Here is a 63,829-nt window from a genome sequence, read left to right as displayed (position 1 = left end):
ACAGAAATCACCCAAATGGCCCTGATCAAAAGTTTACATACCCTTGAATGTTTGGCCTTGTTACAGACACACAAGGTGACACACACAGGTTTAAATGGCAATTAAAGGTTAATTTCCCACACCTGTGGATTTTTAAATTGCAATTAGTGCCTGTGTATAAACAGTCAATGAGTTTGTTAGCTCTCACACGGATGCACTGAGCAGGCTAGATACTGAGCCATGGGGAGCAGAAAAGAACTGTCAAAAGACCTGTGTAACAAGGTAATGGAACTTTATAAAGATGGAAAAGGATATAAAAAGATTTCCAAAGCCTTGAAAATGCCCGTCAGTATTGTTCAATCATTTATTAAGAAGTGGATAATTCGGGGATCTCTTAATGCCAAGGTCAAGTAGACCAAGAAAGATTTCAGCCACAACTGCCAGAAGAATTGTTCGGGATACAAAGAAAAACCCACAGGTAACCTCAGGAGAAATACAGGCTGCTCTGGAAAAAGACGGTGTGGTTGTTTCAAGGAGCACAATATTTGTTGACCCCTCTCCAAACATAGCACTTGTGGTTGTGACCATAAAGCTCTATTTTGGTCTTGTCACTCCAAATTACAGTGTCCCAGAAGCTGTGAGGCGTGTCAAGGTGTTGTCGGGCATATTGTAACCAGGCTTTTTTTGTGGCATTGGCTTCTTTCTGGCAACTCGAACATGTAGCTCATTTTTGTTCAAGTATCATCGTATTTTGCTACTTTCCATCTAAGATGAGACCGAACCAGGAGAAGTCGGTAGCGCTTCTGGACAGTGTTGATGTAGGGCTTCTGCTTTGCATAGTAAAGTCTTAACTTGCATCTGTGGATGCGGTGGTGAATGGTGTTGACTAACAAAGGTTTACTAAAGTTATCCCAAGCCCATGTTCATGATATCCATTACAGATGAATAATGTTTTGTTAAGTCAGTGACGTCTGAGGGATCAGAGATCACGCACATTCAGAAGTGGTTTTCATCTTCCCCTTTACGCACTGAGATTTGACCATATTCCTTGAATCTTTTAATTATATTGTGCACTGTAGAGGGTGAAATGCCAAAAATTCTTCAAATTTGTCTTTGGGGAACATTGTTCTCAAAGTGCTGGATTATTTGCTGAAGCATCTGTTGGCAAATTGACAAGTCTCGAATGATCCTTACTCTTGAAGGACAAGGCTGTTTTTGGAGGCTCCTTATACACTATGACACAATTTCCTCACCTGTTTAACATCTCCAGTTTCACATTGTCTTGTTATTTTAACTTGTCAAATTGTTATTAATCTTAAACTGCCCATGTCCCAACTTTTCTTGGAGTGTGTTGCAGTCATCTGATTTGAAATTACTGTACATTAAAAACAAACAATGAAATTCACATGGTAAAACATATAATGTTTAGTTGTTGTGCTTTCAATATAGCAAAGGGTGAATATAATTTACAAATCACTCTTTATTTTTACTAACATTTTTCATACTGTCCCAACTTTTTCAGAATTTGTGTGTGTGTGTGTGTGTGTGTGTGTGCCGATGAGCCACAACATTAAAACCACCTGCCTAATATTGTGTAGGTCCCCCTCGTGCCGCCAAAACAGCGCCAACCCGCATGTCATAATAGCATTCTGATTGGGGTGGGGTGGAATCATAGGGTTCAAAACAGTGTTACTGTGAATGCAAACTTTAATACAATGAAAAAGACACTCTATTAGCATAACATAAATATATAAAAATAAATACAATTTCAACATTCTTTTGAATGTCCATGTACTAAAATAAAATATTTGATGCCATGAGTGTACCTTCATTTACTATTACTATTATTTTGAATGGCCATGGAAAATGAAGCAATGTGATAACAATTTTACCTGGTCGCAAAAAGTAGTCCTTTAATTTACCTGATGAACTTTCACCTTTTGCTGACCCTTTATGCTTCGCAGAGATAATGTGTGCTTCTAAATCACTTGCACCTTTATTAGAAACTGACACATAAGTGCCAGATTTACATGTCACACATTCTGCTTCCCACGGATCTCGAACTGGATGAAAGCATGGGAATTTTTTGTGCACTTTCGTTTGGGCATTGTTTCCACTCAGCTGTCATTTGTTGCTACTGTCAAGCAACTGTTTGATGCCGAACAAGCATCTTATAATCGACCAATTGGTGTGCGAGAAGGCGGGACTTACAAAGAAGGGTTAAAGCAATGCAAATATGCGCGCACACACAATTAAGTATTACCAGACGCACATCATAATGCAACTAAAGCAGAATCCCGGTCCTGGACATTTTCGCAAATTTAGAAATCCCGGCCGGACGCTTTTTTTAAGGTCCGAAAAAGAGGACGTATGGTCACCCTAAGATACGGGTCAGGAGCTTCAGTTAATGTTCACATCAACCATCAGAATGGGGAAAAAATATTGATCTCATTGATTTGGACCGTGGCATGATTGTTGTTGCTAGATGGGCTGGTTTGATTATTTCTGTAACTGCTGATCTCCTGGGATTTTCACACACAACAGTCTCAACAGAAATATTTGTTGTGGCAATCAATATGCTACAAATGCTGCAATTGAGCTTACTTAAAGGGATAGTTCACCCCAAAATTTAAATAATCTCATTTACTCACCCTCATGCCATCCCAGATGTGCATGACTTTCTTTCTGCTGCTGAACACAATGATTTTTAGAAGAATATTTCAGCTCTGTAGGTCCATACAATGCAAGTGAATGGTGACCAGAACTCCAAAAAGGATACAACATCAGCATAAAATCCACAAGAGTCAGTGTCTTCTGAAGCGATAATGTTGGTTTTGGGTGAGAACAGACCAATTTTTAACTTTACATTTTGTCATTGCAGTCTCTAGTCACGATCATGATTTCAAGCTCTACTGGCACTATAGGAAGTGTAATCGAGCTTGAAATCATGATCATCAAGGAGACTGTGTCAAGATGTACAGTGAAAAGTAGTTATATTTTGGTCTTTATTTGGTCTATACTTTTTGTTCAGCAGAAGAAAGACACATCTGGGATGGCATGAGGAAGAGTATATTTTAAGAGAATTTTTATTTTTCACACACGCAAACATGGACAAAGGCAGGTTTAAGGTTTCAATTTAGTTTATTTTACAAACCTCCCATTAATACACACTTAATACCTCTAAACCAACCCTCATTAGAAAATAATACAATTTTTATCCAAAGTCCCATTCAGTATTGACAGCTCATTGTTCTTTCTGCTTCACTTCCTGTTACTTCTAACAGCACTCAATGGATGAGGGCAACTCTCTGTAGATAGTTTTCAATCATCCAATTTCACACAGTATGTGCCTTAATGATGGGAGAATTTCTTAAGCAAACTGGAGGGGGTTTACATCTTAGCAAACTGCAGTAGTCACACCACATCTTGAAGGCCAAAGTCATTATATATGATGTACACAGGCAGTTTCTGTTTTCATAAACAAAACAGATTCTAATGCCTCTGCCACAAGCAGTTTCATATGTGCAACAACTCTTTTGATACATAATCTCCATGATTTTCAGTAGCCAGGGGCGTAGTTTCCAGGGGGGATGGGGAGGAGGTAACACCCCCTTGTCAGTAACTATAGCACAACAGACATGATGCATTCTTACACGGCACATACGGAGTCTTTTTCCAAATGCAAGGTTAAAAGGAGCCAAAAAGGCTGAGGACAAAAAAACAAAAATGTCTCAGCGAACCTAGAAAATTATTTGTTAACATATCTGCCAACATATTAACAGACTTTACAAATTCTGATTCTGTGATTTTAAAAATTTGAATTTCTGGATGTAGTCTTTGCACATTGGTTAAGTTCTGTGTGGCAGCCTCTGTATGATTCATTAAGAACAGATTGTTCATACTTGAGAAATGATTTATGGCAGACAATGAAATGTTGTATTTAAATGAAGTGTAGATATTATGGCATAGTATGTGTGCTTGTGTTCAACTGTAATTTATGGTGCATATTAACGAATAAACCGTCAGGTTATTCATGGCAGGGCCTGTATTTTTCTTCTCATTGTCTGGGCTTTCTCCTTAAGTTCCGGACGACTGTCTGTTTCCATGGTAGCTAAAGAACGCTGAAGCTGTTGCCGGCTCCTCTCAGACAGACACTCCCATTGATCGCTCTCTAAAACGCACACACACAAAAATAGTGAGAGGATTTTACCCCACTTACAAAAATGTCCTTAATATTTCAGACAAAACATTTAAAAGGATAAAAGGAATATTCCAGGTTGAATACAAGCTGGCATGCATTCGGGTATCACAGCAAATAATTTTGACTCAAACCTCAGTATGTAAAATGAAGTGCTGCACAACAAAACATCACAAATGTGAGATATTGCTTTAAACGTTATTACATCATTACAACAAATTTCATTGTTATTATTAAAATGAACATTGCATTACTATACAGTAGTAAAATGTTAGTATTTTTTCCCCATTTTACACGTCCATTTAAATCAAGCGGTAAATTGACGGTAGTTTCTCACCTCCGGATAAGCATTTCGCTACAAAACCCACTGTGATTATTAAACCCCAAAAAGCTGTGATTTTATTCAATAAATATGTAGTCAGTATGTGCCATGCGCTTCAGATTACTTGGCTCTCTGTAATCTACTACACACACATGCAGAGATCATGTGATGATCATGATAAACTGTTTTCAGCGCATTAGCAGCCGGCTTCACACATTCATTTTGAAGTGCGCAGCACAAGCAGACTATATATTTATTTAATTAAATCACAGCCTTTTGTGGTTTATTAATCACATTAAGACATATCGCAATTTTATTTTGATTAATTGTGCATTCAAACATTAATTTTTGTCCCAAATATTTCAAATTCATGAAATTCTGCGTTTTATAGCTAATGCCAATTTTTATGACTGTATTCCGTGATTCCATGCATGTTTTCACCCTACATGTGGTTACCGCGGACTCCAATCATTGAATTATTGAAAATGAATTTCCACCCCGAGGTGTAAAGGCCGCATCACCACACTACCACTTCAGGGTGTGAATAATTTTGTTGTTGTTGTGATTTTCTCCCCTTTTCTCCTCAATTTGGAATGCCAAATTCCCAATGCTCTCTAGGTCCTCGTGGTGGCGTAGTGACTTGCCTCAATCCGGGTGGCGGAGGACGAATCTCAGTTGCCTCTGCGTCTGAAACCGTCAATTCGTGCATCTTATCATGTGGCTTGTTGAGTGCGTTACTGCGGAGACGTAGCATGTGTGGAGGCCCACACTATTCTCTGCTGCATCCACGCACAACTCACCACGCGCCCAACCGAGAGCGCGAACCACTAATCACGACCATGAGGAGGTTACCCCATGTGACTCTACCCTCCCTAGCAACCGGGCCAATTTGGTTGCTTAGGAGACCTGGCTGGAGTCACTCAGCACGCCTGGATTTGAACTCGTGACTCCAGGGGTGGTAGTGTGAATAATTATTTTTTTAAATCAGCGCCCTATCCGTTGTCATTGTCTGAAGTTTACAACTCAAATGTGTGTAGTTAACACCACCCATGTTCAAATGGAAAAAAAAAAATCATATGTTGCACTATATCAACACTTACTATTTCGTCAGAGTAAAACAGAGTTGAGAGCAGATGAGCAGAGAATGCACAGTCAACAGCTGATGTTGTTTCACAATGCACAGCCGCCAGCACAGACAAAAATATAAGAATGTGTGTATTTGACACCTATCCCTAGTCCTGATCGTTACCATGTTAGTGACACAGACAAAGTTTTATTACACTAAAATATTTTCCAGGATGCATTTTCCGTGACTTTTTCATGACTGGAAAACTGCATTGCAAAATTCCAGGTTTTCCAGGTTGCGTGGGAACCCTGGTTATATTGTAGAGCAGCACTGTATGGTCAAAATGCTATCAATAATGATTAACTTGTATTCAACTGAATATTCACACCTGATTCATGAAACTACTGTTGCATTGAATAACTAGTTTCTTCATAAATCAGGATATGAATGTCAGAGCAAAACAACGCTACCTTCAATCCTCTTCAAAAGAAGTTCAACTACGGCCAAGGCATCTGTTCTTACTGATGAATAACTTTTGTTTTCTGTATGAAGAAAAGAATGATTCTCATGAGCTTTATATGAATGAAAAAATAGTAATGTAAGAATTGATTTTATCTTTATGAGAAACTCCACCTAGTGGTGATGCCAGGGCAGTGCAGGTTTCTGACAACATCTCAGTCAGAAGGGAAGCATTCTTCTGCTCTATATTCAACAGCAGCAACCTACATCACACATACATTATTTATTAGCAATTATCAAGTCACAAAAGGCTGCTATTAAATAAATGTATAATCTACACATGCTGTGAGTTTAAAAGTAAAACCCTTGTACAGGGGACATTGATAAAAAAGGTGGTCTGATGTGTTAAAATGAGAAATCTTTTAAAAATCTAGTTTAAAACACGTCAAGTTTATAGAAATGTAATCTTTGTGTCCAATATTTTGGTTACACAAGATGACTGATTTGGTGGAAAAAAAGTTTTTCAAATCTAATTTAAAAACAACTTTCACTGCTTTTATAAAAAAAAAAAAAAAAATATATATATATATATATATATATATATATATATATATATATATATATTAATAGAAGATTATTTTGCATTACTCGTGCCAACATTAATTTTTTGAGAATATCAGCTTTTAATGAGACTTTGATTTTTTTTTTTTTTTAGTTACACCACATGACACTTTTTAACTTTAAAGAAATATTCCAGGTTCAATACAAGTTAAGCTCAATAGACAGCATTTGTGGCATAATGCTGATTATCACAAAAATGAATTTTGACGAGTCAAAAATCGAGGTTACAGTGAAGGACTTACAATGGAAGTGAATGGGGCCAATTTTTGGAGAATTTAAAGGCAGAAATGTGAATCTTATAATTTTATAAAAGCACTTACAGTAATTGTTCTGTTAAAATTCATGTGTTATTTGAGCTGTAAAGTTGTTTAAATCGTAATTTTTTTGTCATTTTAGGGTTTTCTGACATTACATTGTCATGGCAATGAAGTTGTAAAATTTGGGTATAACTTTACACAGAAAAGGTTAGGGATTTTATCACACTAAAATCATGATAACACAGATATAGTTTACGTCTTGTGGCTGTACCTTTAAAACATTGAGTATTTTAATGTTTAAAAATTGGCCCCCATTCACTTCCATTGCAAGTGCCTCCCTGGAACCCAGTTTTTTTTTTTTTTTTCAAAGAAAAGGAGGGGCAAGACAAAATAAATTTTTGTGGTAATCAATATTATGCCACAAATGCTGCCAATTGAGCTTAACTTGTATTGAACCCGGAATATTTCTTTAAGCCCCAGAAAAATATAAAAATGACTTTGAACTCAGAAATTGAAAACATATTCATCATTGTAGAGTTGGATTTAAGTAATTGTTTAGTATGAATTGCATTTTTTTATGTATTTTTTAATCATTTCAGGTGTCACATCATTGACCCATGCGATGTGTCGCAAAACATAACTAAATCACTTCCTTTATAATCAACAAAGCAGTCTACAAGTCGATGTTCGCTTTCAGTGTGGACAGCTTCGCTGATTATAACCGGAGCGATTCAGTTTTGATCCACCGCATTGCTTGCTCACTTCCAATCTATATTCAGGTTTATAATTTTTCTAATTATTTTACCAAAACTTATTTTCCTCCATGTAAGCACTGATATTTCCACCAGGAAATGCAAATCTAGTTTAAAAATACACTTGTATATGTTCAGAAATTAGTAGATGATAATTAAATTACATGATATTCCAAATAATATATGTATATTTCCATTCAGGATGACCTTTTATCCATGAACAAGGCATGATTTTTTACAAATACTCCAGTGTTTTTGGTCTAAGCATACTGTACCTCTGAAAGAAGACCTTCATGGCACGCAGAACTCCCAGTTGGACCCTCCATGTGCTCAACTTCAGTCTATCACACATTACACTACAAACCTCAACCTGGAACTGATCTGCAACAACAAGAAAAAAAAGTTTTCATCCCTGGGGTGAAATAGGTCCATAGGAATGCACGGATTCTATATAAAATATATATGCTTAATTCAGTGTGACTAGGACTTTTCACTGTTTTAGGCCAAGCCTTTGTGTGTGTGTGTGTGTGTGTGAGTGTGTGTGTGTGAGAGAGAGAGAGAGAGAGAGAGAGAAAGAGACTTACTTTGTGTATGGATGGTTTTAGGCCAGGCTTTTCCAAGCGTTTCAAATGCACACAGCAGAAGTTCTGTCTGCAACTCATGAACTTTAGCTTCTTCATCATCATCATCATCATGCCTCGGGGAACCAGCACTAGAGCCAGCTGGCTGATTCTATAAAAAAAATAATTATATACAAAAAACACACACAAAATCATCCCACAACCAAGTAGAGAATGTATAGGCCACCCCTAAAATCATCACCAAAATCTTTCAGAAATACTGTCACCATCTATAAGTATAATAATTTTTTCCACGTTCCGGGTCATCTCACACACAGTCGAGCACTCTGCCTTTCAAAGTATACTCTTTTGTAAATTACAGATTTACAACACGTTTTTGAAAAGCTGGAAGACCTTGAGAACCGCGGTAGGAGGAATAATGTGCAAATTGTTGGAATTCCTGAGCATGAGGAGGGCAGAGATATGGTGAAATTCCTAGACGATCTCTTCCCGAGTCTGCTCGACATAACAGGCCACAGCTGGAAATCGAGCGAGCTCACAGAGTCCTGGCTCGGAGATCCGCTGGCCAATTCTGGCCAAATTTCTCAGATCATCCGATAAAGATCTTGTGTTACGCGAGGCAAGGAGCAAAGGAAAGCTTTCTTGGAAGAATCACAACATTTTCTTGTTCCCGGACTTTGCGAATTCGACAAGAAAGAAACATGATCGATTCAAGGAATGCATCAACGGAAGATCGCATTTGCTCTGATGTTTCCGGCCAAATTGAGAACAGATAACAAGGATGGCCACAAAGTATTTACATGTCCCAAGCAAGCACTGTCCTTCATAGAAACATTGGGTGAGTAAGCCATTTGGTGTTTCTCATGTGGCTCCAGAGTGGAATGACTCGCTGTACTTACCCTTGGCTGTCTGAGGAAGCTGGGCACCATTTTTTGTTTATGTTTGTGTTGGTACTGCCTAACGGTTGGAGTTTGTTTGGTGTAATAACACTCCTTCAAGAAACTCTTACATCAACGGAAGTTCGCTTTTACACTGAAGTTCCCGGCCAGATTGAGAATGGATACCAAGGATGGCCGCAAAATATCTATATGTCCACAACAAGCGAACGTCTTTTATAAAGTTGACGGCCTGAGGAAGTCATGGTGTGTTTTTTTATGTGGCCTTCGAGTGAATTTGATTCACTCAATACACTATTGCCTGTCTGAGGAACTGGGACACCTGTTTTGTTTCTTTTTGTGCTGGCTCCACCTATCGGCTGGAGTTTGTTTTGTGGAATAATACTCCTTCGGGACAGTTGTGGATGAATCTGCTCGTTCTTTGGGCTTATGCCTCCTGTCAGCTGGAGTTTGTTTTGTGGAGTATTTTTGCAGGACATTGGGAGGATTACGTCATCTGATGCACTCATTAACATCCGGCTCACTGAACACTCATTTGACTGTCCGAGAAAACTGAACGGCTTTTTTTTAAATTATTTTATGTACGTATGTGTGTGTGTGTGTGTGTGTGTGTGTGTGTATATATATATATATATATATATATATATATATATATATATATATATATACACACACACATATACATACACACACACACACACACAGTTGTGCTTAGAAGTTTGCATACCCTGGCAGAAATTGTGAAATTTTGGCATTGATTTTGAAAATATGACTGATCCTGCAAAAAAACTGTCTTTTATTTAAGGATAGTGAACATATGAAGCCATTAATTATCACATAGTTGTTTGACTCTTTTTTTAAATCATAATGATAACAGAAATCACCCAAATGGCCCTGATCAAAAGTTTACATACCCTTGAATGTTTGGCCTTGTTACAGACACACAAGGTGACACAGACAGGTTAAAATGGCAATTAAAGGTTAATTTCCCACACCTGTTTATTTTTAAATTGCATTTAGTGTCTGTGTATAAACAGTCAATGAGTTTGTTAGCTCTCACATGGATGCACTGAGCAGGCTAGATACTGAGCCATGGGGAGCAGAAAAGAACTGTCAAAAGACCTGTGTAACAAGGTAATGGAACTTTATAAAGATGGAAAAGGATATAAAAAGATATCCAAAGCCTTGACAATGCCAGTCAGTACTGTTCAATCACTTATTAAGAAGTGGAAAATTCGGGGATCTCTTGATACCAAGCCATGGTCAAGTAGACCAAGAAAGATTTCAGCCACAACTGCCAGAAGAATTGTTCGGTATACAAAGAAAAACCCACAGGTAACCTCAGGAGAAATACAGGCTGCTCTGGAAAAAGACGGTTTGGTTGTTTCAACGAGCACGATACAGCAATACTTGAACAAAAATGTGCTGCATGGTCGAGTTGCCAGAAAGAAGCTTTTACTGCGCCAATGCCATAAAAAAAGCCCAGTTACAATATGCCCGACAACACCTTGACACACCTCACATCTTCTGGCACACTGTAATTTGGAGTGACGAGACCAAAATAGAGCTTTATGGTCACAACCATAAGCACTATGTTTGGAGAGGGGTCAACAAGGCCTAAAGTGAAAAGAATACCATCCCCACTGTGAAGCATGGTGTTGGCTCACTGATGTTTTGGGGGTGTGTGAGCTCTAAAGGCACTGGGAATCTTGTGAAAATTGATGGCAAGATGAATGCAGCATGTTATCAGAAAATACTGGCAGACAATTTGCATTCTTCTGCACGAAAGCTGCACATGGGACATTCTTGGGCTTTCCAGCACGACAATGACCCTAAGCACAAGGCCAAGTTGACCCTCCAGTGGTTAAAGCAGGAAAAAGGTGAAGGTTCTGGAGTGGCCATCAGTCTCCTGACCTTAATATCATCGAGCCACTCTGGGGAGATCTCAAACGTGCGGTCCATGCAAGATGACCAAACACTCTGCATGACCTGGAGGCATTTTGCCAAGACGAATGGGTAGCTATACCATCTGCAAGAATTTGGGGCCTCATAGACAACTATTACAAAAGACTGCACGCTGTCATTGATGCTAAAGGGGGCAATACACAGTATTAAGAACTAAGGGTATACAGACATTTGAACAGGGGTCATTTCATTTTTTTCTTTGTTGCCATGTTTTGTTATGATTGTGCCATTCTGTGATAATCTACAGTTGAATATGAATCCCATAAGAAATAAATGTGTTTTGCCTGCTCACTCATGTTTTCTTTTTGGTGCTGAAATTTGTTTTGTGGAGGAACACACCTTCGAGACAGTTCTGTGAATGAATCTACACGTTCTTTGTGTTTATTCTACCTACCGGCTGAGGTTTGTTTTATGAAGTATTTTCTGTAATGTAATTTTGCCTCACAAAAGTTGTGCAGAAGCACCGGACTTCAGCAATCTTATGGCAAAGTTGTCACGGGGGCTCTCGTAGGCGTACATGGACCTTTTGAGTTTAGAGAGTTGGCGCTGTTGTGTGCGGGGTTAATGCGCACATTTTTCTTTTTTCTGTTTGTTTGGTTCGGGGGGGAGTTTGGGGTTTAATTGCTGCACAAATGTTGAAATGTGGTCTTTGTAATCTTGTTTTTGATGCACAATTTATTTATTCTATTATATCAAAATGTCAAATGTTAATATGAGTGGGTTATCTTTCTCCACGTGGTATGTGAATGGGTTGGGGCACCCCATAAAAAGAAGGAAGGTTATTTCTTTTCTTAAGCATAAGAAATATGAAATAGTGTTTCTTCAAGAAACTCATCTTTCCTCACAGGAAGCTGAAAAATTTGGGAAGATATGGGGTGGACATATTTTCTTTGGTGCTGGCTCAAGTAAGAGCAGGGGAGTCATTACATTGATAAGTAAACATCTACAATTCAAATGTCTCAAACAGATTAAAGATAAATTAGGAAGAGTCATTATTGTTTTAGCAGAAATTCAGGGGCAAAGGTTGGTTTTGGCTAATATTTACACACCTAACACTGATGATCAGGGCTTTTTTTATAGATCTTGAAGGGATGTTGCAAGCCGCTGGCACCCCTCATGATATAATATTGGCAGGAGACTTTAATCTTTTGATGGACTCAGTCCTTGATCATAGTGAAGCAAGTGTGCAAGCCCCCTAGAGCAACATTGATGCTTCACAGGATGTGTAAAAATCTTGGTCTTGCAGTCATATTTGGTGACTTTTGAACCCATCTTTTAGAGACTATACATTCTTTTAATCAGTCCATAAGATTTATTCAAGAATAGATTTTTTTTAATTTTATATCTAAATCCCTCATTTCATCTGTTGTTGATTGCTCAATTGGAAACATCTTAGTCTCAGATCATGCCCTGGTGAGTTTAGAGGTGTTGCCACATATGGAGAAAAATAAATCATACAGCTGGCGCTTTAATGTATCCCTTTTGCAAAATCCTGATTTCCAACAAATGTTAAAGACTGAAATCAATGTTTATATGGAGACCAACTGGTCCTCAGTATCCTCTGTGGGCGTGGCTTGGGAGGCACTCAAGGTGATTCTTAGGGGTCGGCTCATACAGTGTGCCTCATTCATCAAAAAATCCAAAGCACGAGAACTTGTGGAGTTGGAAGGGAATATATGAGCTGATGGCCTCAGAGAATTGACCCGATTGAAATACAGATATAATACTATTTTGTTGTGGAAAATGGAGTTTTGGTTATTCAGGGCAAGACTGAAAGAGAAGATTTTGGCTAGATATATAAAGCAGAGATAGTCTTTTTCTACCATTCCTCAGTGAAATCTGCTGGTGGTGAAATATGTACCTCAGCCATTGATATTAATAACGCCTTTAAAGAGTTCTACCTTGATCTTTATAGTTCCACGTCTTTGTCTACTGATGAAGATATTAGAAACTTTGTGGAACCATTAGACCTCCCTAAATTGATGAAAAAAATTATCTTGATTCTGAGATAACCTTGGAGGAACTTGACGATGTAATTAAGGCCTTATCTACGGGCAAGGCTTTGGGGCCAGATGGTTTTGCTGCTGAATTTTTTTAGATCTTATGCTACAGAACTAGCTCCACTTTTGTTAGAAGTTTATACAGAATTATTAAAGAATGGAAAGCTTCCGCCAACCATGACACAAGCCCGGATCAGTCTGATTCTTAAAAAGGACAAAGATCCAAGCGAGTGTAAAAGTTACCGTCCAATTTCCCTGATCCAGCTAGATGTAAAATTTTTGTCAATTTCTGGCTAATCGATTTAAGTTATGACATCTCTTATACATACAGATCAAGTGGGGTTTATTTGGGGTCGTAGCTCTTCTGATAACATTAAGTGTTTCATCAATATCATGTGGTCAATGGCAAATGATCAGACTCCGATCGCTGCCATCTCACTTGACGCCGAATAGGCGCTTGATATGGTAGAATGGGATTATCTTTTTAAGATTTTGGAAATGTATTGGTTTGGGAGTACGTTTATTGGTTGGATCAAGTTACTTTATAGACACCCTGTAGCAGCAGTACAAACAAGTGGATTAATTTCAGATTATTTTACTCTGAATAGGGGCACTCGGCAGGGTTGCCCTCTTTCCCCTTTATTGTTCTGTCTTGCCCTGGAACCATTAGCAGCCACGATACGAAAAGAGGATTATTTTCCAGGGGTGGTGGTGGCAGGTGTGGCGCATAAGCTTCTGCTTTACGTAGATGATATTTTATTATTCGTCTCTGACCCTACTAGATCTATGCCTTGCCTCCACAGAATTATTAATTACTTTTCCAAGTTCTCAGGATACAAAGTCAACTGGTCTAAATCCGAAGCTTTGGCTCTGACAGTGTACTGTCCAGTAACGGCCTTCCAGATGGGCGCCTTCCAGTGGCCCAAACACGGTATTAAGTATTTGGGTATTTTATTCCCAGCATATTTGTCTGATTTAGTTAGTTAATTTTGACCCTTTAATAAAAAGGTTTTCGAGCGATGTGGACAGGTGGGCTTCATTACATTTATCGATGATTGTGAAGGTTAATGTTATTAAAATGAACTGTATTCCAAAATTCAACTACCTGATACAGTCACTCCCTATAGATGTCCCCCTCTCTTATTTCAAGCAATTTGAGAGCATAGCGAAGTCCTTCATTTGGAATGGTAAGAGCCCCAGATTACATTTTAGTAAGCGGCATAGGCTGATTGACAAAGGTGGGCTAGGCCTACCCAAGATTTTTTGTTTTGTTATTATGTGTTCGGTCTCAGACATTTGGCTCATTGGTCGCTTCCTCCTGAAAGAGCCCCTCCCTGGTTCTGTATTGAACAGGAAGTTCTTGCCCCTATTTTGCCATTGCAAAGCCTTTCTATCAATCTAACCAGAGAATTTAAATTACACCCTGTTATTTCACATTTGTACTCGGTATGGACAAAAGTGTCCAGAGTGTTTAATTCAGATATTTATCTAAATGTTGTGTCGAGCTTATGGCTAAACCCCAAACTATGCATTAATAAGTCCCCTTTCTGTTGGTCAGAGTGGATTGTGAGGGGGGTTAATATACTCGGTGACCTATCTGAAAGTAGTGTGTTGAGATCCTTTGAAAATTTGGTTCAACATTTTGGGATCCCCAGATCTCCCCAGATTTTTTAGGTATCTACAGCTGAGCCACTTGCTCTGTACTATTTTTAGGAATAGGATACACCCACCTAAAGCAGCAGATACTCTAGGAGAGGTGATCACTGCTTTTGGAAAAGGTCATGATGCATCAGGGTCTGGGAGACGGAGCCTCGACCACTCTCAAAAGATTATGGGAGAAAGATTTAAACTTGGAATTGGAGGAAGTGTGGGCTAGGATTCTAAAAACCATAACTGCATCTAGAGACGCAAGGGTGCGCCTTATACAATTCAAGATTTTACATCAGTTCTATTGAAGCCCCTCTAAATTGTATAGGCTTTGTCTTAAAGACACACCCACCTGCTGGCGATGCCAATCAGAGGACGGAGACATAACCCATGTCTTTTGGGCGTGTGTTGAGATACAGAAGTTTTGGTTAAAGGTTCAGAGTCTGGTGTGCGATGTGTTAGGCACTCAGGTATCATTTTGCCCCAGACTCTGTATCTTGGGCGATGGGGCGGTCATCGACATTGAAAGTAGACACATAAAGAGTTGGGTCTTAACCAGTGTCATGATCACCAGGCAGATCATTTTAAGGGGCTGGAGGTTGGCTGGAGCAGTCTCTTTTCAGGAGTGGTGCTCGGAGATAGGAAGGGTTGCGGCCTTTGAGGAAGGGGCATTTAGAAGAATGGGGAGGTACAACATGTTCGTGGAGAAATGGGGCGGTTGTGTGTTATTAATGGATATGTGATTATTATTATAATTATTTTTTATTATTTATCTATTTTTTTTTGTGCATGTGTCTATATCATTTGAGACCACTGTGATGTTGTTGGGGTCAGGGTAGGATTGGGAGGGGTAATTGTGGGGGTTAAGATTGATTCTGTGTATATATGTTTTGTTTTATGGTGTTCATATATGTGAATCAATAAAAAATTGTTAATCTGAAAGAAAAAAAAAGGCTTAAATGTGATTAAAATAGTTGTAAGTGGGATATAAAATAAAACATACACTGTCACATGTACAGCTGAAGACAGAAGTTTACATACACTTAGGTTGAAGTCATTAAAACTCATTTTTTAACCACTCCACATTTAATATGAGCAAACTATAATTTTGGCAAGTCGTTTAGGACATCTAATTTGTGCATGACACGAGTAATTTTTCCAACAATTGTTTACAGACAGATTGTTTCACTTTTAATTGACTATATCACAATTCCAGTGGGTCAGAGGTTTACATACACTAAGTTAACTGTGCCTTTAAGCAGCTTGGAAAATTCCCGAAAATGATCGTCAAGCCTTTAGACAATTAGCTTCTGATAGGAGGTGTACTGAATTGGAGGTGTACCTGTGGATGTATTTTAAGGCCTACCTTCAAACTCAGTGCCTCTTTGCTTGACATCATGGGAAAATCAAAAGAAATCAGCCAAGACCTCAGAAAAAAAAAAGTTGTGGACCTCCACAAGTCTGGTTCATCCTTGGGAGCAATTTCCAAACACCTGAAGGTACCATGTTCATCTGTACAAACAATAGTATGCAAGTATAATCACCATGGGACCACGCAGCCATCATACCACTCAGGAAGGAGATGCATTCTGTCTCCTAGAGATTAATGTAGTTTGGTGCGAAAAGTCGAAATCAATCCCAGAACAACAGCAAAGGACCTTGTGAAGATGCTGGAGAAAACAGTAGTATCTACATCCACAGTAAAACAAGCCCTATATCGACATAATCTGAAAGGCTGCTCAACAAGGAAAAAGCCACTGCTCCAAAACCACCATAAAAAAGCCAAACTACAGTTTGCATGTGCACATGGGGACAAAGATCTTACTTTTTGGAGAAATGTCCTCTGGTCTAATGAAACAAAAATGTAACTGTTTGGCCATAATGACCATCGTTATGTTTGGAAGAAAAAGGTGAGGTTTGCAAGCCGAAGAACACCATCTCAACCATGAAGCATGGTGGTGACAGCATCATGTTGAGGGGGTGCTTTGCTGCAGGAGGGACTGGTGCATTTCAAAAAATAGAGGGCATCATGAGGAAGGAAAATTATGAGGATATATTGAAGCAACATCTCAAGACATCAGCCAGGAAGTTAAAGCTCGGGCATAAATGGGTCTTCCAAATGGACAATGACCACAAGCATACCTCCAAAGTTGTGGCAAAATGGCTTAAGAACAACAAAGTCAAGGTATTGACTTTCACAAAGCCCTGACCTCAATCCGATAGAAAATTTGTGGGCAGAACTGAAAAAGCATGTGTGAGCAAGGAGGCCTAAAAACCTGACTCAGTTACACCAGTTCTGTCTGGAGGAATGAGCCAAAAGTTCAGCAACTTATTGTGAGAAGCTTGTGGAAGGCTACCCAAAACATTTCATAAGTTAAACAATTTAAAGGCAATGCTACCAAATACTAACAAAGTGTGTGTAAACTTCTGACCCACTGGGAATGTGATGAAAGAAATAAAAGCTGAAATGAATCATTCTCTCTACTATTTATTCTGACATTTCACATTCTTAAAATAAAGTAGTGATCCTAACTGACCTAAGACAGGGAATGTTTTCTACGATTAAATGTAAGGAATTGTGAAAAACTGAGTTTAAATGTATTTGGCTAAGGTGTATGTAAACTTCTGACTTCAACTGTATATGTGTGTGTATAAATATAGTAGCACCCCATCCCGGTTTAACACTCAAAAAATCTGCTCACCTTAACTATAATGATGGGTAAATGATATGAGAAGATGGTCAGAAGTGTCTTACAGATATATTTTAATGACTTTGTGTTACCTCTTGGCGTTTCATGAGCACAGAAGAATATCAGTCTGTCCAAATCATGAAGATCTTGTGGATTAATGAATGAAGTACTCTTGTTTTAAAAACTCTCCGCTCTGCTTCCAGTTGTTATGACATCCCCCGAACACTTTAAAATACTTATAACTTTTGGCAACTCTTTAACCTGTTAATCCACTTCGCTAGCTAATTACACTTTGACATCAACACCACAGACATCTATATAGAAAACAATAGACTGGATTCTCTGGCGCATAAGGTGAATACTATGGCCTTAACTCAATTGGGCAGAGTGGCTTTAACAAAGAGATGTGTGGATAACTGCACCTTTCTGATGAGAGGAAGCACGACTTCAGTGATTTCTTGAAAACGATCCGTCTGCGTCGACTCCAAGATGTCTGCAGCACTCCGCAAAGCTGCCATTTTATAAAGAAGATTCTCCTTCTTGCATTCCTTCAGCACTAGATCCAGCACCTCGCTCACAGTCGGTTGACCCACTGCAGGCTTCTGTAGCTCCACACTACACATTTATCACATGTTGCAAGACAAAGCGATATACATTAAAGAAACTCTGCCTTCCATTGAAAATTTCCAGTGTTCTTGTGCTTGTTGTGTGTATGCACACAAGAATAAGAAATAGACAGTGGCATCTAACCTGCATTTGGACACTACTGATCCAACAGCTTTCAACAGCTCTTCCTGAGGAGATACAAGCCATTATACTCATTGACCACAAAATACAGAGAGAGAAAGAAGAAATCAATTTCAAACAAACTTCCAGGTTCAATACAAGTTATGCTCAATCTACAGCATTTGTGGAATAATGTTGATTACCACAAAACATTTTCAACTCGTCTTTCCTCAACAACAGAAGTGAATGGGGGGCCAATCTGTAATCGTTAAAATACTCAGTTTCAAATGTACAGCTACAAGACGTAAACAATGTGTGTTAACATGATTTCAGTGTGATAAAATCGCTTACTAACCTTTTCTCTGTAAAGTTATATCCAAACTTACAACTTCGTTGCCATGACCATGTAATGTCAACAAAATCTAAAATTACTAAAAATTAAGATTCTGAAAACTTTACAACTCAAATAATAAATGAGTTATAACAGAATAATTAATAGAAGTGCTTTCATAAAATTATAAGCTTCACATTTCTGCCTTTAAACCCTCCAAAAATTGGCCCCATTCACTTTCACCTCAATTTATGCTTTTTTTCCAAGAAAAAGAAGTCGAACTTTTTTTTTTTTTTTTTGTGAGGTAATCAACATTAAACCACAAATGCTGTCGATTAAGCTTCACTTGTATTGAACCCGGAATATTCCTTTAAAGGTGATGTAATTGTCTCGAGATGCTCAAACAGAGCAACATTTTGATAGTGCCAGAGCCATCCTACTAAAAAAAAGCTTAACTAAAAAGCAATTTATGCTGGTTGGTGCTGTTATAGATAGTGGACCGAATCCTAGCTGGTGAAGCTGGTTGACCAGCATTGTTTTTCTGATAAAGCTGGTTAAGCTAGTTTAAAAGCCTAGTGGGGACACCAGCATCCCATGATGGGGCGCCACAGCACCCAAAACAAACTGTAAGCTGGTGACCAGTCAGGGGAATCAACCTGTGAATGAATTACTTGTCTCTGCTCACTGTAATATTGAAAAAATGACACACATCACCTTTATCGTGTCCTTGCCCATGGGCATAATGTCTGTCCCTCATCAGGGAGTGTGTGTATGTCTGTATGTTTAAGAGGGATGTATCACCTTCCCAGCCCAGGTGCGTCCTGCGAGACCTTGTAGTAGTGCACTCAACACCATGCCCAGGTGAGGTGCAACCAGTGAGCCCGTCTGTTGCTTAGCTATAGATGCCATGGCAGCAGCACCCTGAGCCTTCATCTTCCAGGACTGAGACTGCAGAGCCCTCTGAGTAATGGCTATAAGCTCTGTCATGTACAGTCTGATTCCCCCAAAGCTGCCTAAAGAGAGGAGAGAATGCAAAATACACACACACACAAAATAAAGATAAATTCGTAATTTTTTTTTTTTTCTTTTTTAAAGAGTTGTGCACTTTTTTAAGCCATTTACACACACACTTTAATATACAGTATCTACCTGGGACTTATAGGGATGAGTAATGACACCAAACCTTCAGCACCACAAATAATAACATCATATGCAGAAATCTGTCCATTAATTCTATACAGATCTTTGTCCAAGGGTTATATATCGGAACATACCAGGTACGTGTTCCTGCCAGACTTCAGTCCACAGGTTGGCCTCAGAGTTCTCTCCTTTCTCTTCCTCAGGCTCCTGGTGCATGCCCAGAAATGCCAGCGGGAGAGCAACTCCTGCATGAGCCTTCAGCACATCAGGACTGTAATGACTGATGGCATGAACCACCAGACAACACGACGACTTATACAGCGCCTCTAAAAGTCACAGAAAAACATGTCACAAATCTATATAACACAAGGATTTACTGTATAATATACATTTCAGAATAGTTCACCCATAAATGAAAATTCCATGTCTTCTTAAAGGAATATTCCAGGTTCAATACAAGTTAAGCTCAATCGACAGCATCTGTGGCATAATGTTGATTACCAGAAAAAATTATTTAGACTCGTCTGTCCTTTTCTTTAAAAAAAAGCAAAAATCGAGGTTACAGTGAGGCACTTACAATGGAAGTGAATGGGGCCAATTTTTTGAGGGTTTAAAAGCAGAAGTGTGAAGCTTATAATTTTATAAAAACTAGAGCTGTCAGAATTAACACATTAACACATTTTATTTCGATTAATTTAAAAAGTTTAACGCATTCATTTTTCTTAAATCGCGATTAATGCATTTACCATTAATACAGCATAAACACTGGTGTGAAGGGCGGAACCTTGTAATGTGTCCGCCTGGATTCATTACACTGACGCACACTACAAACACACACACACACACACACACACACACACACACACACACACACACACAGTGCCAGAGCCCTTGTACCACGATGAGCCTACAAGCTTACCATAAAATAGCATAATGCACGGTCCCATAGACATGCTATGGGCGGTACTGTCGTAACACGCTAGTTGAACATTATGCTCTTTCTATGATAGAGCCGCAGAGGTTGTTGAATCTCTGACAGTGCTTCCCTGTCAGTGATAAAATGACGAAGGCGCTATTTGATGTACAAAACAAGTCCATATGAGACTTGTGATAGAAATCAATTGTTCAGCCTAAGGCACATTTTAATTACCACAGAAGCACACCAAATCTTAACTATCACCAAAAAGCAGAATGAGACGTTTTTGTCTGCAAGCGCTTTTCATGTAGATTTCAAAGCGGCGCTTGACGCTGGCGTTGACGCTCTGATGCGAATCACAGAGTATCTGCAGGTTCGAAGGAATGACATTTAAGACTTAAGATTTTTAAGGCCAAACAAAAGAAAAAATTAAGACCACTTTCACAATAATAATAATAATAAAAACACATAAAATAATTAATTAGCAGGTTAATACAAAACCACTGAAGCTACTTGGATGTCTCTGGACATGTTTTTTATATATATATATATATATATATATATGTAGTCTATATTGTGACCCTTCTCTTTAGTCACTTGTTTCCAGCAAGACGTGATGCAATAGACCTTATTCACAGTAGTGCCATGTTTGATTTTTAATGGGAATGGAAACGAGGCTATGAGGAATAGACTTATCTCTTCAATGTCACACACAGAACAAATCTGTAAAAAGCTCCAAGATCCCATCTGATTTTCCACAACTCATGTTGTCTGGAGTTTTTTGTCCACTGAGTGTTCTTAAAAATATATATTTTCAATATTTTGTCTGCGGAACGTTCCAAAAACACTTTAAACTGCAGTACAGCTCATCAAAGAGACTGTAAGTCTATCCCTTACAGCCTCGCTGTCATTCTCCTCAAAAATATATATACAGATATGGCGCTGCTGTGAATAAGGTCTAGCATGTGCTGAATAGATGAAGTTACCGTTTACAAACAAACACTCTGCCCCACCCCTTCCGGATTCTTTTGGTTGCCCAGAAAAGAACTGCGGTCTATGGGCGCTTCGCTCAAACTGCATTGAAACTGCCCAAAAAGTTGACCCGCAGCAGCCGTTGATTGATATTAACTTTTTAAAATTAAAAGAAATTGTTAACTCTGACTGTAAACTGCTTTTTTTTAATTTCCAAAGTGCTGTCACTGTGACAGATATGAGGTCAAATATGATCTAACGATGAACAAGACCACCATATATGATATAACGGGAGGAACGGGACCCATCTCCACCACCGCCGCGCATGGGACTACTGTTTGTGAAAGGATACGTTAATAAAAATAATGTCATACAGTGAAAATTTTCTTTGCATTTATTTTGAATGAAGTAAATAATATTGTTCAATCGAAAACAGCTGTTATTAAGTTTTGATATGGAATACGATCATACTGAAGAATATTATTATTTATTGTATGTGGGTTAATAATTTAAGCAGTAAAGACACATATTGCATTTCTAGTGGTAGTTTTTATTTTTATATATCACATTTCTTGGGCTTTAGAAGCATGTTAAACATGTGAGGATGTTTATTCATCAACCTGTTACATGTCTGACAAAATCATACAGGCTCATTGAACCAAGATTAAACTTGTTTTTCTGATATTTTCAGAAAAGAACCCTCACAATTTCTTCACTGTAAACCATAGATAAACCATTTATAATAACTTTTATTAACATTAAAAGATATTATTACATACTATAAAGCTTAAAAGATTATTTAAACTGCAGTGCTGCCTATTTCCACCATTGAAATCTGCTGCTCGAAAGAACCCGGACGTCTAAGTAATTTCATCCATAACATTTACATATTTTTTTGTTGGCAGATACCTTTAACAAATACTTTAACAGGTAGTTAAAGGGCAGTTTATTTAATAATTCAGTTTCTGTCATCACTGCTAACCCATGAGTCTGTATGAATTTTTCTCTGCCGTGGAACAAAAAAGGAGACGTTAAGCAAAACATTTAGTCTCAGTCACCATTCACTGTCACAACATCTTTTTTTCATTCAATGAAAGTTAATGGTGACTGAAACTCCCTAATATCTACTTTTGATATCCACGGTTTGCAACAGCATGAAGGTAAGTGATGACAATTTTCATTTTTGTTTGAAATATCTCAAGTAAAAGTTCAAACTCGTCAGTTACCTTAAAAATGCTGTTTAAAGTTGACAAAATGTATTGAAAATGTTACCAGACTCAAAGTATGACAGAGAACTATGCTGCATAAACAGATTATATTCTAAATATTAAATATGATAATATATTTTCATATTATGTAATATATATTATTAATATTTATATAATTATATTATCATTGTTTTGTATATTATTATTTTTTTAATTGACCGATTCAGATGTCAGAGAAAATACCTGTAAGTCAGATGGAGCTCAATTGAGGTGGAGATGAGAGATATAACAGGTGTAACTCTGCAGCTGAGTAGTTCTGTTATCTTTACAATTCTTTTCAAAGGTGATGTGAAATAAGGAAGCACCACGATTTGAAAGGCTTGTAATTGAAGAATTTTTTATGGCCTTAAATTTTAAAAAGTAAATGTAAGACTTTAAGGACCCGCGGGTACCCTGAAATCATGAACACAGCTTCACGATTGCTGTAGCAAAGCTGACAGCAGAAGTCTACCGGCAGATTAATATTGTGGAAGAATTTAATGCCCATTGCAATGAATATGCAACCAATGGGGAAACTAGTTCTTTTAATTAGTCAACTCCCACTTAGACTCTGGGAAATTTGAATTGGTGCTATTTCAGTGCATTTCCAAGGTTTGTTTGGAAAATTTTAATGAAGCATTATATTGTAAATAAATTCATTTTGACAAGAAGTGTACATATAGTGTCAAATTTCAGCACTTTCAAAATCTGCGATTAATCGGGATTAACAAAAAACAAAAAAATATGATTAATCGTGATAACATTTTTAATCGACTGACAGCACTAATAAAAACACATCAATTCTTCTGTTGAAACTCATGTATTACTTGAGCTGTAAAGTTATTTTTTAAACAATTTTTACAGTCATTTAAAGGTTTTAGGGCTTGTTGACATTACATCGTCATGGCAATGAAGTTTTAAAATTGGCTATAACTTTACACAGAAAAGGTTAGTAAGTGATTTTATCACACTAAAATCATGTTAACATGCATATTGTTTATGTATTTTGGCTATAATTTTGAAACAGTGAGTATTTTAAAGTTTACGGATTGGCCCCCATTCACTTTCATTTTAAGTGCCTCACTGTAACCCAGATTTTTGCTTTTTTTTTAACGAGGGGCAAGTCAAAATGTATTTTTGTGTTTATAAATATTATGCCACAAATGCTGTTAATTGAGCTTAACTTGCATTGAACCTAGAATGTTCCTTTAAGGGAAGATGTCAGTGAATAATAACTTTAATTTCAGAAGACTTGGAATACAGCACACAAATCATATGGACTTGTCTTTTATGGTGCTATTTTGACCTTTAGGTGCTTGACAGCCTCTGGTAATTGTACGTTTTTTTTTTTTTTGCTAGGGTAAAGTGTAGCATGAACACTCTTCAAAATGTTTTTTTGTGTTCCATGGAAGAAGGCAAGTCATATGGTTTCAGATATTATGAGGGTGAATGAATGAAAGAATTTTCTTTTTAGGGTGAACTAAACCTTTAATGGGAGAGACAGTTCCTCGTACCCTCTTTCTCCAGGTACCAGGTGTTCAGTTTCTGCAGAAGCTTCTCAACACTGCTGTCTTTGGCTGTCTGAATGGGGGGAAAAAAAGGAGTATTGATATTTTTAGTTTTGCAGCTGCTTCAGGTTCAAAGTTCAGCTTGAAATACATTTATACGTACAGTTGAAGTCAGAAGTTTACATACAACTTAGCCAAATACATTTAAACTCAGTTTTTCATAATTCCTGACATTTAATCGTAGAAAACGTTCCCTGTCTTAGGTCAGTTAGGATCACTAATTTATTTTAAGAATGTGAAATGTCAGAATAATAGTAGAGAGAATGATTTATTTCAGCTTTTATTTCTTTCATCACATTCCCAGTGGGTCAGAAGTTTACATACACTTTGTTAGTATTTGGTAGCATTGCCTTTAAATTGTTTAACTTGGGTCAACCATTTTGGGTAGCCTTCCGCAAGCTTCTCACAATAAGTTGCTGGAATTTTGGCCCATTCCTCCAGACAGAACTGGTGTAACTGAGTCAGGTTTGTAGGCCTCCTTGCTCGCACACGCTTTTTCAGTTCTGCCCACAAATTTTCCATTGGATAGAGGGCAGGGCTTTGTGATGGCCACTCCAATACCTTGACATTGTTGTCCTGAAGCCATTTTGCCACAACCTTGGAGGTATGCTTGGGGTCATTGTCCATTTGGAAGACCCATTTGCGACCAAGCTTTAACTTCCTGGCTGATGTCTTGAGATGTTGCTTCAAAATATCCAAATAATTTTCCTTCCTCATGATGCCATCTATTTTGTGAAGTGCACCAGTCCCCCCTGAGGCAAAGCACCCCCACAACATGATGCTGCCACCCCCATGCTTCACGGCTGGGATGGTGTTCTTCAGCTTGCAAGACTTACCCTTTTTCCTCCAAACATAACGATGGTCATTATGGCCAAATAGTTACATTTTTGTAAAAAATGCCAAAACTATAGTTTGCTCACAAATCTGTGGAGTGGTTAAAAAATTTGTTTTAATGACTTCAACCTAAGTGTATGTAAACTTCTGACTTCAACTGCACATAAGTGTGTATGTATACATATGTTTTCATACCCTGACCAGATGTCCAATGGCGAAGGCCAACGACTTCTGAATGACACTACTGCGGTCATTGATCCCATTCAAAAGTGCACTCATGAGTTTACCTGTTGAAAAAAAAGACAAAAAAAACAAAAAACACACAGATGTTTATGACTTACAAACTTAACAGTAGAGCTTTTCTGATCTGTTAAGTGTGCGATACCTGAATATGGTGCGAGATCTTGAGGGCACTGCACTGACAATGACACAATCACACTGGCACATCCTCCCTATAAAAGTATACACAACTGTTAGCTCGAGTGCGTTTACGTGTGGGTGTGTGTATAATTGACAAAACATGTAGCAGCGTGTACCTTTGTTCCAAGACCAACTCCACTCTTTAGTAGCTCACAGAGTTTAGGAACAAGCTCTCCTAACACAGACACATCTAAGTGCTGCAGACACTAAAACACACACACAGGGCATAAAATCATCACACTTATCAACCATAAACATCCCGTAAATGCGTCTATACACATACTGATGCAAGTAATTATATGCCTTTTAGCCATCAGGAACATAATAAATAACTAGATATTGGACATGCGTGTCTTATAAAACTCTTCTCTCATAGCGCTCATGAACACGCAATAAACATCAAGATTTTCATTGAAAAAGGATTACAATTTCGGGTTGTTTCACACCAAAACCTATCGTATGCCTTCATAAGACTTGGAATATGATGCATGGGTCGCACGTGCTACTTTGATAATTTTGGGTCTTTTGAAATGCTTTAAGCTTTTGTGTTGTTTTTTTAAGCTTTTCATTTTGTGCTTCATAGAAGGATACGAAGTCATATGGGTTTAGAACGGCATGAAGGTGAATAAATTATGACAGGTTTTTTTTATTTTTGGGGTGAACTACTCCTTAAAGGTTGCATGTAACTGGCAATGTTTATACATTTTCCTTCGCCATTATCCATCATGACAGAATAGCGTTTACACTACAAATGCGATGTGGTCATATGTGCTTTCAATTTCCACTATATATAGTTTTTGTGTTTGTGATTTTTTTTTACCATATTAACAGTTTCCATCATAGGAGAGGATTTGGCTGCGCTTAACCTAGCGGCATCCATGGCACTCTGCAGCATAAGATAACAAAAAATGTGAAATAAAGTTTGGTAGATTTAATGAACTATGAATGCAAAGTTTAACTGTTTGGCATTGCAGTGTAGACAAATCCAAAGGAGCTGATTTCAGAGCTTCTGCTCACCTTCTCCTGCTCTGTGGCTCTCAGACTGAGGTAGTTGAGCACCTGCGGCTCCAGCACGCTCAGGGCCTCAAGCAGAGCGGGGATTAGTCGAGGAGCATGAGGCTTCAGACGGCTGCCTGCTGTCTTACTGACCTTCACTAGAGTCTGGACACTAAAACACAACAACACTCACACATTTACTCTGAACATAATCATCTAGGGTGTATGGCTGGTGAATGTGTGTGTTCTTACCTGAGAGTTCGCACTTCAGCTACATTGCTGACGATGCCTTTGTCCAGTAGGATTGGCAACAACACGGCCACTGTCCTCTGAGCAGTAGCACCTGTCGATTCACACATGCGCACACACACCTATTGGAAAAACATACACATACATCAGTACCTGTGGTGTCTCAGAGAATGGAAAGTCAATGAAGTAGTAGCAATATGATTTAGTTCAGCAACTCACTTTACTGAGAGTCTTTAGAGTCAGATCTGCTGCCTTACGAACAGACTCCTAAAACAAGAAGAAAATAAGGGTGTCAAAATAAAATATCTGTATTGTAAATGAATGGTTCATCCATCATTTACTCAGCCTCAGGTTGTTTCAAACCCATATGAACCCTTTTTCTTCCATGGAACATTTTCCACACAAAGTATAAGGCTTCAGAAAACTTGGAATATAGCACACAAGTCATATGGACTTATAATAGACTAAAGCAACAGAAAGAGTCTACAAAATATCTCCTTTCTTGTAGCATGAAAGACATAAGTGTTTGGAACGACACAAGGCTGAGTAACATGTGGCATCATTTTTATTTTTAGGTGAACCTTTAAGGCAAAGCACAGCTATCAGATGAGGTCAGAACATGACAAAACATACCACAGACTTTTATTTCTCACCTTTATATCATCCAGGACCCGGAACAGTGTCTCCCAGATTTCTGATAGGCAGTCGATGATTTCATCTGCCTGCCTCCCACGAATCAGATCATTCAGAGCCAAGCAGCTGAAATGATAAAGCCCTTGGATATTGTAACATGACCTAGATAGGCTAGTAAGAACAGAGCTCCAATTTCCTCCTATCTAGACATGCTACCTTGACTCCCGCACCCTCCACATGTTACTGGTGAGGTTGGATATAACATCCTGTAGAATATCCTTAAAATATTTCTCCACCTGTTAAAAAAAAACAAAGACAAACTATCCAGTTTTACATTGAAGTAAATAGTGTAGTGTCCCAATATCTTTAATGCAATTGAATTTACTTTTCTGACTAATGTTTTCTTACAATGGTTTTATCCGTGACGAGAGCATCCCAAATGCTTGTCATGGCCTGTCTGATGGCCAGGTTGGGGTCAAACTGGTATCTATAGAGGCGGGGAACCAGCTGAGGCAGGAAAGGGGCCAGCTGCTCACCTGCCTTTGCAGCAATGATGTTAAACCCAAATGCTGCCCCCTTCAGCACAGTAAGAAACAACAATCTTTAAATGATATCAACTACAGTTCTGACTTCTGAGCTATTATTAGAGTGATTAAAAAAATAAAAAATACTTGATTAAAGTTATAAGCAGTCACATTTTGATTAACATTGCATACCTTCCTAGAATTCCACATGGCATGGTGATTGGCTAGATTCATGAACTTATAAACGAGATCTGGTTGGTTTAGATCACTGGCCAACGAACACAGCTCCTTGTAGGTGGAGAGTCCGTGCCTACCAAAGTAAAATATATACACATGACATTAAAGATAAAAAAAAAAACATCTAGTCCAGAGATTTCATTAAAGGAATAATTCACCCAAAAATGAAAATTCTCTCATCATTCACTCACCCTCATGCCATCCCAGATTTGTAAGACTTTCTTTCTTCTGCAGAACACAAATGTAGATTTTCTATACGAAGAATATCTCAGCTCTGTACGTCCATACAATGCAACTGAATGGTGTCTAAAACTTTGAAGCTCAAAAAGCACATAAAAGCAGCACAGAAGTTATCCATAAGACTCCAGTGGTTTAATCCATGTCTTCTGAAGTGATCTAATCAGTTTTGGGAGAGAGCAGACCAAAATATAACTCCTTTTTTACTGTACATCTTGACATTGCAGTCTCTAGGCACGATCGTGATCTCAAGCTTGATTGCACTTCCTAGTGCTTGACGCATGCGCAGAGCGCTAGATGGCACTAGAAAGTGTAATCGAGCTTGAAATAATGATCGCCAAGAAAACTGCAGATGTCAAGATTTTTTGTAAAAGGAGTTATATTATGGTCTGTTCTCACTCAAAACCAACTGGATAGCTCCAGAAGACATGGATTAAACCACAAGAGTCTTATGGATTACTTTTGCTTTTTGGAGCTTCAATGTTTTGGTCACCATTCACTTGCATTATATGGACCTACAGAGCTGAGATATTCTTCTAAAAATCTTAATTTGTGTTCTGCAAAAGAAAGAAAGTCATACACATCTGGGATGGCATGAGTGTTAAAGTAAATTACATTTTTGGTGAAGGAATAGTTCACCCAAAAATGAAAACTCTTGACTTTCTTCCTTATGCAGAACACATAAGGAGAGGTTTTAAAGAAAAAAAATTACTTAAACACCTAAAAACACCACAAGTTCTCGTGTGAACACTAGTGCCACTGTAAATGAGTTTCTGTCATAGCACATGAACGTGCACCGAACAACAAGATTTTTACTGATAAATTACTTAAATTCTGGGTTGTTTCTCACCAAATCTTAACATATGCCTTAAGAAGACTTACATGCTGCAGAAGTCACACAGACTACTTTATGATGATGATACTTTTTGAGTCCTTTTAAGCTTAATCTTTAAAGTGAAGCACTATACATAATTGTGCATAAGTGATAAAAGTAATACATGTTTGGAACAACATGAGGATAAGAAAACTATGACAGTTTTGTGAAGGTTATCTCCCTAAAAATGTTTAAAATCTAAAACAAAATTCAACAAAATAAATCAACTAAAAGAAGGACCTACCCATCAGGTGCTTTACCAAGGGACTCCCCCTGGAAGACTTCAGTGTCCTCTGAAACGGCATGTTTAACTCTGAAAACACAAACATCCCACAGCTCACAAAAGACTCTAGCCATAATGCACTTCACAGTATGTCAGTCTTTATTCTGAGATATATTACTATGTGATATAATTGATTAGTAGTTAATAGAGTAGTTCTATAAGAGCCCTGTCTTTTTCAATCATCAGGTGCTTGGTAAGCAAAAGCGATTTATGACTAATCATATTAATACTGATTACAGTGCTCAAAAATAAGGATGGCTGGATTTTGAGCAGGATGACAGAACGAAACTTGCCCAATTGGACCAGTGCTGCATTTAAGTAATCTTGAGCGTGTTGAATGAGCAAACAACAAATCGAGTGAGCAGAAGTGAAAAGAGTGAGAGGGTAAACGCACAGAATGTGCTTTTCAAAAGTGAATAAGAATGAAAAAAATCAGAAATAAATAAGTTTATAAATACCTTTTACCAGTCATGAGCGTTTCCACAAGGGTTGACACCAGTTCCTGTTGATCCTGTTCTCCTCCCAGCTCATAAACCAACCCAAGTCCTTTAGATGCAACATCCTGGCTGAGTTCTACACACACAAATCATCACTAAGCTCTCTGGATTTAGATACTCTGTCAATACATAAGACAGTTGAAGATGGTACCCTTTATCTGACCTTCAATGAGCAGCAACATAAAGGAGATTTGTCACTCACCATCTGGATCAGATAAGATGGAGATAAAGGCCACCTGTATCTCTTTCAGGTGAGACTATTACAGACAAAGAGAGGATGGACATTTTATAATTTGAATGTTTCTTTTTGTATGTGTGTATTACAGAAAGAGATTTTGTGTGTTTACCTGTATTTCTTTGTGATGGCTGAGTTTCTTGACTAGAGACAGGAGCCATATGCAGGCAGCCTGCCGAACGTGAGGGTTTGGACTCGGTATGTATTTAGCCAAGACAGAGTTCAACACCCATGACACTATATCATTATTCTTTTCATCTGAGAAAGAGGGGGAGACAAAAGTAGAAACATGTTAGAGTGAGTCCTGTATGAACACAAAAGCTCCTTGTCACACACAGACACTCACTGTCAGGGGGGCAGTACTGATCTTCTGTGCACGTCCACACATCTCGGGCCGCTCCAGAACAGCTTCCTATAGCAGCATTAGTTAAAGCCTCTCCCACTGTAAATTGCAGCTCCACCTGCTTGGCCTGAAGACATAATAAGAAAACAAATAATTTATCAACTAAAAAAAATAAAATAAAAAAAAGGTGAAGAGACAGCCACATTTTTTTTCTTTTTTCTTTCAATTTACTCACATTTCATGAATTGACATTATATGAATTGACTGCACTATGCTGGCAAAAACCTTGTGCGAAACTAGGCTTATAACAGTCTTTTGGAAACTAAACTTGCTGAACAAAAAAGTATATTAAAATGGTCTATCTGGCTTTCCATAACTAATAACTTTAGTTGTATAGCACCTTTTAGCAAATTAGCAAAAAGTGCTTTACAAAATATAAAACCAAAACACACACACAAAAATTCACAAAGTAGTAAAAGCAAGTCTATACAAATTAGTTTTTAAACGAGACTTAAAAACAGATACAGATTCAGCGGATCTAATACCCCAGAGCAGGCTGTTCCATACTCGTAGCTGCAGCATTTTGCACTGATTGTAGCCGTGCTAAAGTGCGTTGATTTAACGTTGACAACAGGGAATTTCAATAGTCAAGGCGAGACAAAATAAAAGCAAGTACAAGCTTCTCTGTATCCCTAAAACTCAAAACATGTCTCACCTTGGAAATGTTTCTTAGCTGATAAAAACAAGACTGAACTAACTTCCTAACATGATTTTCAAAATTTAAATTTGTATCAAAATAGACGCCAATATTTCTCACCACATGCTGAATATTTAGGACCACCTGTTTAACTGCTGACTCGATCTGACTTTCTTTTTATTTACACCATGTCCGATTATAGCAACCTCTGTTTTATCAGAATTTAACTGAAGAAAATTACATGCCATCCAATTTTTTATATCTGCTATACAAGCTTGAAGAATATTTAAATAAGTCAGATCATTAGGATTCAACGACAAATACAGTTGTAGGTCATCTGCATAGCAATGAAAATGTATGTTGTATTTTCAAATCACTGAACCAAGCAGTAATATAGAGAAGAAAACAAAATTGGCCCTAACAGAGATCCTTGCGGAACACCACAATTTATTGTTGAAGAGGAGGCCATCTCATCTCCAACAGACACTACAAATCTTTTATTCGACAAGTAAGAAACAAACAGTCCATATTGTATGCCATGCAGCAAGATGGTAAACATCACCTCTACTGAATCCATGAGGCCCTGCAATATTTTCTTCTGATAAGGGAATTCTCCATCTCCCACTGGCAGAAACCCAAGCGTCTGAATGGCTCGTTCTTTCATCTGACAACACAAACCATAGATAACTGGTTCCATACAAACCAAAACAAAAGCAAAACCCCCCCCAAATCTCTTAATTTCACTTTGACAGTGTGAAAGTTTAATGATCTATCCAGAAGCTCTTAGCTAACAGGATAAAAAAAAATGCATACAGCAATAATACCATCACATTCACTATCTGAGTAGGTGGGTTTATATTTTACCTTGCCAGTCTCTTTGCCAGAGGGGATCCTGGCAAGCAGATTATCCACTAGACTAAGTTTGGTGAAGCCATCTCCATCTGCTGGTATCAGCAGGACGCTGTTCCGCCCAATCTCACCCAATGCGGTCACCGCAGCAACAGTCAACAGAAGAGCATCGCTTTCCAAAAATGAACCTACAGAACCACAAACACTGGTAACTTTGTTCAAAAATGCCATATTTTTTATTATTGCAATAGTTAACTATGTCCACTGAAACAAAGTTTCAGGTGTTATTCATGAGCAGAAAATCATACCAATGGTTTTTGTTGCCATGGCAATTAGTTCCTCATTTTCTTTGGGAGTGGCTTCATTAGGCATCAGGCACCGTCTCTTACTCATGTACCTGCCCACCATGTAGCCCAGAGCCAAGATGGCACCATGCTGAGTCTCAGGACTCTTGAGTTTCACAAGAGAACAGTACAGCCAAATGAAAACTACATAAACATTATGATCTTTGGAACAAATGCATTGCCCCCAGAGGACAATTATAAATACAAAATGGTTTATAATTCTAAATTATAAAGGTCAGCAATGTCTTCTTTGTTTTTAAAAAGACAATAAATCGTTCATATGGTCAACTGAAAAACCTTTCACCTTTACTTTCTGAACACTGAATTAGAAAATGTGTAAATAAAAGTTGTGTAACATACATGAGTGTCTTTAGTTGTCTTGATCAGATTTTGAACAGCAGTTTTAAGTTCATTTCCAGACATAGAAGAGACAACCACGGCATACAACTGAGCTGCCAACTCACGCAGATCTTCTTTATTAGTGTTCATGAGACCCTGTAAAACAAATATGATTCATTTGTCAAATAAATACATTTTTAAAGTCAAACATACTTAAAGGTAGAGGAGATTACATGAATGAATTACTTTTATCCAGTCAATTTTCTCTGCAAACTTGGGAGCAAGTTTTTCTGGGCACACAGAAACCACTTCCAAAAGACAGTACATCACTGGAATCCCTGCATTAGACAAACTTTATGTCAAAGCACACAATATATCTACAATAATCCATTTCCTAAAGACTTTGTTCCAAGTAAAAATATATGAGATTTTCACATTATTGCACAGATTATTGCACTACTATAATATCATTATTGCAAACTATTAACTAGTTTCTGAGTTATGCAAGTAGTATTATTTAGAATTAGAGGTGGGCAGTATGACCAATCTTATATCACCATATGAAACATTTTATATAACGGTATACGATATGATAATTTTTTACTTGAAATTCAATTTAAAATATGTTTTAGATATTACATAATTATGTATCAGTGTCTATTTTTGTTAATCCAGTGAACTGAACACTTCACAAAAGAAAGGTACTAAATCAAGTAATTATTTCATTTTTTATTTGGAACTATTCTTTTCTGTTTGGTGTGAGATTTTCTTAATATACCACAGTATAAGCAGTATAGCAAAATTTCTACCAATTTTTACTGTTACACTGAATATACTGTATATATACTGTCATACCAACCACCCATATAAAAACCATCATGTCTAATTTCCCTCACCTCCAACAGCAGACAGCAGCTGTTGTAGTAAATCCATGTATACTTGAACTGGATTGGCCTCTCCTCCTTTAGGGGTGGAGGAAGGAGGATCTTCATTGAACAGCACTGATTGAACATAGCGTCCAATAAGAGGAGCATCATCCTGCATGTCAATCAGGCTCTGAGAAGTGGGTGTGGCTCCAGCGCTATAAGCTAGACACATTCTAAGATAAAGAACTATCTGAGGAAATGGAAAAGAAATACATTTGTTAACATCATGCATAAATATTGCATATTCATCCATTCAAGCAATAATGGGATAAGTCCTCAGACTTCTACAGAATTTACCTCCCCAAATGTAGCAGGGTTAAAAGGCAGCGTGGAAGTACCAGCTATGTATTTTGCAGGAGTCTTCAATCTCTTTGCAGCCTAACAAAATCACAATTAAGTTTAGCCACTATATCTATAAATTAATTTGAAACCAAGCTCAAAAATATCCTGCAATGACAAATCAGAACACTGCACCTCTTCCTGAATGTAGTAGACCATCTCAGGGAAGGACGGCATGGGTCTTGATCCCTCCTTTTCTGTCGTCTTAGATGGGGGAGACCTAAGTGCACGCTGGGCCTCTCTAGACACCTCCTCACGGCTATATGATGAATAAGGTTTAATGACAACACTTAATTTAAAACTTCAAAACACTACAGAATCAAAGTATATTTATACTTACGGATCTCCTGCAGCCAGCAGTAAGAGATATCTAGAGGCCACGTGATCAGGAGCAAACACTGTACTGGCAAACTTCATTGCTACCTGACGCACCTGCACCTCCGGCTAACACAAAACAATAAGCAACAGGACATAACGTTACACAAAATAAATCATTATAATGTATTAGTGATGCACCAAAACCAAATCTGGTTTGGAATCATTGAACAAATTTTAGAAGATATTAATAGGGATGCACCAAAACCTCTTTTTCTATTACTACACATTTCATTATAAAAGAGAAGAATTACAAAAATTTGTAACCTATTAAGAAAACCTTTTTTTTTTTTTTTTTTTTTGTTAACTTCTCTATGGGAAAATGCAGCAGCAAAGTTAAGAGTAATTCCAGCGAAAATCTTCAGTGAACATAAAGTCAGTTCTATTGGCACATGTGGACTGGATTCTTTAGTGGATTTCTTTTGTGTTCACTTTAATTCTGATTGTATATCACATTACTCAGTTAATTTAAATATGATTGTAATTTGTAATATATCGTTACTGTTATTATTGTTAATAATAATAATAATAATATAGTTATATTATACAATAATACAATTTTAGTCGTACACTTTTAACTTTACTTTTTATCTCGGCTTTTATTTTGGTGGAACACTCCAAGTAGAACTTCAAATTTGTGTGTGTAGGCTAGGTATGCTTTGCATAAGCTGAAATGCTCCTCTGATGCCGTTCTTAATACACGTTTTAAGCGAAAAAAAAAAAAAAATCAAACATCTACACCTGAGATTTGCATATTGCGAGCCACAGCACTGAAAACAGCAGTGCCACGTGCATTCTGAGTGTTTGTCAACAACAGAGCAGTGCTGATCCAGACCTGAACCCCATTGAAAACATCTGGAATGTGATCAAGAGGAAGATGGATGGCCACAAGCCATCAAACAAAGCCAAGCTGCTTGAATTTTTGCACCAGGAGTGGCATAAAAGTCACCCAACAGCAATGTGAAAGACTGATAGAGAGCATGCCAAGACGCATGAAAGCTGTGATTGAAAATCAGGGTTATTCCACCAAATATTGATTGCTGAACTCTTCCTAAGTTAAAACATTAGTACTGTGTTGTTTAAAAATGAATATGAACTTGTTTTCTTTGCATTATTCGAGGTCTGAAAACACTGCATCTTTTTTGCTATTTTGAGCAGTTGTCATTTTCTGCAAATAAATGCTCTAAATGACAACATTTTTATTTGGAATTTGGGAGAAATGTTGTCAGAACTTTACAGAATAAAACAAAAATTTTCATTTTATACAAACTCATACCTATAAATAGTAAATCTAGAGAAACTGATAAATTTTCAGTGGTCTCTTATTTTTTTTTCTAGAGCTGTATAAATGTATAGTCTGTGCTTCTCAATTTAAGTGCTATGTGAAAGAATTTTATATTCATACTCATATTTTCTATATCATCACCTCAATGTGGCACTCATTTGCGACACTGTGGTTTTCTAGTTTTATTTTGTTATTCTACGTAACAAATGATGATATTCTATGAAAAGTTCAGATTCTAAGCTTTCAAATGCTACCACATGAATAACTTGTGTATCTGGGGACTTTTAAAATGTAAGGGTAAACTTATCGCAGGTTTCTGACCCCGACCACGGACATGTAGGTAGGTCCGTAGAGTTTAAGAGGTTAAGGGGGTCACAAAGTTACTATCAAATGTCTGTGCCAATAACACGGAAGATAAATTTTTTAGGTAGCTAGCTATAAACATGTAGACTTAAACTTGCTCAGCAAGATTCTCTTCAAACTATTGCTCCGCCATGACTGTAGATGACCTGAAAGGAAGAACTTCCCACAGAAGACAGTTTATTCTAATGTCCGCTATAGCAGTCCATGCAACAGCACTTAGAATAATGAATTTTGGTCTGACAAATTTTAGAATGCAACAAAGCATGAAATCGAGCTTGAACAGCTAGAAGATTTTGCTTTCATGTATTTGCATATTTCAAGCCTAGGCATCAACAAGATAAACAGACATTTGAATTTACTCAAGAGAGTTAAATGACTCGCCTTTCCGATATATGCAGCTACCAGCGCTTCCATGAGGTTCAGAAGCGCCCCCCGAAGGTTAACATAAGCTCCCACCATCATAGACAAGGCCTCCTGAATGGCCAATCGCACATCAGCGTTCTCCTGTTTCAATTGAGAGAAACAAGGTAAGAATTAAACAATAGAAGTCAGACAGTAATAACTGTGTCTAATGTAAAAAATGCTTAAACAAACCTTGCACATGGACTCAAAAAACTGCTGTACCAATGCAATGTCTTTTGTGAAAAGCTGAGGCATCCGACTATTTGAAGCATAGAGTAAATACAGGAAATCAAGCATTTTAATAAAATCGTATAGAAACATTAGGAACTTTTATAAAAAAAATTTAGAGTGGGTTTTTTTCTTCATAATTTTAGTTACTTAAAAGATTTACCTTGAAAGTTTTCCAACAGCTGAGTACGCCATACATAGTAGTTTAGGATCCTTAAAACAAATCAAGGTCACTTTTACTGGATACTTCAGAATAAGCTACAGTATAATCTGAATGACAACTAAAAAGTAAATGTGCTCCTACCTCTTTATATTCATTAATAAGCTTGGTAAGCCCATTCAGTAGCATCAAACCTAGTGGTTTGTTAGTATCCGGACACCTTCACATAAAAAGACAAATTACGATCGTGGCTAATCACAATGACTAAATGTGCACCATTCCACAAAAAGTATTCCATGAAGCTATCAACAGTCCAGCACTAAAACACTTGGTTTTAAAAGGTGATACCTATCAAAATGACACATTATTGTATTAAATTGGATTTTTTACGTGACAGTTTGATAAATTATTTCACACTTACACCATGCAGATATGATGCACAAACTGCAGAGTGAGAGACAGGAGTTTGTTGTTGGTGTTTGCTCCAAAAAGCCCATCATAGACCACCTGAAAACACAGATAATCACCGTCATTGACATTCTTTGAACATGCTTTTACCAAGAAATTGAAATACCTGCTGTCAGAATTACCTGATGATTAATTCCCCAATGATTCACCATTTACATTTAAAGTAGTAGTTAAAATGAAAATACTTTCTTTTATGTCCTCTTAATTTAACTTAAATTCTTAGAGGATTAGTTCACCCAAAAATGAAATTTCTCTCATCATTTACTCACCCTCATGCCAACCCATATGTGTATGACATTCTTTCTTCTGCTGAACACTAACAAATATTTTTAGAAATATATCTCAGCTCTGTATGTCCATACAATGCAAGTGAATGGTGGCCAGAACTTGTGAAAGAATGTGAAAGTGAAAGTGGAGATTTACAGTAAAAGAAATGGCTTAAATATTTATGTTTTTCTCACCCACACCTATCATATCGCTTCTGAAAATATGGATTGAACCACTGGAGTCATATGGATTACTTTTATGCTGCCTTTATGTGCTTTTTGGACCTTCAAAATTCTGGCCACCATTCAACTGACCAACAGAGCTGAGATATTCTTCGTGTTAAGCAGAAGAAAGAAAGACATACACATATGGGATAGCATGAGGGTGAGTAAATGATGAGAGAATTTTCATTTTTGGGTGAACTATCCTTTTAACGTACTCTCAAATTCTTCTGAAGGCATACAACAGGTTTTTGTGAGAAAATAATTAAGTCATCAAGTGAAAATCTTGACGTACGTTGTGTGACAATGGGCTCTATGAGAAAAGCTTGTTCACCGATTAGCACGAAACACGACGCAAGTTCGCATGTGAACATGCATGACAGAATTTTCATTTTTAGGGGAACTTTTCCTTTAAGGCATTTAGCAGACACTCTTATTAAGAATGACTGACAAGAAGTGTTTTAACATCACATACAAGACCGTTGTTATCAACAGATTGCAAGCATGTAATTAAGAACCTTATCTGCCAAGAAGTGCACTTGGTACAACACAAGTAGTACAAATATACCTCCCACATCAACCTCCTAGTTCTCTTTCCTACCTTCTGTCTGACTACCCCTCTCTGTCTCTCTCAACATGTTTCTCAGCTGCAATTACATTCTTTGAGTCATATTTTCTCTCTCTGACCTGTATATTTGCAGGAAAGCATTCAGCAGCCAGTCTGGAGCGGAGAAGATGAGGCAGAATCTTTAGTTTGACTCTGGTGCTGACCGGCTCGTGCTTCAGTTCCTGTTTTACCGTGGCAACCTAAATAAGAAACATCCACTATATTCAGAACACTGCAAATCAGTGATGTCTGATCTAATATATGACAGATCGTGTTCAATGCATGTACTTACTTTAGTTTTGAGTGGAATATCACCCAGGTACACTTTATACATTTTGTTGATGATGAGTGGATTGTTCCAGTCAATAATGCTGTTGTACAAAAAACACAAAATCACAAAAGAGGAGTTTCAATATCAAGAGCTCATGGTGTAATTGGACATCCCATTGATGACAGCCTCACCTTTGCTTGCTTTTTAGTTCCAGATCAGCTGCTGTGGCGACACTGTGTCTGGTGTCACTTGAGGCGACAACTAAATGAATGACCGTTTCAACCTCGGGTACCTGCTCTGCCTCTATGAACTTCACAATCCCCAGCTTACACTGCAAACAGAACAGGTGCAGGTTACCTTAATAGCCTGCTTGATATTTTCAACATATCCACCAGAAGGTTTAAACAAACTAATCTCACAAAGCTTACCTGCTCAAGTTGTTCTGGGCTCCACTGTGCTTCTCCGATGACTCTTTTTACAGCGTAAACGCTCATTCCTGGAGGAGGCTGAGGGAGACCCTGTGCTGCCACGGCTCCAGATCCAGAACCCCCCTGTGGAGAAGAGGGGGCTGGACGAATGGGAGGCTCACTTAACACAAACCTTGATATCAGAAAAGAGATAGTGAAAGTAGATGAGTATAAAAAAAAATCTTACGGCAGCTAATATGTAAAAAAAATGTGAAAAAAATCTAGCATTAGTGAGCACTGTTGGTGGTTGAAGGGAGTTTCTATTCTCTGTAAAGTGCTTTAAGTGGAAGTCCAGGAACAGTGCATTATAAATGTAAGAAATTAATATTATTATTATCCTTAAAGGGACAGTTCACCCAAAACTGAAAATTCTCTCTCATTTACTCACCCTTATGCCATCCCAGATGTGTAAGATTTTCTCTCTTTAGCAGAACACAAACAAAGATATTTAGAAGAATATCTCAGCTCTGTTGGTCCTTTCAATGCAAGTGAATGGTGGCCAGAACGACCAGAAATTACTTAAATATTTATCTGTTTCTTACCCACACCTATCATATCGCTTTTGAAAATATGGATTTAACCATTGGAGTCTTATGGATTAAATTTATGATGCTTTTTGGACCTTCAAAGTACTTCTAAAAATCTTTGTTTGTGTTCTGCTGAAGAAAGAAAGTCATTCATATCTGGGAAGGCATGAGGTTGAGTAAATGATGAGAATTTTCATTTCTGGGTGAACTATCCCTTTAACTACAACATACTGAGCTCATCTATCTGACATACCCATAAGGCATCAGGAGAACATCAAGCATGAACTCCAGGAGCAGATGTACAGTTTTGGGTCTCTCCGTCAGGACAAATGGGGAAGCTTTAGATGGCTTTGATGGATATTTCATATGATACAGTGTAGGAATCAGCAAGTGCATCAGACTAGTGGAGAGAGACAAGAGACAATGTCATCAATTCTGTTGAATACTAATACTACATTATATTTTCAATAAACAGGGTTTTACATAGCCGACCATGCTAGATTAAGTAAATTAGCAGATGCTTTGATCCAAAACAACTTATAGTACATTTATTAAAAGGGTTGATAACCCTGCAGAGCAAGGTTAAAGGCCTTTTCACACCAAATGCGACACGATTATGAGAGGCGAATCACAGATGAATAGCCCTTTCCCACAGAAAGTGAAACGAATGTTCGCCATTAGCACATTCAAGCCTTACAATAGGTGGTGCTAATCGACAAGCAATTTTACCCCAGTATGGTAGGCAGCTCAACACACCTTTGAGCTGGTCCGCCCTCCGCCCATCACCGGGTGAGAAGAAGAACTAACCACTTGACAAGTTTGCTAAACAAACAAGTCTTCTCATGCGAGCAGATCGAAAAAATAAAAACGCATCCCTCTACCAGCTGAAGCAGCAATGACAAGTGTGTTGTTGATTTGCTCAATGAGGAAGAAAACTTTCGAGACATTTCACAACTATTTCAGTTCACCTGCTGGACAAGTTGACTGACAGTATTGTCACGTATACACAGTCTGAGGGGTGATTAGAAAGAATGGAGTGTAAAAAATGGTTTAACGGTTAAAACATTATCATTTGGAACAAAACGAATTATATGCAACTGCCACGTTTACCGTATATACTTGGATTGTATTTGTTTAAAATCACTGCGTAATGCACACTTATAATGACTGTTCAAACAAATGTTTAAAACAAACATTTGACTGTATTGTATTGCCACGTACATCTACTTGTTTTATATTTGCTCAAAACCCTGCATGTTACTAATTAAATGTGATTAAATGTAAACGTTCCACAACACACATCATTTTAATGCAGCTTTACAGAAAAAGCTATAACATCTGAAAGTCATAATTGTGCGGTTTGTTACTGTAAATTGTGCCTTAAAATAAATAAATACACTGGCGGCCAAAAGTTTGGAATAATGTACAGATTTTGCTCTTATGGAAAGAAATTGGTACTTTTATTCACCAAAGTGACATTCAACTGATCACAATGTATAGTCAGGACATTAATAACGTGAAAAATTACTATTACAATTTGAAAAAAAACATTTAAAACTTCTTAAACTACTTCAAAGAGTTTACATAAAAAAAATCCTCCACATGCAGCAATGGCATCCTTGGCATTCTAGCAGTCAGTTTGTCCAGATACTCAGGTGACATTTCACCCCACGCTTCCTGTAGCACTTGCCATAGATGTGGCTGTCTTGTCGGGCACTTCTCACGTACCTTACAGTCTAGCTGATCCCACAAATGCTCAATGGTTAAGATCCATAACACTCTTTTCCAATTATCTGTTGTCCAATGTCTGTTTCAAAAGTGGCTTTTTCTTTGCAATTCTTCCCATAAGGCCTGCACCCCTGAGTCTTCTCTTTACTGTTGTACATGAAACTGGTGTTGAGTAGAATTCAATGAAGCTGTCAGCTGAGGACATGTGTGGCGTCTATTTCTCAAACTAGAGACTCTGATGTACTTATCCTCTTGTTTAGTTGTACATCTGGCCTTACACATCTCTTTCTGTCCTTATTAGAGCCAGTTGTCCTTTGTCTTTGAAGACTGTAGTGTACACCTTTGTATGAAATCTTTTTTTGGCAATTTCATGCACTGTATAGCCTTCATTCCTCAAAACAATGATTGACTGATGAGTTTCTAGAGAAAGTTGTTTCTTTTTTGCCATTTCTGACCTAATATTGATCTTAAGACATGCCAGTCTATTGCATACTGTGGCAACTCAAAAACAAACACAAAGACAATGTTAAGCTTCATTTAACAAACCAAATAGCTGTGGGACCTGGGTACTGAGTACTGACGCTGACTACCACCACTGGACTCGGGAGTTCGAATCCAGGGCATGCTGAGTGACTCCAGCGAGGTATCCTAAGCAACCAAATTGGCCCGGTTGCTAGGGAGGTTAAAGTCACATGGGGTAACCTCCTCGTGGTCACTATAATGTGTGGTTCTCGCTCTCGGTGGGGCGCGTGGTGAGTTGAGCCACGTGATAAGATGCGTGGATTGACGGTCTCAGATGCGGAGGCGTCCTCCACCACCCGGATTGAGGCGAGTCACTACGGCACCACGAGGACTTAAAGCACATTGGGAAGTGGGCATTCCAAATTAGGGAGAAAAAGGGGAGTTTCTTTCTGAAACTTCTAGAATCAAAAATACTATTATTGTTGTTTTAATCAGACAAGTCTAGTTTCGGGCAAGGGGGCCTTCAAATATTGTCTTGGACAGTGGGGGACCTTGGAGTCATAAAGGTTGAGAACCACTGATCTAAAGCTTATATATTATTGGTCAGGGCATTTATTCGCTGAGCTAAGAAAAAATTGCATGATTTGGCACGAATGTTCGCTCCAGGTGAGAATGGCTCATTATGAATCTATTGTTTTGATTCAAAATGTTGATCACGGCGAGAAATCACACCGAACATTCACGTTTGGTGTGCAAAGGCCTTAAGGCTGCGATCATGAACTGTCCCATGCAAGATTTGTTCCTACAATCATGCCATTTTAAAAGTCCAAATCATTAACATCTGATACATAATGAGAAAAACATGTAAAAGTGTAAACCAAATGTGTTTTATAATGAATGTATTACGTTCTACTTTAATAATGAAAAAAATGTTGCTTAGCATTAAACAGAGATGAAACTAACCTGTCCTGTTGGGGCTGAGGTTTGCGCTCCATTGCTGTTAGTAGAGTAGGTGCAAGCTCACACTGTTTGGACACCTCCAACCTGGGATAGCCCATCTTTATGTAGATGATAGTGAAGTTCTGCAAGCCAAAAACACAGTCAACCATGAAAATAAAAAATAACTCACTTCACACACACAAGTGAATTTGACACCTTGGCAGATACAAGGTGACCTTAAAGGAATAGTTCTCAAGACTGAATAAATTATGAGAGAATGATAATTTTTGGGCCTTTGTTGATATTAGAGTGGAGAGAGAGACAGGAAGTGACTGGGCAGAAGTTTGGCTGCCGCTTCACACCGAAACTGTTTGTTTGTCTTTTGTTCTGACTCGTTGTAGTTGTTGAAATTTACATTTCACATAGCAATAAAATGGACATTCTTGGGATTTCATTCTAATGGACTTTCGCTTTTCGTGGTTCACGCTGGTGCGCAGGCTGCATAGCTCCGCCGGCCTGCTTTGGTGTCTCACCCAGCCTACCCAATTCCACCGGCCTGTCTACATGGCAGCGTTGTTGCTTTCTCTGACAGAGGGATTTCGTGGCGTGTTGCCTGTTGTCATCGTGTGCTTGCATTCACCTTTTGTTGTCCTGGAATTTGTTCTTGTCTTGGCATGGTAGAAGCGGGTTGCTTGTGCCCGCACTCCACAAGGGACTACTCCAGTCATCTCATTAGCCGCGTTTCCACTAACGGGCCAGTCCAAGCCAGGGCTACCAACTGGTTAGCTGGGGCCAATAGCCTCGGACCTCAAGCCGCGAGACCAAAATCGAATTCCTATTATCGTGCCAATAGCCCCACAGCACTGCCCTAAAACCCGCATTTCATATGCCACCCTGGTGCCAACATTACACACCTCTGCCCATTTTACAGGCAAAAGGAAAGCTCAAGCTGAGGTATCAGACTCTGGAGACTAGCTGTGGCAGCGGGGGCGTGGTCAAGCATCTCTCCGGAGAGAAAGCAGTAAAGGCGCTTACACCTGAGCTAAATTATGTCTAACACCTGTCTCTAATTTCAGTGAGCACGGGGAGAGCGGCATATATATAGACACACCGCAAACAGAAGAGAGAGAGAGCCTGGGCACCACAAACCCGAACAAGAAGCAAAGAGTTTTTATTACAAATGATGAGAGTTTATTTTGTGAAGCGGTGTGTGATAGTAGATTAATTTAGTGCATAACGCAAGACTGTGAGACTGTAATTGTGCTGCAGACAGAGAAAATAAATCCTTACCTGAACCAGGAAAGCTGCTTCTCGTTTCCTCCTTACACTGGTGCCGAAACCCGGAAATTGAAGTTTGGGTTGAAGATGGATGGAAGTCGTCCCGTAGAGTCCTCCCAGTTGGCGGAGATCCTCCAAGCCCTCGCTGGCCTACATCAGAGCCACCAGCAGACACTGCTTGAGCTCCGACAAGATCAAGATCGCCGGTTTGTCAAGCTCCTGCACGCTCAAGCCGAGGACCGGCAGGCGATCCAGAGCCTCCTCAGCCAGGAGGCATCCTCAGCCGCGACCCCGGACACTCCCGCGCCATTACCCCCGCCCGCATTACAGAAAATGGGGGCGGCGGACGACCCCGGGGCCTTCCTGGATTTGTTTGAGCGGACTGCCGAGATCTGGGGCTGGCCGCTCGGCCAATGGGCGGCCCGACTGATCCCACTATTGTCCAGGGAAGCCCAGCTCGCGGCTCAACAACTGCCAGCGACGAGCCTCCTGGCCTACGGAGATTTAAAGAGAGCCATCTTGCAACGGGTTGGTCACACTCCGGAGGAAAATCGTCAACTCTTCCGGAGCTTGAATTTGGAGAGCTCCGACCGCCCGTTTGCCTTCGCCCAGCGGCTCCGTGACGCCTGCCGAAGATGGCTGCTAGCGGGGGACCACGATGTCAATGGAATTATCGATCAGGTGGTACTGGAGCAATTCACACATCGACTGCCAAAAGGGATGGCGGAGTGGGTCCAGTGCCACCGCCCGGCGTCGTTGGAGGAAGCTGTCCGGCTTGCGGAGGACCACATGGCGGCGATCCCGAGGGCGGAAGAGCCCTCCTACATTTTCTCTCCTCCCTCTGTCTCTTCCCCCTCCTCTCTCTCCTCTCGTTCTGCTCTCTCTCCATGTCCCGTTCCTGCCCCACGCAGACGAGGAGGACTTCAGCCGCTGAGACCAGTTCCCCTGTTGTGGGAGGCGACACCTTCCCCTACTCCAATGCCCCGCTGCTCTCCCCCTCAGGGGGGTGCACCCTTCGACGCAAGTGCGGGCGTAGCGCCTGGGCTGGCCTGCTGGAGGTGCAGAGACCCGAGCCACTTCCAAGATCAGTGCCCTCTGATGGAGCTGGGGACGGTGGTGCGGGTCTCTGACCTCCCACAGGCTGCCCCCGACCGGGCCGGAGCGTACCGGATACCGGTAAGTGTCAAGGGGGGTACTCACCAAGCGTTGGTGGACACCGGGTGTAATCAAACCACTATCCACCAACGCCTGGTTCAACCCGAGGCATTGGTCACAACTAAAACGGTGAAGGTGAAATGTGTACACGGGGATATTCACAAGTATCCGGTAGTGACCCTGATGATTAAATTCCGGGGGAAAAAGTATAGAGTGGAGGCCGCGGTTAGTTCCCGCCTCACCCATCCGCTGATTTTGGGGACTGATTGGCCTGATTTTAGAGTTTTATTTAAGGGAATTTGCGCGTATGGGTCCCGTACGAAATTAGGGAGATGTGTAATGTGCGATGCTCTGGCAGGGGAGACGGAGCCGGGGCCATCCTCGACAGCTCCACGTCATAATGACGAGAGAGGGGGAGAGGCTGCAACCCCTCCCCTTCTCAGGGAATTCCCTGAGGGGGATTTCCCTTTGGAGCAGTCGCGAGACGAAACCCTCAAACACGCCTTCGACCAAGTGAGAGTCATCGATGGTCAACGACTCCAGCCGGACATTGCCCTTTCATACCCCTATTTTGCGATTATAAATGAGCGGTTATATAGAGTGACACAGGACACTCAAACTAAAGAGGATACAACCCAACTTTTGATTCCAAGGAGCCATCGGGAAATGGTATTCCAGGCGGCTCATTATAATCCCATGGTGGGTAATCTAGGAGAAAGGAAAACACTGAACCATCTAATAGCCCGTTTCTATTGGCCGGGCATTGGCGGCGATGTCCGCAGGTGGTGTGCGGCATGCTGCGAATGCCAACTGGTTAACCCACCGGCCACCCCAAAAGCGCCATTGCGCCCTCTCCCTTTGATCGAGGTCCCCTTTGAGAGAATTGGAATGGACCTCGTTGGGCCATTAGAACAGTCAGCACGCGGACATCGCTTTGTATTGGTTCTAGTGGACTATGCAACGCGATATCCGGAAGCAGTGCCTCTTCGCAACATCTCAGCACGCAGTGTTGCGGAGGCACTCTTCAAAATAATCTCCCGGGTGGGGATTCCGAAAGAAATCCTCACCGATCAGGGCTCAACGTTTATGTCACGGACACTATGCGAACTGTACGAGTTGTTAAATATTAAATCGATTCGCACCAGCGTATACCATCCTCAAACGGATGGCCTGGTAGAACGATTTAATAAAACCCTCAAAAACATGATTCGTAAGTTCGTGCAAGACGATGCTAGAAATTGGGATAAATGGCTCGACCCCCTGTTAGCCTCCACTGGCTTCTCCCCATTCGAGCTGCTGTATGGGCGACGCCCACGCGGCGTGCTTGATGTATTGCGAGAGGCCTGGGAGGAGGGACCTTCAAACAGCAAAAATGAAATTCAATACGTTCTTGATTTTAGAGCAAAACTCCACACTTTGGGACAGCTAACACAGGGGAATTTGCTCCAAGCCCAAGAACGACAGCGCCGACTGTATGACAGGGGAGCTCAGCTAATGGAATTTGCACCGGGAGATAAAATGGTTGTATTGCTTCCCACATCGAGCTCTAAATTACTCGCCAAGTGGCAAGGACCCTTTGAGGTCACACGACGAGTGGGAGATCTCGATTATGAGGTTAAACAAACCGATAGAGGGGGCACACGTCAAATATACCACCTCAATCTCCTGAAATTGTGGAGGGAGGAGGTTCCCGTGACGTTGGCTACGGTAGTTCCCGAGAAGGCGGAGCTCGGACCGGAGGTGAGTTCAAAACATAAACAGTTCACCCCGGTCACTTGCGGAGACCACCTCTCACCTAGTCAACTCGTGGAGGTTGCTAGGTTGCAACAGGAGTTTGCGGACGTGTTCTCCCCTCTACCGGGACGTACAAACCTCATCCACCACCACATCGAGACCGAGCCGGGGGTCGTGGTACGTAGCCGCCCCTATCGATTACCCGAACACAAGAAAAAAATTGTTCGGGAAGAATTGGATGCAATGCTCGATATGGGGGTAATAGAAGAATCCCACAACAATTGGTCCAGCCCAGTTGTTCTAGTGCCTAAGAGCGACAGGTCTGTGCGATTCTGTGTGGATTATAGAAAAGTCAACACGGTGTCTAAATTTGATGCATATCCAATGCCTCACGTTGATGAGTTGCTCGATCGGTTGGGCACTGCTCGATTTTACTCGACATTGGATTTGACGAAGGGTTATTGGCAGATCCCCTTGACGCCAATCTCCCGTGAGAAAACCACCTTCTCCACACCGTTTGGATTACACCAATTTGTGACACTTCCGTTCGGTTTGTTTGGGGCCCCAGCTACGTTTCAGCGTCTCATGGACCGAATCCTCAGACCGCATTCAGCCTACGCCGCTGCCTATTTAGATGATATAATCATTTATAGCAATGATTGGCAGCGGCACATGCAACATCTGAGGGTGGTTCTGAGATCGCTATACCGAGCGGGACTCACAGCGAACCCAAAGAAGTGCGCGATTGGACGGGTGGAGGTACGGTATCTGGGGTTCCACTTGGGCCACGGGCAGGTGCGTCCCCAAATTGATAAGACAGTGGCGATTGCGACCTGCCCGAGACCAAGACCAAAAAGGGGGTGAGACAGTTCCTGCGGCTGGCTGGCTATTATAGAAGGTTCGTGCCTAATTATTCGGACGTCACCAGCCCGCTAACTGATCTCACTAAAAAGGGAGCTCCAGATCCGGTCCAGTGGACGGAGCAGTGTCAGTGGGCGTTCACGCAAGTTAAAGCTGCACTTTGCGGGGGGGCCACTTTTACATTCACCTGACTTCTCTCTCCCTTTTGTTTTACAGACAGATGCTTCAGACAGGGGGCTGGGGGCCGTACTCTCGCAGGTGGTGGAGGGGGAGGAGCGCCCAGTGTTGTACATTAGCTGTAAGCTCTCCTTGAGGGAAACCAAGTACAGCACCGTAGAAAAGGAGTGTCTCGCCATCAAGTGGGCGGTCCTCACTCTCCGATACTACCTGTTGGGGCGGGCCTTCACCCTCTGTTCCGATCACGCCCCACTCCAGTGGCTCCACCGCATGAAAGATACCAATGCCCGGATCACCCGTTGGTACCTGGCTCTTCAGCCGTTTAAGTTCAAGGTGGTCCACAGACCGGAGGCGCTGTTGGCTGTCGCCAACTTCCTTTCCAGGAATGGGGGGGAGTGGTAGGCAGGCCGGATGCCGCCCCGGCCTGAGTCGGCCGGTGGGGATATGTGGCAGCGGGGGCGTGGTCAAGCATCTCTCCGGAGAGAGAGAAAGCAGTAAGGGCGCTTACACCTGAGCTAAATTATGTCTAACACCTGTCTCTAATTTCGGTGAGCACGGGGAGAGCGGCATAAATAGAGACACACCGCAAATAGAAGAGAGAGAGAGCCTGGGCACCACAGACCCGAACAAGAAGCAAAGAGTTTTTATTACAAATGATGAGAGTTTATTTTGTGAAGCAGTGTGTGATAGCAGATTAACTTAGTGCATAACGCAAGACTGTGAGACTGTAACTGTGCTGCAGACAGAGAAAATAAATCCTTACCTGAACCAGGAAAGCTGCTTCTCGTTTCCTCCTTACACTAGCTAGCCCTCGAAATGAACATGGAGACAGAAGCTGTTGTTTGTTTGTTTATTTTGGTCTTTGCTTGGTGGAAAACGAGACCGGACTCAGCGAAGCCTTTGACACGGACCCCGCCTAAATCCCCAGTTAGCCTACTTTGGCCCAAGGGTAATCGGCGGGCCAAAGGCACTTGGCCGTTGGCCCCGAGTAGGCACGATTAAGCCCCGGAAGTGACAGTGGGACCACAACTAGCCCTCATTTGACCCGATAGTGGAAACGTGGCTATTTTTCCCCCCTACTGCTCATTTCGTTTGAACTGTCAGGTCGGATATGTGCAAATCCATATTTTCAATCCGGACTTTACGTTTGACTCCTGGATCGTTGTGTTTTTGTATACTGTATTGTTTTATTTTTTTGGTTTTGTTTTGGTGCATTTATTCCCGTGTTGCTTGTAAAGTGCTTTGAGCTTGTGAAAAGCGCTATATAAATTAAGCATTATTATTAAGGCTACAACTCAATCAGCCATGTTGTTGGTGATATTAACATTTGGGTGTGTGCGATCATACCGTGACAAAAGATGCAGCGGCAGGATCCTGATACTGAACCAACAGTGTCTCCACAGGCAGTTGTATCTTCGGTCGACTCTTTATCCTTTTGTTCAAGTGTACAAGCAACTCCATGACCTGTACAAGGCAACAGACAGATCTTTATTGTGCATACTTTAGGGGCTGCTTATGAAGTTCAACTTATTTAAGAAGTGTCTTACACTATTGAATATTAATAAAAAAAAAATTTTTTATTTTTTTCTCCCCAATTTGGAATGCCCAATTCCCATGCGTTCCAAGTCCTCGTGGTGGCGTAGTGACTCGCCTCAATCCGGGTGGCGGAGGACGAATCTCAGTTGCCTCCGTGCCGGAGACAGTCAATCCGCACATTTTATCACGTGCTTGTTGATCACGTTACCGCGGAGACACAGCGCATGTGGAGGCTTTGAGCTATTCTCCGCAGCATCCACGCACAACTCAACAAGCGCCCCACCAAGAACGAGAACCACATTATAGTGACCGCGAGGAGGTTACCCCATGTGACTCTACTCCCTCCCTCCCTAGCAACCAGGCCAATTTGGTTGCTTAGTAGACCTGGCTGAAGTCACTCAGCACATCCTGGATTCGAACTCGTGACTCCAGGGGTGGTAGTCAGCATCTTTACTCGATGAGCTACCCAGGCCCCCAAGTTTTATAAGTTTTAAATGTAAAATAAAATGAGAAATGTCATGAAAATGGGAGAAAATTCCATGTTTGATCTATTTTCTCCACGGACTGCCCTACAGACAGTTGTCTTTTTCTCGAACACTCACTTTCTTGCGAACCCCCTCTTGCACACTGGACAATTTGAGGAGTACAGGGGGCAGGAATTTGGATATAATATCCTGCAACTGCTCATCTGTTTCAGCATGGCCCAAGCGCAAAAACACACGCTCCAACTGATCTAAGATGAGAAAAACAAAGAGACACAAAATGAAAGAAAAACAAAGCGAAAGAAAGAAAGTGCATGAGAAAGAGTATATCAAAATGAGACACAAAGGACCTCTGGTGCCCTTATTTTCAAATGGATCTGATTGGGAAAAGACTTTTCATTGTACTGCTCATTTATTTTCTACAAACAACTGCAATGCATCTATTTCCCTAGAATGATGAGTATATTTCAGCTCTGTGTATATATCACGAAACAATTTCCAATAAAACTATCACACAAGCATGCAACGAACAACAGGCAATAATACACATTGTAAATATTGTAAATAAAGACGCTAAAAACGCTGGTTGGTTAGCCTGTGTGCTAACTAACGTTACGTATATCAAGTATATACTTATTTCTGACACTGTCAATGAATGACAGCAAGTGTTTGACCAGTATGACATTTAGATAAAACTAATTTCGTATTAATTTTAGAATGTTATGTCCTCTAATTTAGACAAACCGAACAGAAGTACTTTCATTTTGGAGCATGACTGAGCACTGGGCCTCTGTCAGCACATACTAGCCGACTAGCTGCCAAACTGATGTTTACTTTACACATTTCCCTTTATTAAATTACCGGTAAACATACAGACCATACGGTGAACTTAATCTTCATATCAATGATCTATAATAAAGAGCATATCGATTAAAAGGCGACAATAATGAAGACATGAAGCATACAGAGTGAGTTAAACTTACTGAGCTCGTCCTGTGCAGCCATGTTTGAGGTGAAGTCAGTCAGCATCACCAGCAGAGCCCCTCTGCCCCCTCCCTCTCTCTCTCTCTCTCTCTCTCTCTCTCTCTCTCTCTCTCTCTCTCGAAAGAAACGTCCCTTTTTGCAGGACACTGTATTTTAAAGATAATTTTGTAAAAATCCAAATAACTTCACAGATCTTTATTGTAAAGGGTTTAAACAATGTTTTCCATGCTTGTTCAGTGAACCATAAACAATTAATGAACATGAACCTATGGAACGGTCGTTAAGACACTAACAGCTTACAGAAGGTAGGCAATTAAGGTCACAGTTATAAAAATTTAGGACACTAAAGAGACCTTTCTACTGACTCTGAAAAACACCAAAAGAAAGATGCCCAGGGTCCCTGCTCATCTGCGTGAACTTGCCTTAGGCATGCTTCATGGAGGCATAAGGACTGTAGATGTGGCCTGGGCAATAAATTGCAATGTCTGTACTGTGAGACACCTAAGACAGTGCTACAGGGAGACAGGAAGGACAGCTGATCGTCCTTGCAGTGGCAGACCACGTGTAACAACATCTGCACAGGATCGGTACATCCGAATATCACACCTGCGGGACAGTTACAGGATGGCAGCAACAACTGCCCGAGTTACACCAGGAATGCACAATTCCTCCATCAGTACTCAGATTGTCCACAGTAGGCTGAGAGAGGCTGGACTGAGGGCTTGTAGGCCTGTTGTAAGGCAGGTCCTTACCAGACATCACCGGCAACAACCTCGCCTATGGGCGCAAAACCATCTTTGCTGGACCAGACAGGACTGGCAAAAAGTGTTCTTCATTGACGAGTCGCGGTTTTGTCTCACCAGGGGTGATGGTTGGATTTACGTTTATCGTCGAAGGAATGAGCATTACACCAAGGCCTGTACTCTGGAGCAGGATCGATTTGGAGGTAGAGGGTCCATCATGGTCTGAGGCGGTGTGTCACAGCATCTTCGGACTGAGCTGGTTGTCATTGCAGGCAATCTCAACGCAGTACATTACAGGGAAGACATCCTCCTTCCTCATGTGGTACCCTTCCTGCAGGCTCATCCTGATATGACCCTCCAGTATGACAATGCCAGCAGCCATACTGTGCGTGACTGTCTCGTTCTGTGCGTGATTTCCTGTAAGACAGGAATGTCAGTGTTCTGCCATGGCCAGTGAAGAGCCCGGATCTCAATCCCATTGAGCACGTCTGGGACCTGTTTGATTGGAGGGTGAGGGCTAGGGCTAGGGCCATTCCCCCCAGAAATGTCTGGGAACTTGCAAGTGCCTTGGTGAAAGAGTGGGGTAACATCTCACAGCAAGAACTGGCAAATCTGGTGCAGTCCATGAGGAGGAGATGCACTGCAGTACTTAATGCAGCCGGTGGCCACACCAGATACTGACTTACTTTTGATTTTTGTTCAGGACACATTATTCCATTTCTGTTAGTCAAATGTCTGTGAAACTTGTTCAGTTTGTCTTAGTTGTTGAGTCTTTATGTTCATGTTTGGGTAAATTTGCCCTTAATAGAATAGAATGCTTTTCTAGCTTTCTCTTTTAGTGAATTCACTGCCAGACCAAAACCCCCTGAAGCACTGATTTTTAGACCAAGGTAGTCGTAATGTAGGGTGTGTTCTATTGCAGTGTTTCCCAGAGTGAATGTGTATCTGGTTTCCTGTAATCTACCTTTTTTCTGGAAGATCATAATTTTATTTTTTTTAGTTTTTCAAATTGACTGTCAGGGCCCAGTTCTGACAGTAGTTCTCCAGTAGGTCCAGGTGCTGCTGTAGCCCTTGTGCAGTAGCTGACAGCAGCACCAGATCATCTGCACAGAAAATAAATTTTACTTCAGAATTATTTAGAGTAAGACCGGGTGTTGCAGATTGTTCCAGTTGCACTGCTAACTCATTAATGTAAAAGTTGAACAGAGTTGGACTCATACTGCAGCCCTGTCTCACTCCACGCCCCTTGAGTGAAGAATTCTGTTCTTTTATTGCCAATTTTAACTCCGAACCTGTTGTCTGAATACATAGATTTGATTGTGTCGTACATTTTACCCCCAATGCCGGATTGTAGAATTTTATAATATAGACCATGATGCCAAATGGAATCAAATGCTTTTTTTAAAATCAACAAAACATGCATACATTTTGCCTTTGCTTTTTTGATGAACGTGCTGGTTGACTATCATGTGTAGCGTGTGATTGTGGTCAGTGGTGCGGTGGTTTGGTAGGAATCCAGTCTGACTCTTACTCAAGACATTGTGCTTGGTAAAGAAGGCCTGTATCCGGGCATTCAGGATACAGCAGAAAGTCTTCCCCAGATTACTGTTCACACAAATGCCTCGGTAGTTACTGAGGTCGAATTTGTCTCCACTCTTATATAATGGGTGTATTAAGCCCATACTCCAGGTATCAGGAAAGTAGCCGGTTTGCAGAACCAGACTGAACAGTTTTAACAAGGCCTCCTGCATTACTGCAGGGCTGAGCTTCAGCATTTCTGTTCTAATGTTGTCTAAATCTCATGCCTTTCTGGGTTTTAGTTACTTAAGTGCATCTGTCAATTCTTCTCTGCTAATCTGATAGTCTAAAGGGTTTTGGTTATTTTTTTTATTGTAGATTCCAATTGACTATTTTGCATGTTTTTCTGGTCAGGTGTGAGATTTCCTGGAGAAATTTCTTTGAATAAGTTTTTAAAATAGCCTTTCCATAATTCTCAGTTTTGTCCTGGCTGTGTTGTTTGCTCACACGGTTCCATTTTTCCCAGAACTGATTATTATTAACCGAGTCTTCATTTTCATTAAGAGTGTGGTTTAGGTGTTATTGCTTTTTGTGGCATATTGTATTTTTATAATCCCTGAGTGCTTCACAATAATTTTGTCTGGTTTCAGCTTTGTGTGGCTCTCTGTGTTTTTGGTTGGAGAGCTGTCTGAGTAGTTTTCTTTTAATTTTACATTCTTTATCAAACCAAATTTCATCCCCAGTTTTTAGTTTTGTTTTCTTGTTTGTACGGAGTAGGTTTGCTTTGATTGAGCACCTTTGATAAATATAATTGTAAAGAGGAGGCGAGAAGCAGTTTTCCTGGTTCAGGTCAGGGTTTATTTTCTCTCTCTCTGCAGCACCAATTTCAGTCTCCCAGTCTTTGCGTTATGCACAAAGTTAATCAACAATTACACACCGCTTCACAAAAATAAACTCTCATCATTTGTAATAAAAAACTCCTTGCTTCTTGCTCGGGTCTGTCGTGCCCAGGCTCTCTCCCTCCTATTTGCGGTGTGTCCCTATTTATGCCGCTCTCCCCGTGCTCACTGAAATTAGAGACAGGTGTTATACATAATTTAGCTCAGGTGTAAGCGCCCTTACCGCTTTTTCTCTCTCCGGAGAGATGCTTGACCACGCCCCCGCTGCCACATATCCCCACCGCCCGACTCAGGCCGGGGCAACATCCGGCCTGCCTACCACTCCCCCCCCCATTCCTGGAAAGGAAGTCGGCGACAGCCATCTGCGCCCCCGGTCTGTGGACCACCTTGAACTTAAACGGCTGAAGAGCCAGATACCAACGGGTGATTCGGGCGTTAGTATCTTTCATGCAGTGGAGCCACTGGAGTGGGGCGTGATCCGAGCAGAGGGTGAAGGCCCGCCCCAACAGGTAGTATCGGAGAGTGAGGACCGCCCACTTGATGGCGAGACACTCCTTCTCCACGGTGCTGTACTTAATTTCCCTTAACGAGAGCTTACGGCTAATGTACAGCACCGGGCGCTCCTCCCCCCCACCACCTGTGAGAGCACGGCCCCCAGCCCCCTGTCTGAAGCATCTGTCTGTAAAACAAAAGGGAGAGAGAAGTCAGGTGAATGTAACAGCGGCCCCCCACAAAGTGCGGCTTTAACTTGCGTGAACGCCTGTTGACACTGCTCCGTCCACTGGACCGGGTCTGGAGCTCCCTTTTTAGTGAGATCAGTCAGCGGGCTGGTGACGTCCAAATAGTTAGGCACAAACCTCCTATAGTAGCCGGCCAGCCCCAGGAACTGCCTCACCCCCTTTTTGGTCTTGGGTCTCAGGCAGGTCGCAATCGCCGCCATCTTGTCAATTTGGGGCCGCACCTGCCCGTGGCCCAAGTGGAACCCCAGATACCGTACCTCCACCCGCCCAATCGCACACTTCTTTGGGTTCGCTGTGAGCCCCGCTCGGCGCAGCGATCTCAGAACCGCCCTCAGGTGTTGCATATGCCGCTGCCAATCATTGCTATAAATGATGATGTCATCTAAATAGGCAGCGGCGTAAGCTGAATGCGGCCTGAGGATTCGGTCCATGAGACGCTGAAACGTAGCTGGGGCCCCAAACAAACCGAACGGAAGTGTCACAAATTGGTGTAATCCAAACGGTGTGGAGAAGGCGGTTTTCTCACGGGAAATTGGTGTCAAGGGGATCTGCCAATAACCCTTCGTCAAATACAATGTCGAATAAAAACGAGCAGTGCCCAACCGATCGAGCAACTCATCAACGCGAGGCATTGGATATGCATCAAATTTAGACACCGCGTTGACTTTTCTATAATCCACACAGAATCGCACAGACCCGTCGCTCTTAGGCACTAGAACAACTGGGCTGGACCAATCACTGTGGGATTCTTCTATTACCCCCATATCAAGCATCGCATCCAATTCCTCCCGAACAATTTTCTTTTTGTGTTCGGGTAGTCGATAGGGGCGGCTACGTACCACCACCCCCGGCTCGGTCTCGATGTGGTGATGGATGAGGTTTGTACGTCCCGGTAGAGGGGAAAACACATCTGCAAACTCCTGTTGCAACCTGGCAACCTCCGCGAGTTGGCTCGATGAGAGGTGGTCTCCGCAAGTGACCGGGGTGAACTGTTTATGTTTTGAGCTCACCTCCGGTCCGAGCTCTGCCTTCTCGGGAACCACCGTAGCCAACGTCATGGAGACCGCCTCTCTCCACAATTTTAGGAGATTGAGGTGGTATATTTGACGTGCGTCCCCTCTATCGGATCGTTTAACCTCATAATCGAGATCTCCCACTCGTCGTGTGACCTCAAAGGGTCCTTGCCACTTGGCGAGTAATTTAGAGCTCGATGTGGGAAGCAATACAAGCACTTTATCTCCCGGTGCAAATTCCCTTAGCTGAGTTCCCCTGTCATACAGTCGGTGCTGTCGTTCTTGAGCTTGGAGCAAATTCTCCTGTGTTAGTTGCCCCAAGGTGTGGAGTTTTGCTCTAAGATCAAGAACGTACTGAATTTCATTTTTACTGTTCGAAGGTCCCTCCTCCCAGGCTTCTCGCAATACATCAAGCACGCCGCGTGGGCGTCGCCCATACAGTAGCTCGAATGGGGAGAAGCCAGTGGAGGCTTGCGGGACCTCTCGTACTGCAAATAACAGGGGGTCGAGCCATTTATCCCAATTTCTAGCATCGTCGTGCACGAACTTACGAATCATGTTTTTGAGGGTTTTATTAAATCGTTCCACCAGGCCATCCGTTTGAGGATGGTATACACTGGTGCGAATCGATTTAATATTTAATAACTCGTACAGTTCGCGTAGTGTCCGTGACATAAACGTTGTGCCTTGATCGGTGAGGATTTCTTTCAGAATCCCCACCCGGGAGATTATTTTGAAGAGTGCCTCCGCAACACTGCGTGCTGAGATGTTGCGAAGAGGCACTGCTTCCGGATATCGCGTTGCATAGTCCACTAGGACCAATACAAAGCGATGTCCGCGTGCTGACCGTTCTAATGGCCTGACGAGGTCCATTCCAATTCTCTCAAAGGGGACCTCGATCAAAGGGAGAGGGCGCAATGGCGCTTTTGGGGTGGCCGGTGGGTTAACCAGCTGGCATTCGCGGCATGCCGCACACCACCTGCGGACATCGCCGCCAATGCCCGGCCAATAGAAACGGGCTATTAGACGGTTCAGTGTTTTCCTTTCTCCTAGGTGACCTGCCATAGGATTATAATGAGCCGTCTGGAATACCATTTCCCGACGGCTCCTTGGAATCAAAAGTTGGGTTGTATCCTCTTTGGTTCGAGTGTCCTGTGTCACTCGATACAACCGCTCATTTATAATTGCAAAATAGGGATATGAAAGTGCGATGTCAGGCTGGAGTCGTTGACCATCGATAACTCTCACTTGGTCAAAGGCGTGTTTGAGGGTTTCGTCTCGCGACTGCTCCAAAGGGAAATCCCCCTCAGGGAATTCCCTGAGAAGGGGAGGGGCCGCGGCCTCTCCCCCTCTCTCGTCATCATGACGTGGAGCTGTCGAGGACGGCCCCGGCTCCGCCTCCCCTGCCAGAGCTCCCTATTCTCACACAGGACCCATCCGCACAAATTCCCTTTAATAAAGCTTTAAAATCAGGCCAATCAGTCCCCAAAATCAGTGGATGGGTGAGGCGGGAACTAACCGCAGCCTCCACTCTATGCTTTTTCCCCCGAAATTTAATTGTCAGGGTCACCACTGGATACTTGTGAATATCCCTGTGTACACACTTCACCTTCACCGTTTTGGATGTGACCAATGCCTCGGGTTGAACCAAGCGTTGGTGGATATTGGTTTGGTTACACCCGGTATCCACCAATGCTTGGTGAGTACCCCCCTTGACACTTACCGGTATCCGGTACGCTCCGGCCCGGTCGGGGGCAGCCTGTGGGAGGTCAGAGACCCGCACCACCGTCCCCAGCTCCATCAGAGGGCACTGATCTCGGAAGTGGCTCGGGTCTCCGCACCTCCAGCAGGCCGGCCCAGGCGCCACGCCCGCACTTGCGTCGGCGGGCGCCCCCCCCTGAGGGGGAGAGCGGCGGGGCACTGGAGTAGGGGAAGGTGTCGCCTCCCACACCCGGGGAACGGGTCTCAGGGGCTGGGTTCCTCCTCGTCTGCGTGGGGCAGGAACGGGACCTGGAGAGAGAGCAGACGAGAGAGAGAGAGGGGAGGGGGAAGAAACAGAGGGAGGAGAGAGAAGGTAGGAGGGATCTTCTGTCCTCGGGATCGCCGCCATGTGGTCCTCCGCAAGTCGGATAGCTTCCTCCAACGACGCCGGGCGGTGGCACTGGACCCACTCCGCCGTTCCTTTTGGCAGTCGAACTGTGAACTGTTCCAGTACCACCTGGTCGATAATTCCCTGGACGTCGCGATCCCCCGCTAACAGCCATCTTCGGCAGGCGTCACGGAGCCGCTGGGCAAAGGCAAACGGGCAGTCAGAGCTTTCCAACTTCAAGCTCCGGAAGAGTTGACGACTTTCCTCCGGAGTGCGACCAACCCGTTGCAAGATGGCTTTTTTTAGATCTCCGTAGGCCAGGAGGCTCGACGCTGGCAGTTGTTGAGCCGCGAGCTGGGCTTCCCCGGATAGTAGTGGGATCAGTCGGGCTGCCCATTGACCGAGCGGCCAGCCCCAGATCTCGGCGGTCCGCTCAAACAGATCCAGGAAAGCCTCGGGGTCGTCCGCCGCCCCCATTTTCTGTAATGCTGGCGGGGGTAACGGCGTGGGTGTGTCCGGGGTCGCGGCTGAGGATGCCCCCTGGCTGAGGAGGCTCCGGATCGCCTGCCGGTCCTCGGCTTGAGCATGCATGAGCTCGACAAACCGGCGGTCTTGATCTTGCCGGAGCTCAAGCAGCGTTTGTTGGTGGTTCCGATGTAGGCTGGCGAGGGCTTGGAGGATCTCCGCCAACTGGGAGGACTCTACGGGACGACCTCCATCCATCTTCGACCCAAAACTTCAGTTCCCGGGTTTCGGCACCAGTGTAAAGAGGAGACGAGAAGCAGTTTTCCTGGTTCAGGTCAGGGTTTATTTTCTCTCTCTCTGCAGCACCAATTTCAGTCTCCCAGTCTTTGCGTTATGCACAAAGTTAATCAACAATTACACACCGCTTCACAAAAATAAACTCTCATCATTTGTAATAAAAAACTCCTTGCTTCTTGCTCGGGTCTGTCGTGCCCAGGCTCTCTCCCTCCTATTTGCGGTGTGTCCCTATTTATGCCGCTCTCCCCGTGCTCACTGAAATTAGAGACAGGTGTTATACATAATTTAGCTCAGGTGTAAGCGCCCTTACCGCTTTTTCTCTCTCCGGAGAGATGCTTGACCACCCCCCACTGCCACAATAATTTATTTGTTGTACTGTGGAATTTACATCAATCTTGTTAGTCATAAACTGTGTTATTTGAAATATATTGATTAGGTTGGACATTTCTTTGGAGCTAATTGCACTAAGGAATTCAGACTCATATTTTGTGGACCATTTGTATGTTGGGTTTAGTTTGAACAGGTTGCTGGGCTATTGGTCTGTTCTATGGTGTTGAATTTTCTTTATTAACACATTAATTTGACAGTGGTCTGGTAAGGAAGACTGTGGTCTGACAGTGAATGCACATATGTAGGAGGGGTCCATGTCTGTAATGGCATAGTCATCTACACTAGCCCCAAGAGCTGAGCAGTATGTGAATCAACCTAAAGAGTCCCCTCGGATACTACCATTAAGCATATAGAGACCCATGCCTCGACAGAGACTCCTTACTGTTTTTGTTGACTGTACTGTCCAGATTGTTCCATGTTGTAGTGGTGGGGGATTAGATGTGTGTTGGCTTTCAGTATGTGGTTATTCCCATGGGAATCTATAATGTCCGATTCTGAACCTGTCCTTGCATTTAGGTCCCCACATAACATCACATTCCCCTGGGCCTGGAATTGTCTGGTTTCCATCTGAAGCTGATCAAAATGATTCTCCTTGTAGTACGGAGACTCTGATGGAGGTATGTAGGCTGAACAGATGTAAAGGTCCTTATCACAGTCTATGATGCCTTTTTTTTTGTTTAAGCCAAACATGTTGAGTCTTTTTTCATAATTGATAGGTTGTTTTTTAAAGTCTCTTTGTACCAAATGATCTTCTGCATTTCATGTTATGGTTTTAAAGTGATGGCAATACAATTTCCCTCTATCCTAAATGGCAGTGACTTTCCACGTTAGATTTGTGCCATGTTTCTTGCAGAATAATGATGTCCTGGTTATAAATGTTTTTCAGAAACTCTATTTTTCAAGTCTTAGCCCCTAAGATTGTGGAGTAGAGGCCTTGAGTATTCCAAGAGCTTATAGTGAAAGAAGTCATTGTGAAATAAAGTGAGGTGTTTTGGTGGTCCAGATGGCTTACCCCAGTATTCTACAGATGAGATGTAGAAGATGTCTCACCTCTGTAATGTCTGAGGAGTCAGTGTGTATTTTGCCCTTCACATCAGTGAAGGTGTGAGTGAGCTGCTGTAAATGTGGGAAGGGCTGTGCTGTTTGGTCAGGTGCCTCCTGCTGTTGTGTTTGAGGGTCCATGTTTGTAGGTTGACTGGAGCTAGGCTGAGAGATGTTTGTTTGGGTTTCAGTTTGTTGTGGTCTAGTTGGTTGCTCTCTTCTTACTAGATTGTGTCTGGTTTGTGTCCCTGTGTGTAGTTGAATGCTGGTTACTGCGATGAATGTTGGAACTTGTACGCCAATGTTGTGAGGGTGCAGATTGGGAATTTATGCAGAGTGATGAATCTTTTAGGTTTTTAGCAAAGACTCATACACTCTCCTGGCTTAGGTGCATATGGTCATTGTGATGGGGAGGAGGGCGAGGCCAGGCCGTGAGGGGGCATGCTTGGCACTGAGTTGCCCCAATCAGTGGGAGAGAGAGAGATGGAGGAGCTGGGGATGCCAGAGAGAGAGAGACATGGAGCCGTGTATGTGTGTGTGTCTGTGTGTCAGTGTTCTGCTGAAAAGCAAAGTTTTATGTTGTGTTTAAGTTGAACATAAAGTCTGCATGTATTGTTCAAGCCAGTCCCAGCTTCCTCCTCTCTACCCAACAACGAACCTTGTTACATTGGTGCCGAAACTTAAGAAGGAGGAAGGATGCGAGTCCTCGCCGCTGCCGTCCGCCTGGAAGTGGAGGAGCCCGCTGCCGTCTGCCTGGAGGTGGAGGAGCCTGCTGCCATCCGCCAGGAGGCAGTGCAGCTGGCTCAGGATCATGTGACAGCGTGTTCGGGGCTGGTGAACTGGAGTGTTTTTCTTTTTTTTCTCTCTCTCTCTCCCCTCCCTCTCTCTTGGGCTGTACCGCTCTCCTTCTCTCTCCCCTCACCCTCCCCTCATCCTACTCAGGTTCCCAGGAGGCGGGGAAGACCAGCCGGGGGTGGAACGGACAAAGAGGCAACTCCTCCCCTCCAGGTCAGGCCGGTTTGGAACTGAATTGGGCGTTGGGGGTATGGTTGAGGGTCATATAAATCCTCAGTTGTTAGACATGGGTGGTGGGCAATGTTGATGGCTGTAAGGCTGGAACATGCAGTTGTTATACTCTGGTTGACGCTATTGATCAGGTCAGCAGGGTAGTCCTTCCTGTGTAGCAGCAGGGTGGAGATGGTGATGTTGGCCTGCGGGAATTGCCTGCGAGCCTTCTTAGCCACTCTTATGACACAGTCTGAAACTCTTTCCCTCATGGTATAGAGTTCATTGGTTCCTGTCTGGATGATGATGTTTGCCAACAGTGTGTTTAGGGAAGAGCTTTCAGTGGTGCAAGAACTTGACATTTGAGTCTATAAGAATTGCTCTTTTTGCTGGTTGTAGTTTCCGGATTTGAGGCTTCTGAGAGTGCTGTGGGGTGTGGTGAGGGGTTTGATGGGTTTGTGTTTGAGGAGGACTGCGCTGAGCTGGCTGTGTGACAGTATTGTCGCTGGTCTCCTGACTGTTCTCTGTAGCAGGTTGCTCATTGTCTGTCTGTGAGTCTGTGGATGAGCAACTGAAATGAACTTTATCAGTGGTTCTGCTTAAGTTTCCTAGATTTTCATTAATGCTATAAATAAGAGAGCCTTATTCCATCAGGTCTTTTCTCAGTTTAGACACATCTTCTTTCAAATTATTGTTGTCTTTTAGGATATTTTTTTGTTTCATCTCCAGTAGTCCTATTGTGATGCTGTATTCTTCTTTAAAAGCCTTTAAAGCCTCTCTTAGATGTTGAGAAGTGTCAGTTTCTTGGAGTTTGCTTTCTTTGAATTCAGTGTTCTGTTTCATTCCTACTGACCGCCAGAGGCAGTGTTAAGCACTAATGGATAATCGCAGCACCAGCTAGATAGGTCGAGAAAATATAACAACAAAGTCACGTCGTGACGTAGACCAAGCAAGAATATAATCCACAGTAGCTCGGTACTCAGTCTCTTTCGCTTTCTCGCTCTATGGTAGGTCGTTTCTCCACGCTGTTCAGTGCAGCTTACCTGAGTAGCGAGGACTCACCATCTCAAGCTGTGACAGCATGCTCTTTACTATTCATCTGGACAGAACATTTTTCATGAGTGTATATTATTTAATTTTCTGATTGTTAGTGCTGGAGATACACTGCGCTTCATGGTACTATCCGGTGGCTGGTATCTGACCGCGCTAGGGTAACGGTTACCCCGTAACCTATATTATTTATCAATTCATCTGCCATTACATGGTTATTTCCAGCGATAACTTATTGCGGGCCATACAGTGCTATCCGACGGCCGGTTATTTCATTCTCGTGTTTCTCTGGCTTGCTTGTCATTCACAACTTACTATTTTCGGTTCTGTCCGAAGATATAATTGATAATCCAAGTTTTATTGATTATATCTTGGCTGTCTGATTCCCTACGGTCCTAACCGAGGGCGTGCAGTAATTGGCTGACTCGTGGCTCACAGCTCCATTGTCACCGGCTTCCCGCCGAGTTGTAAGCTGTGTCCGAACACGCTTCTCCCTGATGACGGACACAATCGCTGCCCACCGTGTTAAGGAATCCAGCATTTAAGAGAAGCTTTGATGGATTTGTGATTGCACTGTAGTATGCTGCCTATGTCAGAGAGACAGCTTCGCCTCGCTGAGTTAGATCCTCGCTCGCCTGTTAGCCTCGCTTGTTAGAAGCGCCGTGTGTCGGCGGCGACTGGTGCTCCGCAGGCGAAGAAGAAATCTTTTCCGCAGACTGACAATTCTGAGCATTTGCTGTCGAAGACTGTCGCTAATCTCTCATCAGAAATGGCAGAAATGAAAAGTCTTCAAGCTCTCCAACCTCCAGCGTTACCTGCGTCCTCTGGGAACAGTGGAAGAGGGTGACTTCCAGCCTCCACATCATTTTGATTTGGATGTTCTTTCCATGAGTGCCTCCAATTCACATTTTCATGATGAGGAGTTGGTTGATGCTGTTATAAATCCTCCTTCTCAGGAAGTGTTTTCCAGCCTATCTGTTACAGGTGGCTCGAGTGGTGGTTCGGCTCATTCACCCGGGATGGGTCTGTCCTCTGCGTATGACACTTTGATGGTGCTTCAGATGGCGGTGGCACATTTGGGCCTGGACAAGTCACCTGTCCAACCCATTCAGGCTAATGTGTTTTTCAAGCAAACATCAGATACAAACGCATTTGCCATGCCACGTGTAAAGACTTTGTTTCAAAGTTTTCAAGCACTCTGTCAGGTTCCAATGTGCCTAAAAGGAGATCAAAGACGGCCCGTACCCTAGCTTCAATGGCTGAGGCCAACTCCATAGGTGTGGGGCGGCTCCGGAAATCAAACAACCGGTGGCAGCTTTAGTAGTTTCACCGGATGAGGCTTTAAGAGGCAATGTACGGTGTCCAAGCACACAGTGTGGACGTACTGACACTCTATTAAAGAAGGCTTACGAA

General features: G+C 41.6%; 1 protein-coding gene across 1 annotated transcript; it reads right to left on the bottom strand.

The window, feature by feature from the left end:
* Positions 1-3,101: 3,101 nt before the first annotated feature.
* On the bottom strand, positions 3,102-51,212 carry ecpas (Ecm29 proteasome adaptor and scaffold). The gene is made up of 49 exons (XM_051702864.1): positions 51,166-51,212; positions 50,303-50,433; positions 49,512-49,628; positions 42,984-43,102; positions 40,084-40,230; positions 39,265-39,436; positions 39,028-39,167; positions 38,858-38,936; positions 38,646-38,765; positions 37,424-37,509; positions 37,147-37,222; positions 37,006-37,055; positions 36,807-36,873; positions 36,594-36,716; positions 34,530-34,633; positions 34,325-34,448; positions 34,148-34,228; positions 33,821-34,040; positions 33,171-33,262; positions 32,946-33,080; positions 32,550-32,691; positions 32,257-32,429; positions 31,955-32,056; positions 30,699-30,822; positions 30,465-30,610; positions 30,320-30,374; positions 30,079-30,193; positions 29,582-29,650; positions 28,182-28,299; positions 27,874-28,041; positions 27,682-27,761; positions 27,486-27,591; positions 27,052-27,099; positions 26,836-26,954; positions 26,605-26,755; positions 26,408-26,473; positions 25,704-25,793; positions 25,553-25,619; positions 25,363-25,454; positions 24,280-24,346; positions 19,765-19,956; positions 19,292-19,503; positions 18,184-18,227; positions 17,856-18,048; positions 8,239-8,386; positions 7,930-8,035; positions 6,199-6,287; positions 6,036-6,107; positions 3,102-4,150 (listed from the first exon to the last, which is right to left on the bottom strand). The coding sequence occupies exons 1-49, from the start codon at positions 51,209-51,211 to the stop codon at positions 4,011-4,013; spliced, it is 5,523 nt and encodes a 1,840-aa protein (XP_051558824.1). The 5' UTR covers position 51,212; the 3' UTR covers positions 3,102-4,010.
* Between the last annotated feature and the right edge of the window lie 12,617 nt (positions 51,213-63,829).

This window comes from Myxocyprinus asiaticus, chromosome 7 (assembly GCF_019703515.2).
Source record: "Myxocyprinus asiaticus isolate MX2 ecotype Aquarium Trade chromosome 7, UBuf_Myxa_2, whole genome shotgun sequence".
Taxonomy (NCBI): domain Eukaryota; kingdom Metazoa; phylum Chordata; class Actinopteri; order Cypriniformes; family Catostomidae; genus Myxocyprinus; species Myxocyprinus asiaticus.
The sequence above is the reverse complement of the archived record's forward strand: the minus strand, read 5'-3'. Positions and strand labels throughout refer to the sequence as shown.

Excerpts from the sequence above, each read along its gene's own strand:
- ecpas (XM_051702864.1), bottom strand. The coding sequence starts at position 51,211 with ATGCTGACTGACTTCACCTCAAACATGGCTGCACAGGACGAGCTCA. Across the intron at positions 40,231-42,983 it reads CCTCAGCCCCAACAGGACAG|TCTGATGCACTTGCTGATTC; the intron begins GTTAGTTTCATC and ends TCTCTCCACTAG. Across the intron at positions 27,592-27,681 it reads TGGAGGGTGCGGGAGTCAAG|CTGCTTGGCTCTGAATGATC; the intron begins GTAGCATGTCTA and ends TTATCATTTCAG.